General features: G+C 38.9%; 7 protein-coding genes and 1 non-coding gene across 15 annotated transcripts; 3 read left to right on the forward strand and 5 right to left on the reverse strand.

Annotated features, from left to right (window-relative positions):
• Nucleotides 1–2,667: 2,667 nt before the first annotated feature.
• LOC128919783 (sodium-coupled monocarboxylate transporter 2-like) lies at nt 2,668–7,962 on the reverse strand. Its single transcript, XM_054227803.1, has 11 exons — nt 7,330–7,962; nt 7,022–7,134; nt 6,827–6,967; nt 6,595–6,754; nt 6,092–6,157; nt 5,968–6,019; nt 4,769–4,836; nt 4,498–4,652; nt 4,170–4,428; nt 3,406–4,097; nt 2,668–2,999 (listed from the first exon to the last, which is right to left on the reverse strand). The coding sequence occupies exons 1-11, from the start codon at nt 7,339–7,341 to the stop codon at nt 2,870–2,872; spliced, it is 1,848 nt and encodes a 615-aa protein (XP_054083778.1). The 5' UTR covers nt 7,342–7,962; the 3' UTR covers nt 2,668–2,869.
• Nucleotides 7,963–8,451: 489 nt separating this feature from the next.
• On the reverse strand, nt 8,452–10,668 carry LOC105219805 (tudor domain-containing protein 1). The gene is made up of 3 exons (XM_011196122.3): nt 9,376–10,668; nt 8,937–9,317; nt 8,452–8,859 (listed from the first exon to the last, which is right to left on the reverse strand). Exons 1-3 carry the CDS (start codon nt 10,552–10,554, stop codon nt 8,536–8,538), a joined length of 1,884 nt encoding a protein of 627 aa, XP_011194424.2. The 5' UTR covers nt 10,555–10,668; the 3' UTR covers nt 8,452–8,535.
• A 537-nt stretch (nt 10,669–11,205) lies between these two features.
• On the reverse strand, nt 11,206–14,282 carry LOC105219804 (ATP-dependent RNA helicase WM6). Of its 2 annotated transcripts, none has more exons than XM_011196121.3 (8): nt 14,121–14,282; nt 13,739–13,954; nt 13,305–13,525; nt 13,063–13,246; nt 12,834–12,952; nt 11,869–12,000; nt 11,400–11,802; nt 11,206–11,321 (listed from the first exon to the last, which is right to left on the reverse strand). In XM_011196121.3, the coding sequence occupies exons 2-8, from the start codon at nt 13,935–13,937 to the stop codon at nt 11,308–11,310; spliced, it is 1,272 nt and encodes a 423-aa protein (XP_011194423.1). In that variant the 5' UTR covers nt 13,938–13,954; nt 14,121–14,282; the 3' UTR covers nt 11,206–11,307. The 2 variants fall into 2 exon arrangements, with proteins under 2 accessions (XP_011194423.1, XP_028901164.1); XM_029045331.2 differs by having other exon boundaries at nt 13,739–13,951; nt 14,121–14,272.
• A 621-nt stretch (nt 14,283–14,903) lies between these two features.
• LOC105219806 (chitinase domain-containing protein 1) lies at nt 14,904–16,823 on the forward strand. The gene is made up of 6 exons (XM_011196123.3): nt 14,904–15,396; nt 15,469–15,655; nt 15,708–15,911; nt 15,993–16,154; nt 16,209–16,446; nt 16,503–16,823. The coding sequence occupies exons 1-6, from the start codon at nt 15,118–15,120 to the stop codon at nt 16,642–16,644; spliced, it is 1,212 nt and encodes a 403-aa protein (XP_011194425.2). The 5' UTR covers nt 14,904–15,117; the 3' UTR covers nt 16,645–16,823.
• On the forward strand, nt 16,548–28,106 carry LOC105219808 (zinc finger protein Xfin). The gene is made up of 4 exons (XM_029045326.2): nt 16,548–16,690; nt 23,703–24,871; nt 24,934–25,308; nt 25,371–28,106. The coding sequence occupies exons 2-4, from the start codon at nt 23,743–23,745 to the stop codon at nt 27,761–27,763; spliced, it is 3,897 nt and encodes a 1,298-aa protein (XP_028901159.2). The 5' UTR covers nt 16,548–16,690; nt 23,703–23,742; the 3' UTR covers nt 27,764–28,106.
• Nucleotides 17,826–44,256, reverse strand: LOC105219807 (serine-rich adhesin for platelets). Of its 6 annotated transcripts, XM_054227805.1 has the most exons (4): nt 22,896–23,153; nt 22,621–22,802; nt 21,024–22,359; nt 17,826–20,933 (listed from the first exon to the last, which is right to left on the reverse strand). In XM_054227805.1, the coding sequence occupies exons 3-4, from the start codon at nt 22,230–22,232 to the stop codon at nt 17,835–17,837; spliced, it is 4,308 nt and encodes a 1,435-aa protein (XP_054083780.1). In that variant the 5' UTR covers nt 22,233–22,359; nt 22,621–22,802; nt 22,896–23,153; the 3' UTR covers nt 17,826–17,834. The 6 variants fall into 6 exon arrangements, with proteins under 6 accessions (XP_054083780.1, XP_054083782.1, XP_011194430.2 ...); XM_054227807.1 differs by lacking the exons at nt 22,621–22,802; nt 22,896–23,153 and adding an exon at nt 44,120–44,256; XM_011196128.3 differs by lacking the exon at nt 22,621–22,802 and having other exon boundaries at nt 22,957–23,153.
• Trnag-gcc (transfer RNA glycine (anticodon GCC)) lies at nt 43,793–43,863 on the forward strand. The gene has a single exon. It is a non-coding gene; the product is annotated as a tRNA-Gly (tRNA).
• Nucleotides 44,257–44,294: 38 nt separating the features above from the next.
• Nucleotides 44,295–57,001, reverse strand: LOC105219809 (WD repeat-containing protein 81). Of its 2 annotated transcripts, XM_011196130.3 has the most exons (8): nt 55,903–56,977; nt 54,710–55,832; nt 52,810–54,641; nt 51,892–52,740; nt 51,028–51,203; nt 50,084–50,971; nt 48,579–49,174; nt 47,869–48,518 (listed from the first exon to the last, which is right to left on the reverse strand). In XM_011196130.3, exons 1-8 carry the CDS (start codon nt 56,510–56,512, stop codon nt 48,284–48,286), a joined length of 6,309 nt encoding a protein of 2,102 aa, XP_011194432.2. In that variant the 5' UTR covers nt 56,513–56,977; the 3' UTR covers nt 47,869–48,283. The 2 variants fall into 2 exon arrangements, with proteins under 2 accessions (XP_054083779.1, XP_011194432.2); XM_054227804.1 differs by lacking the exons at nt 47,869–48,518; nt 48,579–49,174 and adding an exon at nt 44,295–44,435 and having other exon boundaries at nt 55,903–57,001.
• Nucleotides 57,002–70,577: the final 13,576 nt, after the last annotated feature.

Genomic DNA, 70,577 nt, shown 5'->3' on the forward strand with positions numbered 1-70,577 from the left:
TATGAAGCAATTTTTTCTTCTTGGCTATCGGAACAAAAGAAATGCAACTGGGCTATACCTGGAATGCATTTAATCATTTTGTATGTAATTAAATATTATGGAATGATTAACAATCTGATAACATAAAATTAATTTTAGGCACAATTGTACTATTTTGTTTTTGAAGAATATTTTAATTTTTTCTTTGTAAAATCAACTTGGCTTGATAATATAAATTTGTTATAATGAGCACTCTTATTTTGATTTGTAAGCGTATAATTTTCGCCAAAATCTATTTGAATAGCTATTTCAGTGGAATTTAAAGTGCGGTTTTTGCTCGTATTGTTAATAAATAATATAAACGTATCTATTTACATACTTAAGTCAATTTTACAAGACAAAAAATTTTTAAATTCTACACCTACGATGTCGCACGTGACCAATTTTAAGTAGTTACCAAAACCACAAATCTTCTGACTTTTGAACAAGGTTTTTTTTTTTATTTTAATTGTATACAAATTTACTGTTTATATCCAAAATTTGACGAGCTTGCTGCTTATATTTGCGATGCAGTGGGAACAAGTGTTGTTTTTTGATGTCGCACGGGACATTAAAATATATATATAATAAAAGAGCAAAAACTTACAGTTATTTACAATCGCATGCTTTCTTATGCATTTTATTTTGCTCTTTGTACCCTTATAAAGGTTTTACATAAAGCAAAAATTAATACATGATATGTATGTTTCTTTAACAATTTTGACGAAAAACCAAAGGTAGTAGAAAAATCGAAATGAGAAAAGTAGCTCCTACGCGACTTGGCTTACGTATATCGCGTAATTGGTTATGAATTAATTTAAAATTAATTTAATATATCCTATGAAAATATGCAAAAATTTTGTAATTCTAATAATGTTTAATATTTTGTCTGTGGTGGACCTTCTGGCGGAAATGTCCATATATATATATATATATATATATTTATAAATTTTTGACATTTTTATAATTAGTAAAACCCTTCAGTTGAGGTTTATATGTGGAATATTCTTATGGATAGTAGTTAATCGAAACCAAAATCGGCTTACAACCACACCTACTTTCCTCATTAAAAATTTTTGAGTCCATCTGATTCGTTCACTTTACAATATATAAATTAAGCACCAGCGCAGATATCAGAACACAATTTTGTACTAATACTACGTTTGTAGTGTGAAGACGACCGTCTAGAAATCGCCGAAATCGGACTATAAATTTTCAAGGCCCGAGATATCGAGAACTATGACCTCAGTGCTTGTGAATAGTTTTTTTTTATCAAAAATATCGGTAACTCTGTCAAATATTCTATGTGCCTCTGTGCCGAAAATGGGAAAAATCTGGTCAATAGTTCCTCTATCCCACATATACATATTTACCTCATATAAGGATTTTCAAACTTCTGATCGACTTTATGGCGGTTAATGCGTGAGATATTTTAGCAAAATGAAGTGAATGTAGTCTTAGATATAATATTGCTTGGTGGCAAAAATATAGAAATTGGTTCAAGAATTCTAGTGGACTTTATGCCGAATATATGTTTGGATCAGAAAGTATTTTAGAAATAAATGATTCTCACTATAAATCATTTCTTTCGTGGCACGTTTGCTACTAATCTGCTATATTTTGTTCCAAAAATTGACATTCTACTACTTTCGAAGTTCTGTTTTGGTTGATAATATATATTCCTTACAAATATTTTTGCTCAAATTAATTAAAAATCAGCGTACTTAGGCAATAGTAAAGTTCTGTCCACTTAAGGGGCTATACTAGTGTGATACTTTCAAAAAATCGAGTTTTTTTTGCTTATCCCATAGTTTATACTTTCAAAAATATCCAGTGAAAGCGGTAAGATCATATCTTGAATAGTTTTTGAATGACAACGTTCCAAAGAGCCATCGCTCGCACATATAAATCTCTTTAGTCGAAACTTTAAATGCGTTTTTCTCGAAACGACTTTTTTCAAAATTGCTGACATTATAACTCAACGAGAAATGGACCGATCGATTTCAAATGTAAACTGAGTATTCTGGAATATATTTACTATACAATGACCGATCTTTTTGATTGGTTAAAAATTGTCAATTTGGCATTAAAAAACGACATTTTTTGACCTAAAAACGACCTTAAAAATATCGAAAATTTACAAAATGGCGTAGTTCTGAAAAAAATGTTTACCTATCGACATTTTTTACCTATCGACATTTTTTTCAGAACTACGCCATTTTGTTAAATTTTGATATCTTTCAAAAATCGTAGGAAATATATTCAGCTTTAATAACTTTTTTGAATTTTTTTTGTTTCTACTACTTATTCGGCAGGAATCATGTCAGCAGTTGGGGAACTGCTTTTTTTGGCACCTCCGAAGCCACCACTCCGTTTTTTCAATAGTTTTGTCTTAAAATATAGCTGAAAATCTACCCTATTATGTCCAAAAAACTTCGAAACATTAAATCCAGTACTTTCTTGTAAAAAAATTCACGAAAATATGCTAATTTTTTATAGGTTGCACTGGTATAGCCCCTTAATACAAAATATTTACTGAACACACCCAAGGTAAGGTTTTGGCGACACCTATCGACATTTTTTTATATACTTAAAACACACCTCAGCGGAAATGTGTTAGCTAATCAACGGAAGTCGGAAGTGTATAATATTATACATTTAATAAAATCGGAAGTCTATGTTCATTGATTACATGTAGACAATTAGAAAAAATCGTTGAGTGAATTTCACAGAATTTACATTTACATTATATTTTTTTTACTACATTTCATTTAATTTTCATTTTTAAACCAACATACGATTTCGATAAAAGAAAAAACACATTTCACATACTTTATTTAATCTTAAGATTTTAGTATTTTTTCGGAGCACTCGGCTGTTTCAACCTAGTCAAAAGATGAGTTGATGTTCGCGCAGAATTCGCACGTGATAGATAAGGACTTGCATTAGGCGTAGCATTGAAACATTCCTTCGGTAAAAATCTGTGTCGAGAAAAAGGAAAATAAATTAAAATTAATCTAGAAATATTTCAACATAAATCTTCTTTATGAATATGGCAGAAGTTGTCTGAACATGTTTAAACTAATTTACGAGAAATTGAAATTCCACGATTTAATACATTTACTATTTACTATTTTGATTGTACATACCAAGTTGACTGAATGACCTCTACACTCTACATTTTTTTGCATTTAAAAATCTAAATCTAAAAAAATATCCACAGAACTTGGAATGTAGAGAATCAGTATAAAGAAATGAAGTTAGTTCCCGAAACTCCAATATCAAAAATTCTTCTAATTGAAAGACTGCTACATTGTCAGTTCTATTAAAAACTCCAGTTTCATCTAGTAACCAAAACAGAAAGAAATGTAAAGAAATCACTCTTACCTATGCATTACTGGTGATATTTCATCTGCGTTCAATGTTTTCAAATCCTTTGGTCCGCAGAGAAAAGATGTCACTGTGCCAACTAGCAATGTTGTCACAACGCCAATCACAGTTATCCAATGATAAGATAAACGATATAATGGGAATACCTCCGATTCATCAAGATAACCGGGTGCTGGTAATGTTGAATTAACTGGGCATTCCGCTACGGAAACTTCTAAAGCATGCGAACCAAGTTGACCGTTAGCTCTAGCTGCTTGTGCGCCAAAAGATGCCCAACCGGACATAATAGCGCCCGCAATGGCACCAGTTAAAGCGCCTTTCGTAGTGGTCCACGGTACCAACATGCCGAGTGTGAATATACCAAATATGGTACCGTTGCCAACGGCAACTAGCGAAATCACAATACTCAAAATGCCACTTAACTGTTCGAGTATATAAATGAACGCAACAGAAAGTATACCCTCGATAATGATTGTGAATTTAACAACTACTGTTGAAGCGCGTTCGCCGAGTTTCAATTTAAAACTGCCACGCAAAATATCCTCGAGCACCACCAAACTTATGCTATTGAATACAACCGACATGGAACTTAACGCCGCACCAAAGATGGCGGCAATGACAATACCCGGTATGCCATGTAGATGGCCAAGAGTTTGCATTACGTAGAACGGTAGTAATTGATCGTTGTTCTGGAGGTACATTCAATTAATTACTTAGTATATTGTAGACACCAGAAACAAAAAGTAGAATAGAATATTTACCGAGATGAATCCAGCTCTTAGCGGATCACAATTGCGATAGTAGTTAAATATCAATAAACCCGCAAAACAGCAAAACGAGAGGAATATTATAGCACATATCGTAAAGATGATCATCGCTTGCTGTGCACTCTTCAATGTCGGTAAGGACACGTAACGTTGAACCATTGTCTGATTTACGCCACAAAAGCCGGCCCAATAGAAAAAGCCACCAATCAATACAGCCCATAATGACTGCCTTTCATATAATGATGGGTTTATACTTGTAAGAACCATGGGAAAAAAATAAGATTAGAAAGGGGAAATACAAAATATCTTATTTTAAACTTACTTGGCGAAAATAATGCGCCCACGTTCGGCAGCATGCTGAAATACTGGTCCAGGTCCGCCTGCATATATCGTTCCAATTATGACAACAACTATTAGTCCAATAAACATAATAAATGTTTGCCATATATCAGTGTGGACAACGGCCTTAATACCACCCTAAAATGAAGCATGTAAATAACTAATTCTAAGCATTCAAGTTTAGACTAAATGTACATATAGTTTTGAGAGAATATGTTTTTTTTTTGTGTATGTACATATGTATAATATATTACCAATATTGTGTAGATCACTACAATCACACTCACGACGCTGCTTATGATGTACACATTAATACCAGTGACTAAGAAGAAATAAAAAATAAAAACATATAAATTCATAAACTTTAAACAATATACGAGTTTTTCAAGATACGAGCCGACGAGCAAATGATTTTTTTTAGTTACGAGTGAAATTCGAGATACGAGTCCGGTTCGGTTCGGTTCGGTTCGGTTCGGTATAAAACGTGGAAAAAAAACACCTAGAAAAAGTTGCAACAGGTCATACATGCATCTGACCTTTTTAATGACACTTGCCTAACTCATTTCCGGAACATTCTGAGAGGGAGGAAGAAACAAACCTACTTGGACATGTTTTTTTCTAAACGGTCTACAGGTGAAAGCGAGAAAAATGTAGCGAAAAAGGCAAAGACCAGTGAGGATAACTAATTTATTTCTAAATACAGTATTTATGTAAAGTTTTATTCTGCCATTATCATCGGTTCCTAATGTATATGTTATAAAGTTAAGGAATCAGATGGAATTCAAAATTGAGTTATATGGGAAGTAGGTTGTCCATATTCCGTCCGTGTCTTCAGGGTGTTAAGAAAATATTATATACCGAATGTCATTAAAATAGTTCGATTGGTTTCTAAGATATGGTTTTTGACCCATAAGTGGGCAACGTCACGCCCATTTCCCTTTTTTTTAAACTGAGTGCAGCTTCCTTCTGTAATTTCTTCTGTAAAATTTAGTGTTTCTTGTGTTTTCTGTTAGTGAGTTAACGTTCTTTAAGTAGTTTTCAACATAACCTTTGCATGGAAGTTGGGCGTGGTTATTAACCGAGCTCACCTAGTTTTATGGTGTGTAATGATGTACGTAAGAAAAGTGACTGCAGAAAGTTTGGTTTATTTAGTTTTATTGGTTTGCGAAATAGTTATATACTAAAAACCTATTTGAGGCGAGGTCACGACCATTTTCACAAAAAATGACATCCAAATATGCCCCTTCCTAGTACGATCCCTTGTGCCAGATTTTACAGACAGACGGACTGTTTTTAATCTACTCGACACCCAGATCACTTTGATATATTAAACCCTATATCTAACTCGTTTAGTTTTAGGTGTTGCAAACAAACGTTAGGTGAACAAAACTATCATACCCTCTTAGCAACTTTGTTGGGAGAGTATAAATATAACATTTCCATATCAGCTTACCTTGATTAAATGCTAAGGCAGGCACATATAAAACTATTGGCGCGTACATTAACTGTAGAAAAAAGCATAATTAGTGATTTGAAGTTACTTCATTAACTAAACCATATCTATCTTTTTCACAAACCGTCTCCAAAATAAACAACAAGGAGGCAATAGTCCGTACGCGTGAGTCGAAACGTATTTCCAAATACTGAAAATAAAAATAAAATATTGCCATAATTGTTTCGAAAACATTTTGTTTTGTTCAAGTACATGGAAAAATTCAAAAATACTTGCTGAAAAATCTACATTTCAAAATTTATTCTATGATAGATGAACGTGTGAACAACACTGACGAGCTTTTATATCCAATATATAGCAGACGGAACTAACAATGCGATTGATTAGACCGATAAGGCTAAATAAATCGTATGTTAGAGAATAGTTAGAGAGCGCTCAAAAAGAGATTTAACTATTGATATTATGCAAATACTAAGTTCGATTGAAATCAGACATTATATTCATAAATTTAAATGATATTTTCATACAACTAAAGATTATTAAATTTTCTACCTCTCCACTCACTTCTGCAACTTTTAATACAAATTTTTTTTAATATATAATACTATGTAATAAAAAAATACTCACCTCATAAGAGGTAGTAACTTTAAATGTCAAAAAAACTGGTATATAAAGTTTTGACACCGCAATTGCCATAAAAAATATCGCTACAATAATTAACCAATACTGGGTGCCATAATTGTAGATTTCCGGTGGTGTGCCCAGCATCATTGCGCCGGAAATGTAGCTTAGGAAAAAATCATAACATATTTGTATTTATATTATATTATTAAGAAAATATAGAAATTCTTATGCTAACCTGGCAACTAGACTCATTGCTACTGGAAATATTTTCATTTGTCTGGATCCTAACATATACTCATTCATTCCTTCAGGACTGTAGCCCGGTGAGTTCTGGTCTTTTGGATCCTCATCACTGCTTGGTTTAACAGGCTTCTTCCTAAATCAAGAACTTTATATTTTGTTCATTGTTATTTGTAATGCATTAATTTACTTTATGTAACCAAAATAGATTCCGATTGCCGTAGAGAACAGCAACAGTGCTCCGAAAACACAATAGTCGGGAATTGAGAAATGAAATTGTGAATTTTCCTTATAGTTGGATGTCTATAATTAGAAAAATAAATGTTTGTTTATATTAAAATTAATAAAATAGCATAATAATGAAACACATTTATTTTAATAGGAATGAATATCGAAATAACTATCAATATTCAAACTCAAATTTAAATTTAATTTACTTTATTTACTAATTTAAATTTAGTATTTGCATATTTAATTCGTTTTATTCGTTTGTCTTACCGTATTCTCCATTGTGAAGTATTAATGATATGCAACGTCGCGTATTTCAAGTTTATCGTACTTGCTCTGTATTTAAAAAGATTTTGGCAATATCAACAAACCACCGATATAACACTGAAATGTTCCTACACTTAGCCAATGACAGCAAACTATTGAAATTTCACGAAGAATATGTGTTTATTTATTAGTTCTCTAACAACGTACCAGTTTATATCAAAATTTTATTGTCCCCCATTAATTAATAAAAAAAATGTGTTGTGAAGAAACGTATTTGCATATATGCAAATATTTTATTCGATTTCAAGAAACTATTAACATACGATTTTGGTGACGCAAACTAAATTTTTAATCTTTCCGAAAACGACCCATAATATTTTGACAAACATCACTATTTTGTAAAAAACGTTAAACGTTAATAACTAGTCATATGTTTTTTTATTATTTTAGAAGCTAACATTGTTAAAACAAAACTTTACAAAATAGAGCACATGACCTTGTACAATATTAATATTCAAATTTGAATTTATAATATGTAGTACGATGTCAACAGTTATCCTTTCAAGGTTTTCTACCACATTTCCCGCAGAGAATTTTTCAGTTTTTTATTTGTCACTGTAAAGTATTGAGTTGTGTGCCAGCAGAAGCATGCCACTTAAAAATTAATTTTTTATCGTTATTTATATTCATATATTAACCGAAATCAACAGATACTTCCACATAGCAAATCAAGCAAACACTTCCACACAAGTCAGAAACTAAAAATATACTGAGCTCATGGTAGAAAGGAGACTACTAAGATACCCTGAAGTGGTTAGTGCGATATCATATCGCATATAAACTAGTTAATATGGAGAAAAGTTAATACGTGCTGTTAACAACAACCATTCTTGCCATCAAAAATTTAAGCAAGATAAGCTTAAAATGATCATTCTCTCACTAAAGCGTTAAATGAGCAGTGCCAGTTAAAATAAATTCTCTTTTTTGTATCACTTCCCTAGGTGCGAGAGCTTAAATCTTAGACTTTAAAAATTAAACATAAGAATAAACTCTGCGAAAGGTAATAAAGGATGCCAAACATGATTAATTAGTTCCTACCAGCTGACAAAAATAATAAAACGATGATTACCGAACAATATTTAAAATATGTATTCTTAAAAATATGTAAAAGTATACACCTTTAAATAGTCAATTGAAATTAGTACATATTTAAATCTCCTCTACTTTTTTTGCATAACCCAAGTCGACGAGCATTTGCGTTGTTTCCACAAATTCCTTATCCAATAAATGTATGCATAACTCTTCTGCGTTAATTTTCTCAATTATCTGCACTTCAATACGTTGATTCAATAAAATAACTACCAACATCTGTACAGCTTTTTCGAAAAGAACCACATCTCCGTTTGTAATATCGTTTATGCCAGCGAAACGACAGAGGACTGCGCGAAATGGTTCTTCTACTTGGAAAATTTTGCATTTAGCCATGCTTTCTAATGATACCATATCAATATTACCGTAGTCTACATAGAATACCTGCAGAAGGGAATATATAGTATTCAGAAAAGACTTTTAACTTTTGAAGAGGAAAAAATTCAAAATTGTACATATACCTTAAACTTTGTATCTCCTTCTACCGCAATGACCTTAGCGCGATACCAAAAGTGATCCTTTGCATACTGTGCCAATATTAAATCGCCTATTTGTGGCGCTTCAGTTAACTTCTGTTCCACAGATAATTCATTTGTATTCCAAAATAGTTGTTTCAATTGTTCATTCCGCTCATTTAGTATTTGCGCATAAAACATATTTGGTTGTGCAATATGCATAACTTCTAAATATATTATATCATTTTTGTGCACATCATCTATACGCGTTTTTAGCACACATTTTTCGAAATATTTATTTTCTTCTTGTTGGGAGTCATCATCAAATGCATCTGCTTCAAAAGAATTTACGAAAGGATTCTTTGACATCTTTAACGGCTTTTTAACCTATGGAATACACTACAATATACAATATATTCTTGTATTTACAGTAAATACCACTTACATCTGGCGATTTCTTTAATATAACACGACTTTCAATAATGTAAACTTGCAAAACTCTGCCTACTTGTCTCACGACCTCCAAGTTCACCTCTTTGAATTCATATTTCAGCAACATTTTGCTCAGCACATATGCATGCGTCTCCTTCTCTTTACAGTCGTCAGTAGTTTCTTTAACACCCAAAAGCGTACATTTCATGGCTTGTGCAGGTAATTCTTTGTAGACTTTGGGTAAATCATAAAATTGTACATCATTGATATTTAAGGGCACTAATTCGCCATAATCGATTAGCAGCACATGTAAATTGTCTTCATTTTTCTTATCTGGCGACTGCAGCACGCCGCGTAATATATTCTTACCATTAATTGAGATGCCAAAAATAACATTCGTCGAAGGTATTCGTACACTCTTTGGCAGATTATACATGTTACTTAAATCGTATAACAAATCGTTGCGCATTTGGCAAGCATAGAAACATAACTCTTCTATGTTATCTATATACGTCACGAATGCGCTAAAGTGATATCCTGCAGTGAATGCTGACAAGTCACGCAAATGTACACATGACGGTAGTGATTCAAGTGTTAATGATTCTGGTTCAGCAAATTTTATTTTACGTTTTGCTGCATTTTTTCCATCGCCTACAACATTTGTAGCGTGTACTTTTTCACTGTCGTCCAATAGAGCAATTGCAGTCAGTGGTGACTTCTCTTTATCTATACTTCGGTAACTCGTCCACTTCTCCTCCTCTACACTATGATAATGCCGCCAGTCAACGTTGTAATCCAAACTCTCGTTCTTATCGCTTAATACTTTATGCCATTCAACAAATTCTTCGAGTAAATACGGAACAGTTTCCAGTCCAATACCAACATCGCCAGCTAGGATTTTATTGATATTATGCAGCTGCAAATGTATGTTGAATTTACGTGCCAAATTGTTGACGGCCGCTACACGTGACATATACTTATCGTAGGACATCAAAGCAAACACATTAGCATGAGTTAGTTGACCAGAATCATTTTGAAAATGTTTGAATACATCGTGTCTCATAATAACTTCACATCCCTCCAAAAATCGACCCAGATTGGCTTGTAGTTGCACAACCTCTCGTTTGCACATATTGTACATTATTTGCATACGATCTACATTTGTACGGGACGCCATAAGTTTGGTACACATAAACTTAAAACTCGTTTATCACTGCTAAAATGTTAATAATTCAAGATTTCTCGTAAATTTTTGTCATTCATCAATTGAATACAACTTCCGTTAAATACACACGAATAACGGAACTTTGAAAATGGAGTTGCCATGTTTTATGAAAAATATTTGTTTAACAAAATCGCAAAAGATTCATTCATCTACATATTCGAAAACTATGGTAGTACTTAAAAGGCTCTACACTATTTTGTTAATTATTTTATTGAAATACAATACTTGTTCCAATATACAGCTGAACTTCCCTAACTTGAATCACCTTAATCCACAAAAAAACTTGGAGTTAGGGAAGTAAATTTGTATGAAATTTGAATTCTCTTACCAATTAAAGAGTCCGAGTTATAGAATTTCAACTGTATCTATACAAAATTTTATCCGCTTTCCGAGATATAAGTAATAAACTGCGAGAACGGTTTAAAAATTAATTGTACGTCCCGACCAACAAGCTGTGGACCAACTTCATATTCCATACTATAAAATCATATTGCTTACCTATATTACAAATTTAGTAAAACAAAATTGTATTATACTTTTACTTAGATTTCTTTATTTAATTATTCGTCAATATATATCTTTACTCTTCTTAAACGAAGTGTCTTAAAATAAAATATGTATATTTTTATAGCTGGACCTTTATTTGAGTTATACATTCTACATTGTGTTGGTTTACAATGAAGTATCCCATTTCAATAAAAATACTAAGTTTTGAATATCTTATCGTCCCTCAACTAAAAATAGAGAAAAAAAAGAGTTATGAATTAATTAATTATGCATATTTTCAGCTCAACCAAAACAAAGACACTTACTATAAGAAGATAGATCGATTTCATCCGGTAATTCAGTGATATTGACATCGAAACGGTCTTGCACTTCGTTCAAAATTTTGGCATCAGCTTCATCCGAAACAAAGGTTATGGCCAAACCTTTGGTACCGAAACGACCAGCTCTTGCAACACGATGTAGGTAAGTGTCAGAATCTTCCGGCATATCATAATTGAATACAATGTTTACACGCTCTATATCCATGCCACGGCCAAAAAGATTGGTTGCCACCAAAATACGTTTTTGGAAGTCCTTGAACTGTTGATAACGGTTTAAACGCTCTTCTTGGGTCATACCACGATGTATGCCAATAGCGGGGAAATTCTGTTCAGTTAGCAATTGGGCTAGAGCCATGCAGCGTTGAACGGATTTTACAAAAATTACAACCTATTTGTGCAAAAATTTACATATTTGACATTAAAAAGTTTTTATAATTCGATTGCTAAAACCTACTTGATTGAATTCGAGTACGTCCAATAATTCAAACAATTTCTTGTTTTTCTCGTTCTCCTTCAATTTAACATAATGCTGTTGCAGTCCGTGCAATGTCAATTTTGCTTCATCATCCACATAAACTTCCATGGGCTGTAATATAAAATTAAATGTGGTATATTTTAACAACTTACAATTATTGAAAACCAATGTTTTTATGAATCATCTGCCACTTTTCAGCGCTAAATTCCAATCGCTGCCGCTGAATCGTAAACAGACAGTTGAAGCGTCTTTCGAGTTCATTCACTGACTTAGTAAATTTTCAAACATTTATATTCTATAATTACATACGGCCACACAACCACCACATCTCATTAGTTTCGAAACAGGCTACAGTCGCAGCTGCACGCATATAGAATTTCGAGTGAGCCCCCAATGGAAAGTTTAGACCTATTATATCCGTTTGGTAGTCGGCTTACAGTTGCATCCCAGGCATTGCCCTTTCCAATGCTGTCTGCGAGTAAGCATTGTTCATTCATCATCATCATCATCATTTGAGAATGATCGATGTATTGACTAATCTTGTTGTTGGATGTTGGAACGTATATAAAAGTACGTCGCAAAGGGTCCACGCCACTTTACGAGACGAGCTAATCGTTAATTGTTTGATATTGTGTTATTACTTTCGTCATTATAGTTAGTTATTCAGCAAATTACAATGTTATGGTTTATCTCTTTTAATACGACCATTTTGATTGGTCTTCTTTTCATTTATACTTGCTTTTTCATATTATTAACTTTTGGTATTTGTTTACTGTTACGAGTAACTTATTTTGACATTTATCTTTATGTTTATTAAGTTTTTTAATTTTTTGATTAATGGTGTAGTGGTGTTTATGTTGTGGCAGTTCAGCAAGTGAGATAAAGCTTAGTGAGATAACTAGTGGTAGTAGAACAAGTAGAAGAATGGACACGTTGATATTTACATCTTGCATGAATTTTTTGCACACTGGACGTATTTCCTTGCTCAATGTGGCGGAAAACATCATGACTTGTTTTCCATGTGGAGTGCTGCGGAAAATCTCCTGTACATCACGACGCATATCTTAAAAGAAATAAAATTTTGCTCGATTAGTTGTTGGTTCACAAAAAAAAAAAAAACAACATAGATATATGTATATTATATTAAGCGTATTAGTTTAATTTCAAACTTACCTAGTTGTTCCAACATTTTGTCGCATTCGTCAAGAATAAAGTGTTTCAAATGCTTCAAGTTCAATTTCTTGTTGCGTATTAGCGCAAGAATACGACCGGGTGTACCCACAACAATGTGTGGCGTTGTGCCCTTCAATGATTCTTCATCTTTTTGTATAGATAATCCACCAAAGAATACACCAACCTTTAATTTAAAATGATATTTAATATAAAATTAAAAGTTGCTCTATTTTAGCACTTACCTTAACAGCTGGCATGTACTTGGAAAATCTTTCGTATTCTTTGCTTATTTGGAATGCCAATTCACGAGTGTGACACATGACTAATACGTACACCACATTCTCGGTGGGTTCCAGCTGTTGTAAAGTGGCAAGCACAAAAACAGCAGTCTTACCCATACCCGACTTAGCCTGGCACAAAATATCCATACCAAGCACAGCCTGTGGTATGCACTCGTGTTGCACTGAAATTACAATTCAAAATATTTTCATATATTTAATGTGTCCAAAAATATTTTTTCTCAATTAATTACATATGAAAGCGTCAGCTTTAAATGTGATAAATCGATCATAATATATCAGTTGTCCCTATCATTAATTTCATCATACAATATATGTAAATAATAATGGTTCCATGTGTGTATACACACTTATGTATATGTATTATAAAGATTTACCTTCGGATGGATGCTCGAAACCGCAGTCAACTATTGCACGCAAAATTTCCGGCTTGAGCAGAAAATCACGAAAGCCAGAACTGTGAATCGACACGTATGTGCCTTTCACATCCTTCTTTGGTGCTTCTGGGACTTCAGCAACAGTGGTTTCGGTCTGCTCCTCATCCTCATAATCCAAAAGATCATCATTATCAGCCATTTTTAGTTAAGCGTCTTCTAATAATAAAAATATAAGAAAAGTTAGGTTATTCGAGAATTTGTCGGCAAAAGCAAGCGACAGATGTCATGCCGCCATTTTCTTTTTTTTTTTTTTCAAACAGGTCGGATATGTTTATATTTGCTCAAATTTTGTTCAAAAAACTTATAATGCGCCAATTATTACCTTTTATTGAGTTAAATTCAAAAAATGGTATAAATTTCACAATTTATTTTAATTGTTGAAAACTTTTAAACTCGCGTCACACTTTTTCCTGACTTGTCCGAATTCGTTCAATGATGAATATGTTTTATGCTACCGTATCACAAAATTATTCGTTGGCAGTGGTGGAAGACCGTTTTCCGCGCAAACATACACAGCAATGCTTCGGAAAGTAGTAAAATGAAATAGTTTTTGAAATGATTAAATTTATATAGTTATAATTGACAATATTGTTAAATCAAGAGAAGCATTGGCTATTAATCTCAATGATCTTAAAAATGAGGGTTATTAAAAATATATTAGTTTTTAATTTTGTATAACAGAATTTTTAATAAAAGTATACAAAAAACTTACATTGCATGCATCACTAGAAAGAAAATATGTATTCGTTATGACGAGTGTGTAGACTACTTTATATTTGATTGAAGTAAATTTGATTGAATGTAACAGATTTTATATATTTAATTAATTTTTAGAAATAGTTAATTTTAATATTTAGTTAATTTTTAGAAATACATATATTATGGTTAAGATTGCTTTCAAAGGTTGAACATGTGAATATACCATGTAGATATTCAAAAGCGTAAAATTTTATATGTGAATGTAATTAGTAGAATTCTGCTATTTTATTGACGCACAAAAGCATGACCATTTTCTAAACACATATTCCAAGAACGATATATATATTTGCAAAGTATAATAAATTTCATATTTTTGCTTTCATGTCAGTCCAATTAGGGTTAAAGCTATATATCAGCTGCATTGGCATCAGCTGTCATTATTTACTACGATCTCATTTCATTCGTTTGCCGGTCGGAAAGGAAGTTATTAAAAGTTAATTGAAAAGTTTGCTGCAGGAGTGGGCGGCTTACCTGGTTTGATGACGTATAGCAAGTGCTTTTTGAACTACAAAAGTCATTAACATTTGAGTTGTAAAATCGATTGCTGGCAGAAAAGTAATATGTTGACCAAAGTCTCATTTACTTTCCTGATAGCACTGCTACTGATTGCGGCTTCACTGGTTGAGGCAACCATATCACCAAGAAAAGGACGTGTTGAAAAAACCAAAATAACTAAACCGTTAAATGTGCTGGCTGGACCACAAGATGAATCTGTTTTCGAACGTAATTTGATTAATATGCGTCCGCTTCCACAAGAAATTCTAGAACACAATGCAGCATTTTATAAGGATACAACGCTCCGTAACTTCAATGGTACCGTGCTTGGTTATGTTACAGCGGTAAATATATTCATTAATCCTATAAAATAATTTTTATTTATCATTATATTTGTTGTCTAATTGGTTTTTCAGTGGAATTCACATGGATATGATGTGGCAAAATTGTTTGCGCGAAAATTCGATATTATATCACCGGTTTGGTTTCAAATTGTCAAAGATGGCGATGAATATAAATTAGCAGGAGGACATGATGTTGATCTGAATTGGATGAGGGAATTGAGGCGAAAAGGAAAGCGAGAACGTGCTACCACTCTGAAAAGTAAGTATTTCAAGTAAGTCTTGCATATTTGAATGGAGGTAAATGTGCGTAGTTTTTCCACGTTTCATATTTGATAAATTCACTGAACGGGACTTTTCACGTTTGTTGAGCTTGGAAACTGAACGGGTGCGACTGAATGAAATGTTGGTTAATGTTTGCAAAAACTATGAATTTGATGGCATCGTCATTGAATTCTGGACACAACTTGGAGGACGTGTAGATGATACTTTTCTCATTACGCTGGTGCAACAAATGAGTAAGGACTACATATTTATTATATAAGTTTACTAATAACAGATGCTGTTAACATATTTATTGATTTCTTGCCGTATTTAAGGCGAAGCACTTAAAAAAGAAAATATGCGTTTAATTCTTGTGATACCGCCACATCGCCAAGAAGTTCCAAACTTATTCACAGAGAAGCACGTCAACCAACTTTATAAACATGTTTACGCCTTTTCACTAATGACCTACGATTATTCGAATCCACAGCGACCAGGTAATTGCAATAATTTCATTTTATTTTTTTATTTATTAATTTTTCTACAATTAGGTGCAAACTCTCCATTGTATTGGGTACGTCAGTCAGTAGAACTTTTAGCACCATCTACAACAAATGATGTTAAGACAAAGCGGCGTAAACTTTTATTAGGTCTTAATATGTATGGCAATGATTATACTCCAGACGGTGGTGGGCCAATAGTTGCGGGGCAGTATCTAAAGCTTTTGAAATATGCAAAGAAGCGCTTACCCTTTGACGAATTGGATGTGGAAAACTACTTCGAAGTGAAGTGAGTGTATTTGTGAAATAGAAAAAAATTATTGTTTCAAAATTTTAATTTTACAGAACCGATGATGGCAGACACATGGTTTTCTATCCGACACTTCATTCCGTTCACGAACGTATAAAACTTGCTCAAGAATTGGGCACTGGCATATCGATTTGGGAGTTGGGCCAAGGATTAGACTATTTTTATGATCTCTTTTAATGCTGTTTTTAAAATAATTGAGAATTCTTAAGCAATATTTTATTTGGTAAGTAAGTTTTTGTATTTTATCACAAATGCAGAATTAAGTGAATTGTAACTGAACATTCCAAAAACTACTTGAAAGCGCACGCGAAACGAAAGTAGTATATAAATGAGTAAATTTAAAGAACGCTTCGAAACGAACATTTCTTTTTCTTTACTTTACAAATAAATAAAAAAAGTCGATAGTCCACGATAACATCTTCGCTGCACATAGAAGATGAATTACACTTTGAGCCCGACTGTTAGCTCAGTTTCCGGTTAACCCAACATTCGAAATAAGACCTCTTCTGAGAATACGTTACTTTAAGTGAGAGGGAACAGTTTAGAAATTGTAGTAGATGCAACGTATAATAGGAGGCAATATAGAGTTTATGGAGCAAACAGCCAACTTCTTGCGTCTCCTATTTAATACTCGAAATTAAACGAAATAAATTGTTTTTTTTTTTTCATTTATTTTTTATTTGTTTGCTATTTGTATGTATTGTAGAAACAGGCTTAAAAACCTTTCAGTCTGTCTTGATTTGAAGCGGTTACATCAGATTGGATAATGGTGTGAAACGATAAATATTACATAATTATGAATAAACAGCATTTTTTCTTCTAAACATATGCATATAACTATGTGTATGTGTAAATGTAAAGTTATATTGTAACTATTGTAATGTATAATACATAGATACGGTAAAACTATAATAAGAAAAAAAAAAACTTAATTTCAAGCAAAACTAATTACAAATCTTGACAACTACCCAAATGCTTATGTTACCCAAAATACTATGGCGCAGGCGTTGCTTTTATACATTTTCATGAACAAAATTGTTAAATTTTCTCCACTAAATAACTATATTTTGTTATTACATTGTTCAAGCGCATATTTTTCAATCCCTCAATTTTTCCTTCATTACGACTACTTTACTGGCGCCACGTACTATTTTTTGTATTGTTTATTTGTTTTGCAGTGTATCTACTTTAGTAAACCTAAATTATATTTAAACTAAAATTTAATTTTTAACATATTACCATAATCCACATTTTTTCATTTTATTTTTTGTTGATTTTTTTTTTGTTGTTGGTTCAAGTTCAGGAGTTGCTTATGTTGTTTATCAAATGCGGTGTATTTAGGTTAGGTTAGTTGCAAGTGTGACTCTTCAAACAGAAATACGCAAAACTTCGTTGCCACCGTTATTGTTACTGCTTGGCGTCGCGTTGGCGCTCTTACAACCTACCGCCGCATTCAATTGCCCGTAATCTGTGAGCATTTTGAATAGTTGTTGTTGTTGTTTTAATAAGTTTTGCTGCACATGTGGCGGTTGCGTGCGTTGAGGTTCCTGTTGCTTCTGCTGCTGGAGCTGCTGCTGACGGCTGTTGTTACGTGCCAAATCGTAAAGTTTGCGGCGGCGCTCGTAAAAGTGTGCAACGCGTTCCAATTTCAATTGTTCATCCGCGTTGGTTGTGGTATTTGCGTTTGAGTTGTTGTTATTATTGCCAGTTGCGGCTGTTTCATGCATATTATTGTTGCTTGGACCGTTATTGGCCGCATCGTTAGTTGGCTGTGTCGCTAAGGTTTTGTTGTTCTTACTATTATTAGTACTTATGCCGCCCAACAAATCGGCAATTTGACGTGGTGAGAATTTTGGTCGTTTGCTACCATCATTGCGCACACCGCTATTGTTAGTGTTGTTGCTGGCGATAAGCGGCATACAACGCTTAATGAATTTGATGCGTTCACCACTGTTCGCCGGTGTGTTGCTAACAAAGATTGTTTTACTGTTTTGCGCCAGCACAGGACCAGCAGTGCTGGGACGCGGCGGTGGCGGCAGACGACTGGTGGGCGTAACAACAGCAACCGGTGCACCGGTTTGTGATTTGCTACGCACAAGTGTGGCGCCGCCGCCGCCACTTGACGTGGCATTACCCGACTTGCAACGTGAACGTTGCAGCGACGAAACGGGCGACATAGCCGAGCCACAGCCATTGGAATTCGTATTGAAGGTGATCTCCATGCTCCCACCACCAACAGCATTGCTGCTGCTATTACTGTTACTAGCGTTCTGTTGCTTCTGTTGTGCCGCATACAGTTGGCTTTGCGAAACCGACGAATTAGTTATGGTAATACTGCCAATTGAAAACTCGCTGCCGACCAACGAATTCGAGGACGAATTCAAATTAGCGAAATAATTTTGCATCGATTTGGAATTGTTGGTTAAACGTGCCGTGGCAGCTGAATTGGAACAAACAATACCGTTAATGCCACCACCACCACTCAGTGTGATTGGACTGTTATTGGCTTTGCGTGCGTTTAGTATGTGTTTCCTGAATGTGGTTGCGGCAGCGAATGGCATCTTGATAAGACCAAAGCAATTGATTGCAATTGGCTTTGGTATGCCCGCGTAAAGGTAGGCATTCAAATAGACGTCGTCATAATATTTACTACTGCTACTGGCGCTACTGTTCAACTCGGTTTTAATGGATTTTGCGTTGCCGCCACTGTTGCTGCTATTGCTACTACTGCTGCTTATCGTTTTAAACGTCTCCAACAGTGAGTAATCGAATTCGAGCAAATCATCATCAATATCAGTAACTTCTTTTGCGTTTATATTATCAACGTTGGTGTTGTTTTGTTGCATTTGCGCCGCATTTGCCGGATCATTTATATCCGTTGCGACCTGATCGTAATTGGCTTGTGTTAGAAATTCGTTTAGCATCTGTTGTTGCCTTTGTTGGCTTATAACAGCCACTTGGTTGTTATCGGTAATTTCATAAATCAAGTGATCTTCACCAACACCGCCCGGCAGCACATATTGTTGAGTCGCGCGTTGCATGCCATTGACGACGTTTGGCAAGAGTAGGTTAGCATCGCCACCAGTAGTAGGCATTTGCTGAACTACAGCGTCGACATTGTCATCATCTGTGAGTGAGGGTATATTATATAGTTGGAAGTGTGCTGCCATATTATCATAGCAGTGCTCATAGGTACCGCCAGTTGCTGCTGGCAATGTGGCAAAATCGGTTAATTTATTCGATTTCATATCTACTGAAGCGCATATATCCATTAATTGCTTGGCACTAACAACACCGCTGTGATCGTATTGTTGCTGATGCATAGCTAAAGCGTTCGAATCTGCAGAATTATCAACCATGTTGGTGTCATAGTGATTGCTTAGTGTTTGTTGTTGATAAAGCAGTTGTTGCAATTGCATAGCGTCGATAGCAGTGAGTTGCTGTTGTTGTTGCTGCTGCTGTTGTTGTTCCGTAGCATGTTGCAGATGGTGTTGTTCAACCAACGGGCCGGAACTATTAAACAATTTCAAATCATCAAGCGTTGCAACATTGTAGGGTACATATTGTTGTTGTTGCTGCTGCTGTTGGTATGCCACAAATTCACCCGTTATTTCAACGCTCTGTCCCTGTTGCTGATGCTGTATTTGTTGTTGTTGTTGCCCACTCGTTAGCAGTGTTTCGTCGTAGCGCATGCGCTTTGTTGTTGGTTGCACCTGTTGCTGAAACACCTGATGCTGATCCTGTGTCTGTTGTTGTTGCTGATGCTGCTGCTGCTGGTGCTGTGCGGCCGTTGCGGTATCAAATTCACCCTCATCGAAGGGTATGTCGGTATCGGCTGTGCTGAGAATCTCATTAATAAATTTACTATCGAACATATCGTCAAATGTCAGTATGGAATTATCATCCGACGTATTATGCGGTAATGCATCTTCACACGTCTGCGCCACTTCTTGTGGCACCACATAGTTTGGTGCCATCACCGTTTGCACAACATTCATGTTGGTGGCATTGGTTGTAGGCGCGTTCATAGCCGCCTGTAGTAGTTTTTCACTATTGTTTTCCGTATTTGTTGTAGTTGTTGGCATTTGGAATATATTGTTAATGCTTGGTGGCATACTGATGTTAGTCGTATCCATAATATTTTTAATGCAGCTAACGCTTTTCTTATCAATTAGACTAGGATTTTCAGTTATTGAAGAAACCGCCTGATCGAGTTCCGTTAAGGGTGTTGTATCAAAACGATTTACATCTTTGATGGCAGCAACTTTCGCAACTTCTTTTGAGTTATGTGTAGAGGAAGAAGCAGCATTTCCATTAGCTTTTGAGTTTTTTCCAGGAGCATTCGATGTATGAGTTGGTTTGCCTGATACCGATTTGCCACCTGCGCTAATACGTTCGTATTCAAGGCTAGAGCTAGAAACAGGTGAGTCGACGGATTCTTGAGCAACGAACGCAGGGCTTTTGACCTAGAAGTTTGAAGGAATTACATTAAAATTGTTTTACATCGAAGGAAATCGAAAATGATAAAAAAAAATAATTACAACTACTTGACCTACCTCAGCTAACGATGTGCTCAGCTTTGGTGTTGGTGGTAAAGAGCATGAGGAATTCGAGGACGAAGAATAGAGCGCAATTGGCGTTGTTGCCAATGTATCTAATACACTCGTATCCTTACTATGTTTACCGCTATGGGTTACTGCATTCGTAATAGTCGTTGACATTCCGGTTATTGCTAACGATGACGGATTATTGGCATTTTCGTTTTTGTGGCTATTTGCATTCGAGCCGGAACTGTTGTTGCTGGAGTTTTTCTTAGAGCTTTTGCTCGACGCTTGCGCGCTCTCCGTGCTGGCGTTGCTGGACGTATGAATCCCGACCGCAGCGGCATGGTTGTTACTACTGCTGTGTCGTGATTGTTTACTCCGCGAACGACTTCCACTTGTGCTGCTGCTGCCACCGGACGAACTGCTCCCAGCCGTTGTACCACCACTTTTACTACTTTTATGACGTGGTGTGGCGGTATATGTTGATGATGTTGTCGATATGGAGGATGACGATGAAGATGCATTTGATGATGTGGACATTATGCCAGAGAGATCTGACGGTGATCCCAAAATTTCAGGAGCAGTCAAACCTGGTCCATCTCGCAAACAATCTTGACTATTGTCATTGGGAATTAAATTGATCATGTCATTGGATGCTGGTGCATTGGCTAACTTGGATGAGACGGCGCCCCAAGCGGAGGGATGCTGCATAATCATGTGATTATTGAAACCGACCATGGTATAAATGCCACGACATATGCTGCAAACAATAACATCAGCCGATGCTTTCTTTGGAACTATGCCATAGTAGTGCATATCGTTACCGCTTAAACGTTGCACTTGACGTATAGACCGTGCATTTTTGGAATTGGATGAACCGTTGGATTTTGAAGACGAAGCTGCTGCAGTGGCTGTGGCGCTTTTTCCATTATTACTTGATGACGATGTATCCCCTTTGTTACGATGATGTTGCTTTTCGGAAACTGTTGCCCGAATTTGCTTTATCATTTTGTCAAAATCGAAGACTTGATGCCATTTTTGCCCTTGATGCTTAATTAATGAATTTTCAGTATTTTTAGTAGAATTGCTAGAGGACTGCGCCTCGGCGGGTGTATTCCCACCCTTACTCGTGGCCATGTTTGAGAATAAATTGTTGATTACCGCTGTGTTTTTGGACAACTTTCCGGGGTGCTCTGCGGAAAAGTCGTTACTGTTGGGCATGACTTACATACAACGACCTAGGGTATTTGACCTCTGCCTCGTATATGTTGCTTTAGGATACGAAACCGGAGTTCATATAACTTTTAGAACAGGAAACTGTGATTCAATCAATATCAAAATCAGAACTCTGTAAAATCAAATCAAAAAATCAACTAGTTTTATTTTATAAAAAATAGACAAACAAATAACTTCGAAATTAACATATTTTGTTTATTAATATTATATATACGATATATTTTTTTAACTCTTGTTTTTCCTATAACTAAAACGAAAATGTGTACCGAATATTAAAGAATCAATATTATTGATACATTTCTATAATACAACACTGTTAATTTGAAATTAATGCCTAATAAACAGCTGATACCCTCTGACAGCTGATAATCACCATACTATATACACCTTTTCCGTCCGCTCCTCCCAATCATACACAACCATGAGCATAAAAAAGTTAATTCGATATCCAGTAGACATTTCCTATATAGATTTACTTTTTTAACACAAACATTTCGTTGGGTTTTAACCACATCCTCTAGGTATATCAGAGGCGCAGCATCCGTACACACATTTCTATGAAAATTATACACATTTATACTTTTTTGAAAAACGTAATAGCACTGATAAATTACGCTTCAAGCAAGTCGGTTTTGAGAAACAACATACCGAAATTTTACGAAGCGTTTCCCTGAAATGCTTGTGTATGAGTACAAGCAAAAAGCCTCACCCAAAATGTCGTGTACGAAGTGTTCCCGGTGCAAAAAAAATGTTTTATTTAATTAAGATCCATTGTTAGCGGATTAAGATAACGTATAAATTTACATATGTTAATTTATAATATATTTTTAATCAGTCAGCTCTCCGACCGGAGCAGACACGGCAGAAAATTTTTCGCACTCGTTACTTTTATACGATTACTTTATAGTGATGAACAAAATTAAGCTGAATATGATAGAGTTGCATTTCCCTTCAATATTTAGGATTTAATAGTATTTAAAATATATTTGTATATTATTTGGATTCGCTTGGAAATGTTTAGTTATATATTAAGACTGTACAATAACAAGAAAACGTTTATTACAACCGTTTAAAAAATTTTAGATTAAATATCAGTTAAATTTTCATGCATTTGGAGGTTATCGATATTTTTCGAACTTTGATAAGCAATAATCGATAAGTCAAACGGTTTGTTATGTTTTTTACTTCACCAAAATTTTCATTATTTGTGAAAGGTCGAACTGATTTGTGAAAAGTTTTTGCAAACAAAAATATCTTGTTTTGTGATCAAAATAATTTAGTATATATATTTAAAATCAGTGATAAGATAAGGAACAATATGTTCCAACTATATTTGACCTATAGTGTGTTCTGTGTATGCAGATATTTATATGCAATTCTCCTGATAAGACAAATGCGCATAAACATAGCGTCATAACGATTTTCTGTGTAATAAAGTTTTTATTTATTTTAAAGCAATCTACAACAACATTTAAGTAGTAAGCAATCTTTAAACATGGAGGACGAGTCAATTACATTATCAAAGGATTTACCAAATCCAACTATTAACAATGAGTCCAATATAGACGTAAATCTTAAAAAACTAACGGAATCAATAACAGATGAATATGACAGTGACTCCAATAGTAACTCCAATGCTGATAATGAAGAATATTACGATTCGGCATCTGAAAACAGTTATCATTTTGAATATGAACCTGAAGTGAGCCGTTCATCATTACCAGTTTTACACAATTTGGATGCAAAGAAGAAAGCGTACATAAAAAGCGCCAACTATATTTATGGCAAATATGTTATGAGACAATGTCCCATGTGTGATTCGGAGTTTAATTCTGCACATTGTTGGAAAAAGCACATTAATTATATACACCATCTAGCCAAACCGGAAGATTTACAATTCAAATACAACGAAGTAGGTGCAAAGTGTAAAACATGCGATTTTCAAACAGCTACTCCAGATTTCAACAAATTATTGGATCATCAAATTTCACATATGCCATTTAGTCACTTTTTAAAATGTAAACTTTGTCATTGGAGAACGAAAACACATCCTAGCATGAATTTTCACTTACGCCAACAGCATTCAGATAAACTGGATATGACAACGAAAAGTATCGAGTTAACGGTTTGTCCATATTGTCAGCAAGAATTCTCATCCCAATGGTATTTGCGCAAGCATATGATCCAGGAACATGAAAAGACTATTGACGATAGAACATGTTTCGTATGCTTGGATTGTGGTGAAGAATTTTCCACAAATGTTAGTTTACGTGCGCATGTGTTTGAAAAATTTGCAGACAAGTCGGTAGAGGAACTAGGCTTCAAAGAGGTCATTTCAGTTGGTGATGATAATGATATTTCGTACAAGTGTACACAATGTCCCACGATTTATCGCAAAAACACATCCAGTCGTACATTAACTAACCTACGCGAACATTACATGTTGCATTTAGGCGAACCTACGGGTAAGCACGCTTACAAATGTAAATATTGCGATGAAAGTTTTCGCCGATTTGACAATATGCGTTTACACATTTGCGAGGAATTGCGTAAAGCTTTGCAGAATGGTGCTTCTACACATGCCCTACTAGGTGCGAAAACCCGTAAAAATAAGTTGACCAAAAGTAAGTTGCAATAATTTCTGATACTTTTGAAATGTCTGTAAATTTATTTATTTTTATTTTAGAAAATATGCAACAAGAACCGATTGAACTGAAGAGAGACTATATGAAACATATACGTCATGTTTGTTTGAAATGTGGAAATTCGTATGGTAAGTTGTTTCATTGCAAACGGCATATGTATATAAAACATGGCATGAGCAAGCCAACCGGACTGGATTTTAAAAAGATAGCAAATCAAAGTGCAGCCGAAGTTTACGAATGTACAATATGCGAAGAGTTCACCTGCGATTTTGATTTAAATACAATGTTAGTGCACGCACGTATACATACTGTATATGATCCTTTGCTATGTAAAATTTGTAATACATCATTCGCCTACGAATCTGACATACCAGGACATGATTGTATGGATGTGGAGGTTGTTGAAACAGTGAAGGGTAAAATATATATTTGTATCAATTTATTTATTTTTTAATTAACCATTGTTTTCTATTTGTAGAATCACGATATCCAAGAGAGATCCCCATACCTAATATGGATACTTTTTGTCCTAAATGCGATCTAACTTATACAACACCTTCTTCGCTGACGAGACACATGAATAGAATGCATGGCATGCATGAACCTTACGGGCTTGGATTTGTAGTGTGCGAAACAAATGATAGCGCTGAATGCAAAGATGTATTTCGTTGCACCGAATGTGAAAATTTTGTGATTAATGAGAAAAATTTGAAAGCTATGTTGGAGCATGCGCGTCTCCATATGCCCTATGAAAGTTTTAGATGCGTGTTTTGTAAGGAACGTTTTCGTTTTAAAGCGCTAGCGCGGCAACATCAATGTTCTAGCAACACAACCGATACCGTTTGTAAAGTGGATAAATATGATCAAAAGATCTTGAAGACGCGCTTAAATAAAATGGGGCGTTTATGTCCGAAATGTGGTAAAAAGTTTGCAAAAACAACGGTTTGTAAAGTGCATACAACAAATATACATGGGTTGGATAAGCCTGCTGGACTTGGCTTTGAACGACTGAATGCAGATAATGTCGACAGCAAGCGAGAAACTTACCGTTGCACTGAATGCATGAGCTTCATTGTAGAAAAACTGGATTTAAGTTTAATGTCCGAGCATGCTAGAGAACATTTTCCATACGACAGTTTCTGGTGCATGTTGTGTGACGAACAATTCAAATTCAAATTGCAAGCAATAGAACACAAATGCCCAAATGACACGAGTAAAGTAGAAGAGCATAGTGACATCGAGGTGGAAAATACAGCACATTCAAAATATCCAAAAACATTTGAAAAAATTATCAAAAAATTTTGTCCGGAATGCAATTTTGAAGTGCCCACTATGAAAGCTTGGCGCTGGCATATAAGTAAATATCATGAAATGACAACACTTGCTGGTTTACAGATGAAACAAGCAAAGGGCAATTTAGTAGAATGTTTGCTTTGTGAAGTGAAAACGACTTATATCAGACGTTTAGATCATCGATTCGTACATCTACCCTTTAAGCCCTATCAATGTAAATATTGCTTGGAAACATTCATAGAAGTTGAAAAGGCGAAAGCGCATTGTGGTGATTGCGCAGTGGCGCCTTCAGAATTCGATGTAACGGACGAAATAAAGAAACCGCAAGCATATAAACGTGTAGCCAATCGCCAAATGGATACAACGAATACTAAAAGAATTAAAATACAAAATAAACAAGAAACCGTGTCACACGTGAATGTGAATGAAGCAAACTCAACCAGTGAACGTTTAGACTCGGAGAGTGAAAACGATAATGGTGACGGCAATAGATGTATCAGTGTTGTGCTAACAGATGATAATGATTTCGCCAAGTTTATACGAATAAGCTGTCCATTGTGCCCGGATACCGAATTCGAATCGAATCTAATGCTAACACGTCATTTCAACGAAGCACATAATAACTTTCGCGAACACTACACCATACATCCAACAAATGCGGCGAATTGTAAAACGTGCAATAAATACTTTAATATCATATACAAGAAGACTATGATAAAACACTATCTGAGTGAAATTAACGCAACATGCTTCTGCTGTCGTCTATGTGATAAGAATATTTTATATTTCGAAACGATGCGCTCACATCTGCTGGATGATCATCAAGCTGTGATTGCCGGCCAGCAGACACATGAGCATAGTGGCACACCTGCAGGAGAGGCTGGTGAGGAGGTGGATCCTTTGAAAGTAACGGCTGTGGATATATCGAAAGTATCGCGCACCACCATGGCAATACCGACGAGTAAAACTGCGGTATTTAATGAGTTTAATGCCTACATTTCATATGCGTGCCCCGAGTGCAATGAGCCCTTCGATACATCGGAACAATGGCATTTACACATAAATGGTGCGCATAGCTTCTTCGAGCAACAACAGCTGAATATCGAAGCCACAACGGATGGTTTTAAACGTTGCAAACAGTGTAGTGTTAATATAAGCGGCGGCATATTGGCCGAACAACGTCACAAGCTAACGCATATGCAATACAAATCGTTCATTTGTATACTCTGTCAACATCGTTCGACCACCTTGGGTGTGCTCACACAGCATTTTCGTCGTCGTCACTTTGCCAAGGGCACGTTTAAGTGTGTGCTCTGTCCGCGTGTGCTAAGTACTTCGTGCGAACAAATCGAACATATGAAGAGTGCACATGATCCGAGTGAATATCCATCGAAATTGTGTCGCGTCTGCTTCAGCATGTTCAGTTCGAACAACGCGCTCAATACGCACATGGATTTGCATAATCCCAATCGGAAAGTGTTTCAGTGCGACTATTGCGATCGTTATTATAAGTACAAGCGAGAACTGGGTTTACATGTGCGTGCCAAACACCAGGAACAAGCAGAGAAAAGTGAATAAAATTGTGTATTTTAACTTAGAAAATTAATCAAATGTAATTAATGAGAATGTCCTCATTTTAAACATAGAATTATTAGTTAAACAGCTATTGAAAGCAAGCATATCCAAGTGTGTGTAAATGTATATATAACGATATAATGTGGAATGAATTGAGTGCTGTGCACTATGGAAATGGCTTTTCGTCGTGCTGCTCATCTATCACGTGTTCAAAGCTGCTGCAACAAACAAAAATTACATGAAAAATGCAATACAGGAAACCAAATTTTCCTTTCAATATAAGTTTATTTAACCTGTAAGTCTTTTTGATTATCATAATCTTGTTTAACAAAAGCATATAAGAAAATATTTATTATTTTTATTTTTGCATGTTTTTTCATTTTAAATTACTATATTTTTTATTTTACTTTTTAATATTACTATTTATTTTTTGTTTAAAAATAAAATTTTATTTTCTATTATCTAATTTTATTTTTTATAATTATTATTTTAAAAATCTTTATTTTTTAATGCTCTTTGAATTCATATACTTTTTTAATTATTTTTTTATTTTACTTTACATTTTATTTTTTACTTGGTCTTGAAATTTTAAATTATTAACTTTTTTAACTTTCGCAACAAAAGTTGCTAAGAGAGTATTATAGTTTTGTTCACATAACGGTTGTTTGTGAGTCCTAAAACTAAACGAATTTGATATAGGGTTATATATATCAAAATGATCAGGGTGACGATACGAGTCAAAATGAATGAGAATGTCTGTCCGTCCGTGCAACAGATAACTTGAGTAAAAATTGAGATATCTTAATGAAACTTAGAATACATGTTCCTTGGGACCGTGAGAGGGTTGCTTTCGAAAATGGGCAAAATCGGACCACTACCACGCCCAAAAAATAAATAAAGTTATAAAAGTAAAATTTGGAACAAAAGCTCGCACTTGGAAGGGGCATATTTGGATGTAATTTTTTGGGGGAGGTGGGCGTGGCCCACATCATTAGTTCGTGGCTGAAGATAAAAATGTGATTAAAGGTTTAAGGGCAACTGTTTTAAAATTTATTGTTATATAATTTAATTTTATTTCGTTTTAAATTTGGAATTTTAATTTTAAAATTAAATCGTTGAATTGTTTTTTTTTTTTTAATATTGTTATTAATATAATATAAAATATTTTAATTTACAAATATTATAAATTATTAAAATTAAATATTTGATACCTAATTAAAAAAGTTAAATTTACAAATATGTAATAAGACAACTTTTTTATAATTATTTACATTTTATAATTAAATTATTATATACATAAATATTGTGAATATCTAAAACTAAAACATTTACACAATCTGTGAAGAATTTGAAACATTTAAGTGTTATAATTTAAAATCCATTTTTCATATTTCTGGTAGAAAAAACTATTAGTTTTAAATGTAAATATGTATTTTGTGTGTATATGTATGCACATACGTAATAAAAAAAGTAAAATTTACAATTTAACCGGTGCCCCTGGATACCATTTGCAACCGAAAGCGCCATCATAGCGTCGTGAAGAGCCCAAAAATACCTGAAAAACAACGGGAATACCGTTTTCACCCGCTGGAGCATCCGACGCGTGCGCTAGGTGGCCTAAACGCTCCAGACGAGCTAGTAGATGCCACTGGCCACCATTTGCGACTGAAAACGCCATCCTAGCGTCGCCAGGAGCGCAAAAATACCTGAAAAATAACGGTGCTACCATTTTCACCAGCTGGAGGATCCAGAGTGTACGCTAGGTGGCCTAAACGCTCCGGACGAGCTAGCGGATGCCACTGGCTACCATTTCCGACCGAAAGCGCAATCCTAGCATCGCCAGGAGCGCAAAAATACCTGAAAACAACGGTGCTATCGCTTTCACCGGAGCATCGGGCGCGCGCGCTAGGTGGCCTAAACGCTCCAGACGAGCTAGTAGATGCCACTGGCCACCATTTGCGACTGAAAACGCCATCATAGCGTCGTGAAGAGCCCAAAAATACCTGAAAAACAACAGGGGTACCTACCGTTTTCACCCGCTGGAGCATCCGGCGCGTCCGCTAGGTGGCCTAAACGCTTCGTACGACCTAGTGGATGCCACTGGCTACCATTTGCGACTGAAAACGCCATCCTAGCGCCACCAGGAGCGCAAAAATACCTGAAAAATGACGGGAATACCGTTTTCACCCGCTGGAGCATCGGGCGCGTCCGCTAGGTGGCCTAAACGCTCCGGACGAGCTAGCAGATGCCACTAGCAGACGCCATCCTAGCAACGCCAGGAGCGCAAAAATACCTGAAAAACAACGGGAATACCGTGTTCACCCTCTGGAGCATCCGGCGCGTCCGCTAGGTGGCCTAAACGCTCCGGAGGACCTAGTGGATGCCACTGGCTACCATTTGCGACTGAAAACGCCATCCTAGCAACGTCAGGAGCGCAAAAATACCTGAAACACAACAGCGGTACCTACCGTTTTCACCCGCTGGAGCATCCGGCGCGTGCGCTAGGTGGCCTAAACGCTCCGGACGAGCTAGCAGATGCCACTAGCAGACGCCATCCTAGCAACGCCAGGAGCGCAAAAATACCTGAAAAACAACGGGAATACCGTGTTCACCCGCTGGAGCATCCGGCGCGTCCGCTAGGTGGCCTAAACGCTTCGTACGACCTAGTGGAAGCCATTGGCAAATACCTGAAACACAACGGGAATACCGTTTTCACCCGCTGGAGCATCGGGCGCGTCCGCTAGGTGGCCTAAACGCTTCGGACGACCTAGTGGATGCCACTGGCTACCATTTGCGACCGAAAGCGCCATCCTAGCGACGCCTGGAGCCCAAAAAAACCTGAATAACAACAGGGGTACCTACCGTTTTCACCCGCTGGAGCATCCGGGGCGTGCGCTAGGTGGCCTAAACGCTCCTGACGAGCTAGCAGATGCCACTGGCTTCCATTTGCGACCGAGAACGCCATCCTAGCAACGCCAGGAGCACAAAAATACCTGAAAAACAACGGGAATACCGTTTTCACCCGCTGGAGCATCGGGCGCGTCCGCTAGGTGGCCTAAACGCTCCGGACGAGCAGATGCCACTGGCTACCATTAACGACTGAAAACGCCATCCTAGCGCCACCAGGAGCGCAAAAATACCTGAAAAATGACGGGAATACCGTTTTCACCCGCTGGAGCATCGGGCGCGTCCGCTAGGTGGCCTAAACGCTCCGGACGAGCTAGCAGATGCCACTAGCAGACGCCATCCTAGCAACGCCAGGAGCGCAAAAATACCTGAAAAACAACGGGAATACCGTGTTCACCCTCTGGAGCATCCGGCGCGTCCGCTAGGTGGCCTAAACGCTCCGGAGGACCTAGTGGATGCCACTGGCTACCATTTGCGACTGAAAACGCCATCCTAGCAACGTCAGGAGCGCAAAAATACCTGAAACACAACAGCGGTACCTACCGTTTTCACCCGCTGGAGCATCCGGCGCGTGCGCTAGGTGGCCTAAACGCTCCGGACGAGCTAGCAGATGCCACTAGCAGACGCCATCCTAGCAACGCCAGGAGCGCAAAAATACCTGAAAAACAACGGGAATACCGTGTTCACCCGCTGGAGCATCCGGCGCGTCCGCTAGGTGGCCTAAACGCTTCGTACGACCTAGTGGAAGCCATTGGCAAATACCTGAAACACAACGGGAATACCGTTTTCACCCGCTGGAGCATCGGGCGCGTCCGCTAGGTGGCCTAAACGCTTCGGACGACCTAGTGGATGCCACTGGCTACCATTTGCGACCGAAAGCGCCATCCTAGCGACGCCTGGAGCCCAAAAAAACCTGAATAACAACAGGGGTACCTACCGTTTTCACCCGCTGGAGCATCCGGGGCGTGCGCTAGGTGGCCTAAACGCTCCTGACGAGCTAGCAGATGCCACTGGCTTCCATTTGCGACCGAGAACGCCATCCTAGCAACGCCAGGAGCACAAAAATACCTGAAAAACAACGGGAATACCGTTTTCACCCGCTGGAGCATCGGGCGCGTCCGCTAGGTGGCCTAAACGCTCCGGACGAGCAGATGCCATTGGCTTCCATTTGCGACCGAAAACGCCATCCTAGCGTCGCCAGGACCCCAAAATACCTGAAAAACAACGGGATACCTACCGTTTTCACCCGCTGGAGCATCTGGGGCGTGCGCTATTTGGCCTAAACGCTTCGTACGACCTAGTGGATGCCACTGGCTACCATTTGCGACCGAAAGCGCCATCCTAGCGACGCCTGGAGCCCAAAAAAACCTGAAAAACAACAGGGGTACCTACCGTTTTCACCCGCTGGAGCATCCGGCGCGTACGCTAGGTGGCCTAAACGCTCCGGACGAGCTAGCAGATGCCACTGGCTCCCATTTGCGACCGAGAACGCCATCCTAGCAACGCCAGGAGCGCAAAAATACCTGAAAAACAACGGGAATACCGTGTTCACCCGCTGGAGCATCCGGCGCGTCCGATAGGTGGGGAAGCCATTGGCAACCATTTGCGACCGAAAACGCCATCCTAGCAAAGCCAGGAGCGCAAAAATACACTGAAGAGCAAAACTGGAACAATAATTACATAAATGAACTTTGATGTACTGTATTTCATAGAAGGATTATTTGTTTTATTATTTTTTTTAATATCTTCGTTTTTAGGTGGGTTGAATTACCCTGTGACTAAAAAAAATTGCAGGAAATTATGTGGCAGGCCTAAAAAAAAATAAAAAGTATGGCATAACTACATTGTTCCAGTTTTGCACTCACTAAGTAAACGTTGCAATTTAATATTCAAATTGAAATTTCTGGCAGAAATTTGTATTTCTTTATTGTGTTACGGTTAAATTCGTTTACAATGCGTGGTGTAAGTGAAGAAATTAAAAGAAAAGTTGAAAGATATTTCTCTGCTGGGAAATCTGCCCGCGATATTGGCAAGGAGCTCAAAATCAGCCATACAACGGTTTTGCGGATAGGAAAGAATAGCAACCTGGAAAGGCTAACATGCAATAAGGGCGGGAGACCCAAAAAAATTCAAATTCGTGAAGCTAGACATGTTGGACGACTTCTTATATCCAACAAATTGACTACCCCAAAGCAAGGACTACCGCTTTTAACGCAAAATGTTAGTGTCTGGACATTGCGTCGCGCGTTGAAAGATGCTGGTTACAAAGCGAAAGAGAAGAAGAAGAAACCTGCATTGACAAAAAAAAATGTTTCAGCCCGAAAGGATTTCCTGGCACGCCACGAATACTGGACGTGTGATGACTGGAAACGAGTAATTGTAAATGTTAATTATTTGTGGGCAGTCTTTAGTGTTTTTGAATTTCTTTAAGGTAATTTGGTCAGATGAGACCAAAATTAACCGATTCCAGTCAGATGGCCGCTCTTGGTACTGGTCAAACAACTCAGGACCACTTCAACCCCATCAAGTAAAGCAAACTATAAAGTTTGGAGGTGGATGTTTAATGATGTGGGGGTGTATTACGCAGTATGGAGTTGGACCCATTGTGAAAATCGATGGAAAGATGAAAAAGGAACAATATTTGGACATTTTAAAAACAAATTTGCCGATTGCTATGGATATGGTTCGCTTACGGGAGAACAGGATTATATTCCAACAGGACAATGATCCTAAACACTCTTCGAAATTAGTGCAAAATTGGTTGAAATCGCAAAGTTTTTCAACAATGAGGTGGCCTGCGCAGAGCCCAGATATGAACCCCATAGAGAACTTATGGAGTTATTTGAAACGGCAACTGGCAAATTACCCGAATCCACCAAAAGGCATGCAGGAGCTTTGGGAGCGCGTCGAGGACGAGTGGTATTCAATTTCGCCAGATTTCGTACAAAAATTGTATGAAAGCATGCCACGAAGACTGAATTCGTTAAAAAAGGTGAAAGGATTGTGGACGGACTACTAAACTAATGGAAAAAATATAATTTTTTGTATGGGTGCAAAAGTGGAACAATGGAGTTTTGCCACATTTTTGTTATTTTTTTTTGTTTCACGAGTGAATTTGTCAATTTTTTTTAGTTATAGTGTATTTTAAACCTGTATGAAAATAATATATTAACATTTTTTTTACAAAAATATATATATGCTTGCAATTTATTGCATCAAAGTTCATTTATGTAATTATTGTTCCAGTTTTGCTCTTCAGTGTACCTGAAAAACAACGGGAATACCGTTTTCACCCGCTGGAGCATCGGGCGCGTCCGCTAGGTGGCCTAAACGCTTCGTACGACCTAGTGGAAGCCATTGGCAACCATTTGCGACTGAAAACGCCATCCTAGCAACGCCAGGAGCGCAAAAATACCTGAAACACAACGGGAATACCGTTTTCACCCGCTGGAGCATCGGGCGCGTCCGCTAGGTGGCCTAAACGCTCCGGACGAGCTAGCAGATGCCACTAGCAGACGCCATCCTAGCAACGCCAGGAGCGCAAAAATACCTGAAAAACAACGGGAATACCGTGTTCACCCGCTGGAGCATCCGGCGCGTCCGCTAGGTGGCCTAAACGCTTCGTACGACCTAGTGGAAGCCATTGGCAACCATTTGCGACTGAAAACGCCATCCTAGCAACGCCAGGAGCGCAAAAATACTTGAAACACAACGGGAATACCGTTTTCACCCGCTGGAGCATCGGGCGCGTCCGCTAGGTGGCCTAAACGCTCCGGACGAGCTAGCAGATGCCACTAGCAGACGCCATCCTAGCAACGCCAGGAGCGCAAAAATACCTGAAAAACAACGGGAATACCGTGTTCACCCGCTGGAGCATCCGGCGCGTCCGCTAGGTGGCCTAAACGCTCCGGAGGACCTAGTGGATGCCACTGGCTACCATTTGCGACTGAAAACGCCATCCTAGCAACGCCAGGAGCGCAAAAATACCTGAAACACAACAGGGGTACCTACCGTTTTCACCCGCTGGAGCATCCGGCGCGTGCGCTAGGTGGCCTAAACGGTCCGGACGAGCTAGCAGATGCCACTAGCAGACGCCATCCTAGCAACTCCAGGAGCGCAAAAATACCTGAAAAACAACGGGAATACCGTGTTCACCCGCTGGAGCATCCGGCGCGTCCGCTAGGTGGCCTAAACGCTTCGTACGACCTAGTGGAAGCCATTGGCAACCATTTGCGACTGAAAACGCCATCCTAGCAACGCCAGGAGCGCAAAAATACCTGAAACACAACGGGAATACCGTTTTCACCCTGGAGCATCTGGGGCGTGCGCTATTTGGCCTAAACGCTTCGTACGACCTAGTGGATGCCACTGGCTACCATTTGCGACCGAAAGCGCCATCCTAGCGACGCCGGGAGCCCAAAAATACCTGAAAAACAACAGGGGTACCTACCGTTTTCACCCGATGGAGCATCCGGCGCGTGCGCTAGGTGGCCTAAACGCTCCTGACGAGCTAGCAGATGCCACTGGCTACCATTTGCGACCGAGAACGCCATCCTAGCAACGCCAGGAGCGCAAAAATACCTGAAAAACAACGGGAATACCGTGTTCACCCGCTGGAGCATCCGGCGCGTCCGATAGGTGGGGAAGCCATTGGCAACCATTTGCGACTGAAAACGCCATCCTAGCAAAGCCAGGAGCGCAAAAATACCTGAAACACAACGGGAATACCGTTTTCACCCGCTGGAGCATTGGGCGCGTCCGCTAGGTGGCCTAAACGCTCCGGACGAGCTAGCAGATGCCGCTGGCTTCCATTTGCGACCGAGAACGGCATCCTAGCAACACCAGGAGCGCAAAAATACCCGAAAAACAACGGGAATACCGTGTTCACCCGCTTAAACGCTCCGGAGGACCTAGTGGATGCCACTGGCTACCATTTGCGACCGAAAGCGCCATCCTAGCGACGCCTGGAGCCCAAAAATACCTGAAAAACGACGGGAATACCGTTTTCACCCGCTGGAGCATCGGGCGCGTCCGCTAGGTGGCCTAAACGCTCCGGACGAGCAGATGCCATAGGCTTCCATTTGCGACCGAAATCGCCATCCTAGCGTCGCCAGGACCCCAAAATTCTTGAAAAACAACGGGGTATCTACCGTTTTCACCCGCTGGAGCATACGGCGCGTGCGCTAGGTGGCCTAAACGCTCCGGAGGACCTAGTGGATGCCACTGGCTACCATTTGTCACCGAGAACGCCATCCTAGCAACGCCAGGAGCGCAAAAATACCTGAAAAACAACGGGAATACCGTGTTCACCCGCTGGAGCATCCGCCGCGTGCGCTAGGTGGCCTAAACGCTCCGGAGGACCTAGCGGATGCCACTGGCTACCATTTGCGACCGAAAACGCCATCCTAGCGTCACCAGGAGCGCGAAAATACCTGAAAAACAACAGGGGTACCTACCGTTTTTACCCGCTGGAGCATTTGGCAACCATTTGCGACTGAAAACGCCATCCTAGCAACGCCAGGAGCGCAAAAATACTTGAAACACAACGGGAATACCGTTTTCACCCGCTGGAGCATCGGGCGCGTCCGCTAGGTGGCCTAAACGCTCCGGACGAGCTAGCAGATGCCACTAGCAGACGCCATCCTAGCAACGCCAGGAGCGCAAAAATACCTGAAAAACAACGGGAATACCGTGTTCACCCGCTGGAGCATCCGGCGCGTCCGCTAGGTGGCCTAAACGCTCCGGAGGACCTAGTGGATGCCACTGGCTACCATTTGCGACTGAAAACGCCATCCTAGCAACGCCAGGAGCGCAAAAATACCTGAAACACAACAGGGGTACCTACCGTTTTCACCCGCTGGAGCATCCGGCGCGTGCGCTAGGTGGCCTAAACGGTCCGGACGAGCTAGCAGATGCCACTAGCAGACGCCATCCTAGCAACTCCAGGAGCGCAAAAATACCTGAAAAACAACGGGAATACCGTGTTCACCCGCTGGAGCATCCGGCGCGTCCGCTAGGTGGCCTAAACGCTTCGTACGACCTAGTGGAAGCCATTGGCAACCATTTGCGACTGAAAACGCCATCCTAGCAACGCCAGGAGCGCAAAAATACCTGAAACACAACGGGAATACCGTTTTCACCCTGGAGCATCTGGGGCGTGCGCTATTTGGCCTAAACGCTTCGTACGACCTAGTGGATGCCACTGGCTACCATTTGCGACCGAAAGCGCCATCCTAGCGACGCCGGGAGCCCAAAAATACCTGAAAAACAACAGGGGTACCTACCGTTTTCACCCGATGGAGCATCCGGCGCGTGCGCTAGGTGGCCTAAACGCTCCTGACGAGCTAGCAGATGCCACTGGCTACCATTTGCGACCGAGAACGCCATCCTAGCAACGCCAGGAGCGCAAAAATACCTGAAAAACAACGGGAATACCGTGTTCACCCGCTGGAGCATCCGGCGCGTCCGATAGGTGGGGAAGCCATTGGCAACCATTTGCGACTGAAAACGCCATCCTAGCAAAGCCAGGAGCGCAAAAATACCTGAAACACAACGGGAATACCGTTTTCACCCGCTGGAGCATTGGGCGCGTCCGCTAGGTGGCCTAAACGCTCCGGACGAGCTAGCAGATGCCGCTGGCTTCCATTTGCGACCGAGAACGGCATCCTAGCAACACCAGGAGCGCAAAAATACCCGAAAAACAACGGGAATACCGTGTTCACCCGCTTAAACGCTCCGGAGGACCTAGTGGATGCCACTGGCTACCATTTGCGACCGAAAGCGCCATCCTAGCGACGCCTGGAGCCCAAAAATACCTGAAAAACGACGGGAATACCGTTTTCACCCGCTGGAGCATCGGGCGCGTCCGCTAGGTGGCCTAAACGCTCCGGACGAGCAGATGCCATAGGCTTCCATTTGCGACCGAAATCGCCATCCTAGCGTCGCCAGGACCCCAAAATTCCTGAAAAACAACGGGGTATCTACCGTTTTCACCCGCTGGAGCATCCGGCGCGTGCGCTAGGTGGCCTAAACGCTCCGGAGGACCTAGTGGATGCCACTGGCTACCATTTGTCACCGAGAACGCCATCCTAGCAACGCCAGGAGCGCAAAAATACCTGAAAAACAACGGGAATACCGTGTTCACCCGCTGGAGCATCCGCCGCGTGCGCTAGGTGGCCTAAACGCTCCGGACGAGCTAGTGGATGCCACTGGCTAACATTTGCGACCATCGCCATCCTAGCGTCGTCAGGAGCGCAAAAATACCTGAAAAACAACGGGAATACCGTTTTCACCCGCTGGAGCATCCGGCGCGTGCGCTAGGTGGCCTAAACGCTCCGGACGAGCTATTGGATGCCACTGGCTTCCATTTGCGACCGAAAACGCCATCCTAGCGTCGTCAGGAGCCCAAAAATACCTGAAAAACAACGGGAATATCGTTTTCACCCGCATCTGGTTTTTCATGTATTTTGGCGCTCCTGGCGATGCTAGGATGGCGTCCGGAGCGTTTAGGCCACCTAGCGTACGCGCTGGATGCTCCAGCGGGTGAAAACGGCACCCCCGTGGTTTTTCAGGTATTTTTGGGCTTCTGGCGACGCTAGAATGGCGTTTTCAGTCGCAAATGGTTGCCAGTGGCATCCACTAGGTCTTCCGAAGCATTTAGGCCACCTAGCGTACGCGCCGGATGCTCCAGCGGGTGAAAACGGTAGGTACCCCTGTTGTTTTTCAGGTATTTTTGCGCTCCTGGTGGCGCTAGGATGGCGTTTTCAGTCGCAAATGGTAGCCAGTGACATCCACTAGGTCATCCGAAGCGTTTAGGCCACCTAGCGCACGCGCCGGATGCTCCAGCGGGTGAAAACGGTATTCCCGTTGTTTTTCAGGTATTTTTGCGCTATTGACGACGCTAGGATGGCGATGGTCGCAAATGTTAGCCAGTGGCATCCACGAGGTCGTACGAAGCGTTTAGGCCACCTAGCGTACGCGCCGGATGCTCCAGCGGATGAAAACGGTAGGTACCCCGTTGTTTTTCAGGTATTTTTGGGCTCCTGGCAACGCTATGATGGCGTTTTCGGTCGCAAATGGAAGCCAGTGGCATCCAATAGCTCGTCCGGAGCGTTTAGGCCACCTAGCGCACGCGCCGGATGCTCCAGCGGGTGAAAACGGTATTCCCGTTGTTTTTCAGGTATTTTTGCGCTATTGACGACGCTAGGATGGCGATGGTCGCAAATGTTAGCCAGTGGCATCCACGAGGTCGTACGAAGCGTTTAGGCCACCTAGCGTACGCGCCGGATGCTCCAGCGGATGAAAACGGTAGGTACCCCGTTGTTTTTCAGGTATTTTTGGGCTCCTGGCAACGCTATGATGGCGCTTTCGGTCGCAAATGGTAGCCAGTGGTATCCACTAGGTCATCCGAAGCGTTTAGGCCACCTGGCGCACGCGCCCGATGCTCCAGCGGGTGAAAACGGTATTCCCGTTGTTTTTCAGGTATTTTTGCGCTCCTGACGACGCTAGGATGGCGATGGTCGCAAATGTTAGCCAGTGGCATCCACTAGCTCGTCCGAAGCATTTAGGCCACCTAGCGCACGCGCCGGATGCTCCAGCGGGTGAAAACGGTATTCCCGTTGTTTTTCAGGTATTTTTGCGCTATTGACGACGCTAGGATGGCGATGGTCGCAAATGTTAGCCAGTGGCATCCACTAGGTCGTACGAAGCGTTTAGGCCACCTAGCGCACGCGCCGGACGCTCAAGCGGGTGAAAACGGTATTCCCGTTGTTTTTCAGGTATTTTCGCGCTCCTGGTGACGCTAGGATGGCGTTTTCAGTCGCAAATGGTAGCCAGTGGCATTGACTAGCTCGTCCGGAGCGTTTAGGCCACCTAGCGTACGCGCCGGATGCTCCAGCGGGTGAAAACGGTAGGTACCCCTGTTGTTTTTCAGGTATTTTTGCGCTCCTGGTGGCGCTAGGATGGCGTTTTCAGTCGCAAATGGTAGCCAGTGGCATTGACTAGCTCGTCCTGAGCGTTTAGGCCACCTAGCGCACGCGCCCGATGCTCCAGCGGGTGAAAACGGTAGGTACCCCTGTTGTTTTTCAGGTATTTTCGCGCTCCTGGTGACGCTAGGATGGCGTTTTCAGTCGCAAATGGTAGCCAGTGGCATTGACTAGCTCGTCCGGAGCGTTTAGGCCACCTAGCGTACGCGCCGGATGCTCCAGCGGGTGAAAACGGTAGGTACCCCTGTTGTTTTTCAGGTATTTTTGCGCTCCTGGTGGCGCTAGGATGGCGTTTTCAGTCGCAAATGGTAGCCAGTGGCATTGACTAGCTCGTCCTGAGCGTTTAGGCCACCTAGCGCACGCGCCGGATGCTCCAGCGGGTAAAAACGGTAGGTACCCCTGTTGTTTTTCAGGTATTTTCGCGCTCCTGGTGACGCTAGGATGGCGTTTTCGGTCGCAAATGGTAGCCAGTGGCATCTGCTAGCCCCAGTCTGGAGCGTTTAGGCCACCTAGCGGATGCGTCCCATCCTCCAGCGGGTGAAAACGGTATGTACCCCGTTGTTTTTCAGGTATTTTTGGGCTCCTGGCAACGCTATGATGGCGCTTTCGGTCGCAAATGGAAGCCAGTGGCATCTGCTAGCTCGTCAGGAGCGTTTAGGCCACCTAGCGCACGCGCCGGATGCTCCAGCGGGTGAAAACGGTAGGTACCCCTGTTGTTTTTCAGGTATTTTTGGGGTCCAGGCGTCGCTAGGATGGCGCTTTCGGTCGCAAATGGTAGCCAGTGGCATCCACTAGCTCGTCCGGAGCGTTTAGGCCACCTAGCGTACGCGCCCGATGCTCCAGCGGGTGAAAACGGTAGGTACCCCTGTTGTTTTTCAGGTATTTTCGCGCTCCTGGTGACGCTAGGATGGCGTTTTCGGTCGCAAATGGTAGCCAGTGGCATCTGCTAGCCCCAGTCTGGAGCGTTTAGGCCACCTAGCGGATGCGTCCCATCCTCCAGCGGGTGAAAACGGTATGTACCCCGTTGTTTTTCAGGTATTTTTGGGCTCCTGGCAACGCTATGATGGCGCTTTCGGTCGCAAATGGAAGCCAGTGGCATCTGCTAGCTCGTCAGGAGCGTTTAGGCCACCTAGCGCACGCGCCGGATGCTCCAGCGGGTGAAAACGGTAGGTACCCCTGTTGTTTTTCAGGTATTTTTGCGCTCCTGGTAGCCAGTGACATCCACTAGGTCATCCGAAGCGTTTAGGCCACCGGGCGCACGCGCCGGATGCTCCAGCGGGTGAAAACGGTATTCCCGTCATTTTTCAGGTATTTTTGCGCTCCTGGTGGCGCTAGGATGGCGTTTTCAGTCGCAAATGGTAGCCAGTGGCATCCACTAGGTCGTACGAAGCGTTTAGGCCACCTAGCGTACGCGCCGGATGCTCCAGCGGGTGAAAACGGTAGGTACCCTGTTGTTTTTCAGGTATTTTTGGGCTCCTGACGACGCTAAGATGGCGTTTTCGGACGCAAATGGTAGCCAGTGGCATCTGCTAGCTCCAGTCTGGAGCGTTTAGGCCACCTAGCGGATGCGTCCCATCCTCCAGCGGGTGAAAACGGTATGTAGCCCGTTTTTTTTCAGGTATTTTTGGGCTCCTGGCAACGCTATGATGGCGCTTTCGGTCGCAAATGGTAGCCAGTGGTATCCACTAGGTCATCCGAAGCGTTTAGGCCACCTGGCGCACGCGCCGGATACTCCAGCGGGTGAAAACGGTATTCCCGTTGTTTTTCAGGTATTTTTGGGCTCCTGACGACGCTAGGATTGCGCTTTCGGTCGCAAACGGTTACCAGCGACATCCGCTAGCTCGTCCGAAGCGCACGCGCCGGATACTCCAGCGGGTGAAAATGGTATTCCCGTTGTTTTTCAGGTATTTTTGCGCTCCTGGCGTTGCTAGGATGGCGCTTTCGGTCGCAAACGGTAGCCAGCGACATCCGCTAGCTCGTCCGAAGCGTTTAGGCCACCTGGCGCACGCGCCGGATGCTCCAGCGGGTGAAAACGGTATTCCCGTCATTTTTCAGGTATTTTTGCGCTCCTGGTGGCGCTAGGATGGCGTTTTCAGTCGCAAATGGTAGCCAGTGGCATCCACTAGGTCGTACGAAGCGTTTAGGCCACCTAGCGTACGCGCCGGATGCTCCAGCGGGTGAAAACGGTAGGTACCCTGTTGTTTTTCAGGTATTTTTGGGCTCCTGACGACGCTAAGATGGCGTTTTCGGACGCAAATGGTAGCCAGTGGCATCTGCTAGCTCCAGTCTGGAGCGTTTAGGCCACCTAGCGGATGCGTCCCATCCTCCAGCGGGTGAAAACGGTATGTACCCCGTTTTTTTCAGGTATTTTTGGGCTCCTGGCAACGCTATGATGGCGCTTTCGGTCGCAAATGGTAGCCAGTGGTATCCACTAGGTCATCCGAAGCGTTTAGGCCACCTGGCGCACGCGCCGGATACTCCAGCGGGTGAAAACGGTAGGTACCCCGTTGTTTTTCAGGTATTTTTGGGCTCCTGACGACGCTAGGATTGCGCTTTCGGTCGCAAACGGTAGCCAGTGGCATCCACTAGCTCGTCTGGAGCGTTTAGGCCACTTAGCACACGCACCAGATTCTCCAGCGGGTAAAAGCGGTAGCACCGTTGTGTTTCAGGTATTTTTGCGGCCTAAACGCTTCGGATGAGCTAGTAGATGCCATTGTCTACCATTTGCGTCCGAAATAGGCTCAAATGCTCCGAATGACTTAGTAGATATCATTGGAGCGATTCTTCTTCTTTGAAATTAAAAGGCTATCTATGGATAAACCCACGAGAATGGCGTGTTGGACCAAAACGTAGAGGGAGGGATGTGTGCTTGTTTGTCTAGCTGGTTTATCTCGAGCTGCCGGCTGCTTTTTCGCTGTCGCATCGCAGATACGACAACAAACATTCTTACCAAGCTGACAGGAAGAATAGCGCGACAACACAACACGCTATCCGCATAGAGAATCCAATAGAAAGTTGTTAGATGCGAGAGCAAAAGAAATATATTAGAATTATCATGTGTGTTGTTCACCAATGTGTACACAACACACGCTTTGGCTCGTACACGCCCAGAAGAAAATCTGCAGCACGAGTGTGTGTATGGTGGTTCTTTATTCGCAACGTATGCGCTTATGGATGGCAATAAGTATAAACGAATGAATGGCCAACGTAGACCACTCTACTATGGCACAATACTGCGGCCAGTGCTATGAATAAAAGTGAAAACGTATATACGTGTATGCATAGATAAATGTAAATAATTGTATTAAAATTATATTTAAATTAAACAAAATATTAAATTATTAAAAAAGAATGGGCTTGGTAATTTAAATTTATAGCAAAAAAAACTGCAACAAGTAAGTATCTTTATTTATTTAACGTCTACTTGTTAAAATCGTCGTCGACAGCAAACACACACAGCCACTCAATTAACAGCGGTGCAGCGCAAATTGTCCGTGAATTGTTAAACTGAATTTAATCGTTTGGTACTAGGCCCCCAAAATCACTATGTAGGCAACTCGCTGCTTTTTCTGCCGCCAACATGCCGGCAGCGCAGCTTGCATATATATGCTTATGTGTGTACGCGTCGGTGCACACAGTAGGGTGGTCAAGCAAATTTTTTTTGTACCGGAATTTAAATTTTAAAAAATTGAAAAAAAATGTCCACTTAAATTTTTTTTAAGAAAAAAATATAGAAAATATTGTCTAAAAATTACATAATATTAATTGTTTTTCGCTTGAAAATTCTCGTTTGTAACTGCGTATATAATTTGTTGTATGCAGTCGTTTATGTAAAATATAAAAAATAATATGAAATATATTTTTTTTAACAATAAAAAAGAAGAAAGTTTTAATTAATGAAAACACATTTTCTGTTTAGAACAAACTTTGCGTTTTCTCGCCCACCCTATTACAGCTAATGTTTGTATGACGAGAGCATTGGGCTGCTTTTCATATTTACATTGGCTGCAAAACTGTGTGGTGAGCAACTTGACTATGCACTGCTTATATGTGTGTAAATAGGATGGTGAATTTCAGCATGGGAATTGGCAAATGTCAAACGTGTGTTACAAGTAAACAAAGAACGAGTATAGAGATGTAAGCATCGGTGGTTCAGTGGTAGAATGCTCGCCTGCCACGCGGGCGGCCCGGGTTCGATTCCCGGCCGATGCAATTTAATTTTTAATTTTTTTTTTCTTTTTATATATTTGTTAAAATACAAGTTTTTTTTTTACATCGCATTGCTGGCGTGCAAAACCACTGAATCTTTCGCATGCAATAAAATTTGTTATCTTATGTTTCATGAGACATGCATACGTACATTGCAATCACATTTATAGTTATACACAGCAATAAAATTTACACGCAACAACAACGCGTCACAAAGCCAACACCATCAACGTACATATACCGGTCCAATAACACTTACCTTTAATGCGTGTTGTGTCTGTCTGCGTTCACATTCCTTTGCGTGCCATGACATTCATTCATTCATTCATGCGCCAGCATGTAGAGACTTGAAATTCCACACACTTCTTATACACATATTCGTACAACTGTTCGTAGTGGCTCACTGCGACATGCGCTGGGATACTCGTTGCTGTTGACCATGTTGCCCTGGTATAAATGGCATATCATGCAACAATTCTTTGAAATTTTCAGATTCCCCAAATTCCATCATGCGATTTTTTCTCTCTTCAGCGTCATCGCAATATTGTTGTGAGTGAAATATTTTCTCATGCGATCTGTTTGGTACAATGGTGGAAAAGTTTTATGTCAATTTTGTTGTAAGCAATTTTGGCTGTCTGTAACTAATTTTTGTAATGCATGTAAATATAATTATTTAAATTGCAATATTGTTGTTAATATTAATTTACGTATGTATAAATAAAAATAAATAATTAAGAAAAATTACTTCAGTGATATTTAGTAATTCGAGTAGTATTATAGTTAGTTTTTGCTTTAAATATTTTTTCAAAATAAATTTTCATAAAATTATTTAACAAATAAGCTTTAAATTCTTAAAAATCCACTTTTCGGAGCTCTAGAAGGGCTTATATTATGATAAAGAAGCATTAATTTAATCCAACATAAGAGCGCTTGTACCGATTTTTTTGCAATTCATATTAGACATTCAAGATGAACTTTTCATTGTCCTAGATAATTTTACTAAGAATACAATTATTTACAAACCCAAAGATGGATTTTTGCTAACTTGGACGCACCTTTCAACAGCACGACCTTTGAAGACGAAGAAAGTGTTCTTTCATTAGGGCAATTGTATCATACTATTTACGATTAAGATTTAAGAATGAAAAAATTACAGAATATATTGAATTGGGGGCTTCGAATTCTTTCCGCATACAACGTATTTAACGTCAATGAAGAGGTCCGTTTCTACGACAGTCGCTTCTACGTCAATATTGTTTGAGGCATGTTTTATGCCGCTAGCACAATAACAGCAACATTGAAGGGAAATTGCCGAGACAGAGACCACTTCAATTTGTACAGTATTTTTTTGGGATTTTTTCATTCTTTCGGAATTTTTATCAAATTGTGCCGTTATAAAATATTGACAAATTGGAAGATCGCGAAATCAAAACCACAGGGTGGTTCATTGGGGATATAATAGTGTCACAATTCTCCTCCCAAAGGTCTAGGTGCGTCGAAAGACAGTTAGTGGCCTAACCAAAGATCGTGTTTCTCTTCAAAAATATTCAAATTTGTTAGCCTGTTGACTATGCGTTTTTGATGCACTGCTACATGTCACCACAAGAGGTCAAAAAAGAAACCATATTAATCAACTTGCACGGATTTCGGACTACTACTACCTTTAAACGGGCAAGTCTTGATGGCATGACAAAAACAAAAACAAACAATTCCTTTATATTGAGATTAAGTAGATTACAAGAAGTCAAGGCGAAGGAGGCGTAACAAAAACACTGCTCCACGCAAAAATTGAATTGCGTACTTACATATGTATTTAAAACGACGAAGCACTAATGTTCACAAACATATTTACATACATACATATTTTTATATAGAGGGCAGCATTTAAGACTTCTCCTGCAGCAACTGCACCATCAGCCCCCAAAAGTGCTACTCATACTGGGTGATGATGACTTTGAGAATGCCTTGAAGATTGGGCAGCGCGTACTTATTACTAACCAACTAACTACTTTACTTGATTTGTGGTGAGTGGGTCACAAAATTTAGACGCACTATTGTCCTCTGCAAATCCTAAGAGTAACAGGTTAACAGAAGTATTGTGTAAGAATTCCAGAGAAAGTGCATGCATGCAGGCAAATACATACATACGGACAACATACATATGGGCCATGTGTAAAAATATTCCGTAATCAATTTCATAAAAAAATAATATAAAAATAAGAAGTGTACGAAATGATGCTGACAGTGGCGAAGACACAAGCGACAAGAGTGAAACAAAAGGCTTGCATGTTTAAGTCAACAGCTTTGCCTCTGCGGTTGATCCTCCAATGAGACTATCATAAATATATGTATGTATGCATATGCATATGTATATATAGTTAGTCCACATGAGCGCCAAGCAACTGCAAACCGAACCCTTTCAATGCATTTTATAAATATATTTGCAAGTCGTTGTTGCTGTTGCTTCCTTTGTATTGCAGCTGTTGATCATCTTACTTTTCCGCTGTATGACCATATATGAGATTTTAAGTGACTTAAGCAAAAAAAAAATAAAATAAAAAAATATAAGCTCTTCACTGGCTGCAGTCACTTGCAGGAACATCGAAGAACTTGTTCCTCGTACGTATATATATATATATATATATATATATACATTCATATAAAAATATATACATACATATGTACATACCTATGTTTTACTGCGAAACTCATTGAGGAAGAAAAGATCTAAAATGTATTTGTAAATATTTGATAGGGTGATCCTACAGTTCAAATGAAAAGCGATTTATTAACTTGATTAAGGGGTTGGGGGTAGTCAGAATTTTCAAAAAATCATTATTTTTTGCATGGTGGTTCTCTGAGAATTTGAAGTTGATCCGATAATTATTTTTCGCGATATACGACAAATAACAAAGTTCGCTCGGGCACTCCAAAACGCTCGGTTGAAACTTTAAATGCGTTTTTTTTTTCAAAACTATGTTTTTTGAACTGGTGATAACTGTAAGTCGAAAACCGCTCCGTAGATTTTTATAAAATTTATACAGCTTTTAGAATAGATAATAATCCTGGACCTGACCGAAGCTTTTTCTTTTTTTTTTTAATTTCGATTTTTTAAGACCAAATAATTGTAGATTTTTTCCCGAAAATCTGGAAGAAATTACTTTTTTCCTTCCTTTCCATTTTCTAATTTTTGAAAAAAAAAACAATTTATAAAACTATTTTTTTTTATCCGATTGATTTTAGATGAATCTACAAGGACTTCTAATTGTCCCCGCAAGGACTTTTTTTTGGAACTGGGTCAACACAAAAAGCTCTAACTTTGGAAATTACATTTTTTTTAATTTTCGTGACTTCAAGTCAAAACATGCCATATTATTACTTTTGTAAAATAACACCATTTAATAGAATTAATAGAAAATTACTGAAATAAATATTTAATTTTTTTCGAGTCTCTGACTACTCCTAACCCCTTAATGGAGTAACAGGGAAATACGTTTTGTTCTCAATTCTCTTAATGTACGAGCTTTGTTATTTTCTTGAATGAATGTCACTTATTCTGAAGTCGTTTACCGCACAACAACAAATTTTTGATGTTCATCTTGACGTTATCTACCTAATGGAGAGTTCTACAAAGTTTAGACTACTATTTTTAAAATTTTCACTTATTCCAAACCAAAATGTATATAAAATGTTATTTGAGAAGGTTGAACGCATATTAACTTCGATCGAACTAAAAAAAGCCGCCTTCGATTCGCCAAAAACGCTACTCTCGCTATGTTTTCATGGTACAAAATTTACATGTAATAACAAAAAAGAAACCAAAGGTCATCAATCAACACATCGGTTCTACTCGCAATTCTCAAAAGTTTGTCGAATCGAATGTGGCTAAAAATATACAGCTGAACTTCCCTAACTCGAATCACCATAATCTACAAAAAAAAAAAAAAACTTCGAGTTATGAAAGTTCAACTGTATTAACAAAATTGTTCAAAATGCTTTTGCAATGAGTTTATTTTAAATTTATATTTATTTGTGTTTGTATATGTATATTACTTGTCTTTCGGTTATCGATTAAAATACAATATTAAACGTATACTATATGATCTGCTTATACTTAATAGCCTAAAGAGTTTGAATGTATAACTTTCGCTTATTAAAGTTAAATAATTGGAATGTTTACACAAAAACTCGTCAAATCATTATCAATTATCAATTATTTTGTAACATTTGTATGGAGAGGCATCATTTAAGTGTACAACTGTGCAATACAGAAATTAATTTAGTATTCTTTGGGAGAAAAAAATCACGCTTAAATAATATACGAACAAATACTAATGAGTACTACCATTGCCATAAAGTGCGAATAATTTTGATTTTTTTTTGTTTGTTTGGTTAATTTGTACGCTTTGAAAACATTTACGAACTAACATAAAAGCACAATATTGCCACTTTCATTGCCGGCTAAAAAGGTGCGATTCAATGGCAAAACCGCCAACGAAGTGAGCACACCACGAAATGTTTCTGTGCGCAATTTCGTCACTGTGTGTGCGGCATGCGAACTGCCAATGTCCGCATAAATACCGACACGATTGCCTGTGGTTGCGTAAATCAACTCAGAATCGATGGTTTGTAGGAAGTGTGCTGGCTCGGCGGGTGGTCTACAAGTATAAAAAAATCGTTTAATTATATATATTCCATTGTAATTGTAATAAACTTACTTGAGCTGATAGTGCAATATGCCATCTGTTGCATGCCAAACTGCCAAACTGTGATCCAATGCGGAGCTAATCAATTGCTGATCATTAGGCGCCGCTAACTGCAACAAATCGCATTCCATGGGGCGCCAAGCATTCAAAATGCAACCCGTACGCGTATCCAACATAACAATACTGCCCGAGGAGAGTCCGACGGCAAGCCAATTGCCCGATGGTGCAACCGTTAGACAACGCACTGTAGCATTGCCTTGTGTGGCCGCGTTGCTCACACGCCACTCGTTCACATATTGCATGAAACGTGTATCGATTATTTTCACCGACGATTCAGCGGTACCGGCCATAATCAGTGGACTCGGTGAGGGCAGTGCTTTAACAACTGTTATGGGATTGTGTTTGGGCGCATCGAGCACACCCAATGGACGTCCGATGAATGGATCCCAGATGTGCACACCGGAATCACAGGAGACCACATGGCGTGAGGCTTCTAGGAAAGCGAGTGAGTGTATGGATTTCTTGTGTGCTGTGTAGGTGAATTGACAGGAGGTCGTTTTGCGTCCGTCGCCTTCGCTACGTAAGGACCATAATTTAACGGTTTTATCCTGAAAAAGTTTGCATATATTTTCCACGTTTCACACTCTCCTCTTTTCTTTTACACACCAACGTTTTTTGTTGTTTATATTTACAGTGATGTTTTGTGTATTTGATGTATTTTTTTTTGTTAATGAATGTTTAATGTTTTTCAATGCACTTTAAGTTTTTAACGAAATTATAAAATAATAAAAATAAACTTTTCGTATGAGAAAATAAAAATTCTCTTACTCAGTCAGGTACTAAATATTTAGTAAAAGCGAGAAGAGTAATGTAAACGCATTGTTTATTGTGTACTTTAATTTGACGAACCATGGGTTTTCGAAAATCCCATAAAAATATTTTAAAAAAATTTTCAAATAATAAAAATTTTTAGTTTACGGTTTTACATATTTCGCTCAAATATGTAAAATGGGTCAAACGGGCAAGTTCATTCGATTTCCACCGACCGAAGTTGATCCGAATTTATATACAGTCGAGGATTGTCAACTCGACAACATTTCCCTAAAACTGTGAACGGTTCGATTTTTTTGTACTTTGAGTTACGACAGAACAATCAAAAAAGATTACGTACTTTATATAGGGATTAATTTTTTTCTAAAAAGGTCACTTTTCAGTAGGGACCGTTATTTCTGCATATATATCGCATATATGACATATATGACATAAAAGCATATAGAGGAGATTTGGAAGTTGTAGAACCCTCCAATTACAGATAATATCAAGACGAACATCATAAATTAAATATTGATTTGAATTAGACAAATCAATATAATTTTTTTTTTACAAATTGAGGCGGATTTGCTTGTCCAATTTTTTTTTTTTCAGAAATACGAAATTTTTGATGAAATGATAGGCGCATGATAATGATAATGAAATAAAAAGTGGTTTAAAATAAAATACAAATTAGGCTCACTTACCTTGGAAGCCGAAATGAAACTGTTCTCATTGTCTAATGCCAAAATCGAACGCACTGAATTGGTGTGTCCCACGAAGGATTGTAATTTGATTTGTTTTAAATTCAACATGGTATCCTTATCCGAACGACTGATTTCATGCCGCCAATAAGCCAACCAATTGCCCTTCAAATGTCGCACTGTCGGTACGTGCTCAAATTTGTATGCGACCATATCTAAAACCTCCATGGGACCAACTTCTTGTTGCGATTGATTGCACGTACCACCACCACCACTGACCACCTCTAGACGATTGCCAATTACGTTTGTGCCAAAACTATTGGCCACCGACAACTCTGGTGCCGTTAAATTATCATTACACTTTGATGGACTGTCCACCGTATCATTGTGCGACTTATTATTGGCGGTTTGCAGCGATTTATAGTCGGGTTGCTCAAATTCATGGCAAAGTGTCAAGATAAATTCCAAATTACAAATGGTACGTTGCATTATGGCCTCGCCCAAAAAGCGTAAGAACGACAAATACGAGATGTGCGCAAGCGCAGGACTGAACACGTCTCGTATCTCTTCGCGTTCACGTCTGGAATTCGCGCCGTCATCATTTCCAAAGCAACTTACAGGTGGTGATATCGAGAGTTGACCCAAAGTTTGATTTTCAAATTGTTCGCGTATACCGAAAGCCTTGTCGAAGATAAGGAAAAACGGTCTGAGCGTCGGTAGGCATAAATGCTCTTTAGACATATCTGGACCGATACGCACACAGAGCGTATAGACTGCATCCAACCATTTGCGAGCCAAAACCGAACGACCCAAATAGCCGCTGGGCATGAGCAGACGTGTCGAGCCCAATATACGTACTATTGGCAATAGCATATTTTTGAGTATTGTTTCCTAAAGAATAAATAAAATGAGTGAGAAAAATGTAAGTACATTTATATCACAAGTACCTTCAAGTGTTCCATTATAGTGGCATCTATCATACAAGGCACCAGGTATTTCAGTAATTGTAGTGTGCTTATAATAGCGCCTTCGAGACTGGGGGTTATACGTTTCGAGCCCAAAGCGATCAGTTCGCTTATATGTGGAAAGTATTGTATGAGTATCACTTCTTCGCCGAATAATGCTGTGAAATTATAGTAAATATATATATAACTAGTAAGGAAGGGCTAAGTTCGGATGTAACCGAACATTTTATACTCTCGTAATTTACTGATGTAATTTTTTTAAAAGATAACCTAATTTAGACACATAATTTCGGCATAAATTCCAGTAGAGTAACGAAAATCATCATATATAGTGTATGAGGGCTGAGATAATTCCTCAACCCATTTCACTAATTTTCACCACCAAGGTATATTATATCCAAGACTATACCCTGACTTAATTTTGCTAAGATATACCATATATTAATCGATATATGCGGAATAAAGCCCAACATATTTTAGAAAAACCTTTAATTAGGTATATGGGAGCTAGGGCAGTTGTTATCCGATTTTAACCATTTTTGGTACAGAGCCACACTATTAGAAGAAATAGATTCCCTATGAATTACATTAAAATATCTGAGAGATTTACCGATATTTTCGGTGAAAAATTACCCTTAGGCACTGAGTTCTTCATGTTCGATATCCGGGGGGTTATAGTCCGATTTCGACAATTTTTCCACAAAAAAATTGGTCATTTTGATATATATAATCCTATTCGAGTTTTATGAGATACAAACAACCGTTACACAACTATAATACTCTCTTAGTAACTTTGCTGCGATAGTATAAAAACAATAATAAAACAATTGAGCATTCACAACATACCCGCTATAGACATCAGACAGTCCAAGACACGCGCTGCACTGCGATCGCCCACAACATGCGCATCGGACATGGAAAAGTAATTCAAATTACACGACTCAGCTTGCTCGTGCGTTTCGGGTAGCAAATTCTCCTGACCAACATAGCACAGCGACAGCATTTTAAGCAAATTACGTGTTATGTAACGCGAAGTTAATGCTGGTCCCAGACGATGTGCCAGCCACATCAAGCTACCAGCGCTCATTTCAGAGATGCGATTATTTTGCGCTGCTTTGGCTTCGGACATTTTCGAAATTACCGATGCTTGCAAAGAGTCCAGCGCAACTTGTTTTTGCATTTCACTTTCCTCTTCCGACTTGGACTCCTTATGCTCTGCCTGCAGCTGCACTTTGTCGGCAGCATTTTGCTGCGATTTCAATTGCTTTTGCTCCTCTTCCACTGCTTGTGTTATAATCTCGAATGAATCGATACTTTTGCGTGAACCAATGTCACAGTCGATGGTGTTTAATTGATAACTACGCCTGATTGCGCTGGCAGGTATTTCAATTGTGGGCGATTTGGCGCCCAGTTGTGCGGTGGGTGAATCAGTTGCGCATTGACTGTGCAGGGATAACTTATCGGCATCTTCCAATGATGCGCTTGACATTTTTGTACCGTAGATGATTTCGGAAATTGCTAAGTTTTCCGATGCTGTTTCGCTTTGGTTGTAATCCTCTTTAGCTTCTTCGGCTGGTGCAGGACGCATGTCAAAAGAGTCGAGCGATTTATTTTCACTTGTTCCAGAATTTGATATGTGATCCGAGTTGGCATCATCATCAAAACTGAAAACGTCCTCAACCTCCTGTTTTGTTGCTGTGGAGAATGAAAAGAGAAATCACAAAAATTATTATATTTCACTTGTAGTTTGCTAGCATTACTTACCAGGTACTTTAACATGCAGTGTCGCATCATCTACACTTTGGTCCGTGCGTTCTGTTGACATAAGTGTCAACGAAATGTCATCTTCTGTCGAGGCGTAATTTAAATTCCGACTCGTACGACGACTGCCACCGCCGCCATTATTCGTGGAGCTATGATAATGGAAACCGTTACCATCTTCCGGTTCTTTGTAACCACCAACAGCCTCAATGAGTGGCGCAATGAAATTATGTAGAAAACATTTCAAGCCGAAGCGCACAATCAAATGCAACAGAAAACTATGATGGTACAGCTTAACGGATTTACGCGACTTAAACGAACTGCTCATTGAGAAGCGCACTTGTCCGCCGGTGGCACTGCTCGCATCCATGCTGCGCGTGCGCACAGAAATCATGCCGCGTTCAAAGCTCTCCACATCGTACAGCTTCATTATGGGCAATAACAGGTACTTTTGTGTATTGACAATGCCGAGCGCTTGTGCCACGGAATCAAATAAATTCCACGCAGTCAATATGGAGGTTTGCTCATCCAACAGCAAATCAATAATGTGCGGCAACAGCAGTTCGACTGGTGAAAATTGCTCATACCCAATGGGCTCTAACAAACGACCGATGTAGACACAGCACGACATCACTTTGCACTCGGCTATTTTGCGTTCAAATAACACACGCTGGCGATCCATGTCGGTGTATTTGGCGCACTCACGCCCATTGCAGTTGAAGTGTGTGCACAACTCGAGTAGCGAGGAATTCAAATCGAATTGATGCAAGGCGCGTATAAGCGCATATGTCGCATAGAAATTACATGGAAACGGTATCAATTGATTGGCGAAAATCGGTTCGAGTAGCTGGGTGGCTGTTGGCGCCGGCAGTCCTTTGTCAGTGGTCACTACGGCGCACTGCGGTTGCAACAACAAACCGACAGTGTAACGCAAACACTTCGGTATGTCATGACGGTGTAAGCTGGCCACAGTGCGACACGCGGCGAGACGTTCTTCGTTGCTTGCATTCACGCCGTTCATGAGCATTGCGCGCAGACGCTGCATGGCAAACAGCTCTACAATGAGGCAGCCCAATATTTGGAGCTCACGTTCGCGGTTCTCGTGTAGCAGCTGTTGCATTGAACGCTTCTTTAGGTAGGTTGGGCTTGGTGCCAGTAGACTTTTTGGTTTCTGCTTATTTTGTGTTATGGTCGGTATGCTAGCATTCGGATTATCATCGAGGAAAAGACGGTTGGTAAATGAGTTTTCCGAGGAGTGTGCATCGAACAGCATATCACTGTGTATGATCTTTTCCAAAGTGTTCGATGCTGGCTTCTGTTTGGGAAAAGTGCGTGCGAAGAATGTTTCAATTGTTTCGAGCGATTGGAGGAGCGCACATGGATTGTAATCTTTTGGCAAGTCAATGAAATTGGTGCTGGGGTAGAAATTTGAATTTGACGACAGAGCATCGCTTGTTGTGTTATTTACGCGTAAGGACATACGCGGTGAGGATGACGAAGCACCCGAACGACGTAACGAAGTTGTGGCTGCAGCGAGCTCTGTTGGAAGCGTAGTGGTTGCACCACTAACATTTAGATTCTCTGTGCTTTTGGCAAGACGTCTTGATTCGTTGGCGCGCAGTGTAGAGTTGGCGGAACGTGGTGAATGCGGCGCAGTATAGAATTGATTGAGACGTGGTGGTGTTTTATTAAACCATGGTGACGGAAAACGTTTGGCGGGATGTGGTGTGGTAAACAGTTGCACAATACCACGTTGGCAGAGCTCTTTATGTTGATCCACCAAACTCAGACATACATTCTTTGATTTGACAGCAGCCTTGCCGGTTAATTTGTAGCTATTATGTTGGTATTATAAATGAAATTGTATTAAATACAGAAATATATAATTTATGTCATATATTACCCAAAATTGAGATCAATCCAGTGTTGTAGCCTCTCACTAACATACTGTGACTCCAAAGCTTCCCGATGTTTTGCAATGAAATCTTCAGGGCATGACGCCCAAGCAGGCAACTCCAGGTCTGGCAAGTCTTCGTGTATACTCTTGAAAATCATTGGATCGGAGTAGAACTCAGGTATACATTCGTCCGGTGTCCATTGTTGCAAGCGTTGTATGGACACGGGATATTCGGCAGGCACCCAAATGGGACGCACGTGTTGGCAGAGCACCTCTTGCGGTGTGCGTCGTGCCATATAAACAAAGTAGGTGATTTCGGAAAGAAAATCTGACACATGATGCGGTATCTGACTGCTTGCGGCACTTCCTACACCATTTACGCCTTGATGGGTGGTATGTGAAAACATTAAATCCAAATGTACATCACCTTTGTTCAATCGATATTTGCTTTTGCTTAAATCACGCCAATTCAGACCATTGCGTGCGGTAAAATCAGTTACCCATGGCATTATGTGATGATAGGCCGGGTTATTAACTCCGCGACCGGCAGCATTATTCAATATCGTTAGATAATCATAATTAGAAAGTTGTCCATTGCACCACATTTCACAGTATTCGCGCAACGTAAACTGCTCCAAATCATAAGCGAATTGCAAATCGAATTTGGTATTGCTGGAGCAATCAACAGTGTCGTCGTCGCCATCTTCGGCAATGCCACCACAAATATAACTACCATTTTCATGTTCTTCTAAAGCCACGGAATTCTCGCCATCCACACCGTGCGCAGTTTCGCTTGGTGATGTGACACCACGTTCTGCCAGATTTGGTCGTAATATGCAAGACTCTAGACGTGGTAGTACTTGTATCCACAGATTTTCACGCACCATTATATCATGCAGACGTATATCACCCAAGAAAAGTCCAGCCGTTTGTAGCGCCTTCGAAAGCTGTATTATCTGATAGATAATAAAGAGCGACTTGTTGTAGGATTTACCCAATATAGATGGTGAATAAGTTATGCAATCGTAAAGACTTGTAACAATGGCGGGAGGATAAAATAATACGCAAAAACGAGTTGAAGTCTCTATGGTGATGAGTGCTGGCATTATATTCGCATGACGATCAGTACCTTTAAAAATGTTAAACATATATATAACAGTGTCCAAAATATATTAATTATTCAAATAAATTCCTCTTACCATTAGCGTCCTCTGTGAACATAACTCCGTTATTGCTTTCGCATGCTTGATCCGCAATTAACCGATCTTGCTGGCAATGTATGACAGGACAATTGTATACACGTTGTATCAATTCTTTCAACACTACATCATAAGAAACAAGACTGCAAGCCGAAGGAGGGCTTAATGTTCTACCAGCTGGTGTCGATGATTTGGCATACTTAACGTTAGCGCCTGGATAACGTTTGTATGCAGCCTCCCAAAGATTTTTGAAATTTGTATTGGTTACATAGCACATTGCTTGAGAATATGTGAGTGGATTGTTGCTCTCAGCCTCTACAGCTGGTTCTATGCCTCCTCCTTCGCCATTTTGCCATTGTAGAGGGAATACTTTTACATTTGGTTTCTTTAAATAAGTTTGCAATAAAATCTTCGTCCATGGATGATCTAAGGGATCACTTGGATGTGCGCGTCTATCAAGTTTTTGCCATACATTGAATGGAGCGATTTTGCGACGCGTTTCTAACGTTTGTAACCATTGCTTATCGCAAATCAATTGATAACGACCAGATACAGGGGTTTCACACAAATGCTGTATGTTTATACCAATTTCATTGCAAAGCACATCCATTTTCAATTTGTTTATTTACACATAGGTATATTCTTCAAAACTTGAACATTTCAGTGTGGTTGAGCAAATTTTTTTAGCAACACTTTCGTAATTACAATTTTGAAGCACAGCTCCAATGTAAAGTGACCTTATAATAAATTATGACATTCTACTTACACATTACACAAATATGTTCACATTTTTTGCTTATTCTATTGCTTGCTTGCTTGAGTTTTTGTACAAAAATTTGTTTGAAACAAAGAAGTTTTTGCATCATTCTCCAGTGAAAAGAAATTTACGACGATTTGCTTGAGTCCCGTTTCGATAATAAACGTTTTATCGATAACTTTTCGATACGATTTTAAAAGAAAAGTTTATTTTAAATACAAATAGGGTTTTTAGTTTGTTTGTAACAAATTGTGAATTGTTATCTTAAATTAGTTTTTATTTAATGATTGAGCACCAATCTTCATTTTTTTAAGGTTAGTTTAAGCACACGATTTATGTGCATCATTCGTTATGTATCGAGCAGCTGAGCTACATCTCTAGATGCAATCAGCTGTTAGAAAGTAAACAAACACAGAGTGACACACAATTTTCAAGAACTATAATTAACACTTGTGTGAACAAATAAAATATTTAATTAAGAATTTAATTTTTTTAATAAAAATAGTATGTTTTGATTGTAAATTTTTGTTTTAGATAGATTGCAAAGATCTCCGCTAGCTGAAGAGTAATCAATATAAAACAGTGAACTAAAATAATAATAAAATTAATACAGTAATACAGTTGAACTTCCCTAACATCATCAGTCATCAAAATCATCATAATCCACAAAATAACTTCGAGTTAGAGATAATTCCGAGTTACAGATGGTAATTTGTATCAAATTTTACTTCTATTGCCAACTCAACGGTTCGAGTTATGGAGAACTTTGAGTTAGAGATGTTCGAGTTATGGAAGTTCAACTGTAATTTAATGTAGGGACTTCGAAGACAGTTACGTTTCAAAATAAGCGTGATCCTCGTGCAACTGTAGTAGTTTAACCTACTATTTATCCAGCCTAGAACCTAGCATATTGGAAATCTGTATGCCCAGCGTGCAACGCGTCTTTCGCATCATGTCCAGCAAAACCCCAACCATCTAACACCTTAATATCTATGGTCCGATTCCGTCGAAACAGCTCGTTTATTATGTTTTTTTCTCCAAGTGGGGTCTAGATAACAGTTACAACATCACCAACAGTTATGGTTTTTATTCACTGTCTCTTTACTCATTTAACTTGGTATTCCATTGGAAATGGCTACTTATACTAAATCTGCTGGATCACTGCCCTAGCACATATCTCTTCGACCTAGCGTATATTGTGAACTACTGAAGCTCTAAACCCGAAAATATTAAAAAATAATTTTAAATCATACCGACAATTTCCTTGTGGTAGGTTTAACGTAAAAACAATTTTTGCAACAGTTCAAGGGCAGATTTGTTTACATTTTTTGTTTTTGCCTTTCTGTTGATGTCAGATTTAAAAGCACAAATGTGTTTGCACATATTTGCGAGTATGATTCTTGTAATAATGTGATAAGAGTTCAAAGACATAGGAATACGAAATAAAGCATACACATATGTATATAAATATTTTACGATTTATGACAAATATTTTAATTTGAAACAACACAGCATCCCAACCCGAAAAATATCAAAGGAAGGCCATTGCAATTTCTGAAGATCGCGAACCTTAGCTGTTGGATGATTTGTAGTCAAGTTGTAAACTCGGCTGCAGTCTAGTCTAATGAAGTTTTCCTAATATCGCCCAACTTGAGAAATAGGAGAAAGAAAAGTAGAGGGCTCAATTTGAGTACGAATTAGTAGAGTATATTAAGTCGCTAAAGATCTTAACCTTAAAACTAAAGTCATCAGCAGCTATGAGAACAAAAATATTGATTTTGTGACCTTGCTACTGAGTTATGGAAGCATTTACTATTTGATAGCGGAACGAAGGAGGTGGAAATTCTTCGAAATGCCCTATGCGTGTTAGGATACCTTAATGAGCTGTTGGTGACTCAATGGGATGATGTGAGTGAATGTACAAGAGACCAAAGGTACCTCATTAAAGCCAAATAATCGTTTGATTGATTATATGGATAAATTCAACAATCGACAAGGTCTATAGACTTTATTACGGATCTTCGAATTTTACGAGTAGTGTATGTATATCATATATTTTTATATTTCGCGTATATGTATGTATGTGTTTATGATTATAGAGTTCGGGTGAAATATATGGGTATGTAATTCTTTCATATCACTTCACAAAACACTACATACGCATACAGAGGAAAAAAACAAGGTTTTCGATCATAAAAGTTACTAACGAACAAACTCAAGAATCGGACCTTTTGTTGTTTCCATTGTCATATGCATGTATTTGTAAGGAAACGAAATTCGATGGTGTAAATACATATGTAAACATTAGCTTCTTTATTATAACTGTTGTGTACTGCTCAATATCAAAGGCAATTAATCATTCATATCGCCAATAATGACCAATTATAATTGACTCAATAATTAATTTCGGACTTGCAGATTAGGGTTTACTGCTGAACTTTTCCACTTGAAGCCATATAACTTAATGACATTCTCAGCCCATGTATATCCGTATGAATACATAAATATAAAAGTTTATAACAGCAATCATTAAGCAATTTAGAGTTTTATTCAGTTATATATAGCACGAAGTATATGCCGATAGTATTTGGGGGGTCTTATATAAAATATATTGATATATACTAAGAATTTACTTTAAAGATTATAAGTGCTTTGGAGTAAATTTCAATATTCTCCGAAATTAAATGTCGTTCGTGCTTGATGGAAAAGTAAGATTAACAAATTTAATTGAGCAGAACTCGGAATATCATCACTCTCGTCTTGCGACAGATGAGACGACACCAGGAGTTTTCGAGATAAATGTTTTAAATGGAAAACCGTAAAGGTCCCTTAAACATTGTCAACGGCGAATACCACAGACGATGGAACGATGAGCTGTACGAGTTATACGACGACATTAACTTAGTTCAGCGAATAAAAAGACAGCGGTTACGCTGGCTATGTTCTTGTCCGAATGAACGAAAGCACTCTAGTTTCGAAAGTGTTCGATGTAGTAGCTGTTGAATGCAGAGGAAGAGGAAGACCTTCACACCGTTGGAAAGACCACTGATACCAAGTGCAGCCAGGTCTTTCTCCACGTGGGCTTTCCTAACGGATCTGCATATACCAGAGGAAGAGAAAGAACTCCACTCCGTTGGAAAGATCAGGTGGAGAAGGACCTGGCTGCACATGGCTTCATCAATGTCCGCCAAACATCGAAAAGGAAAAATAACAGGCGCCCTGTTGTTAACACGTCAATAATTGCGTCAGCGGTTTCTACGCCAGTAAAGAAAAAGAAGAAGTCTCATTTTCTCAATATACCTGACTTAGCCATGCTCAAACTATTTTATACGGAAGGAAATTTTTTTAAGGTTTGCAAAGTGGGGCTCCATAGCGTTGATAAGCGTCCCATTTGACTAAAATGTCTTCCCAGCGAGTGGCCTTTTCAAATTTGGTTATAAAAAGACCTAGCAGGAGACCAAATTTGAATAAACCCATCTATGGTCACAACATTTCGCCACATGGTGTGGGATGAAGTATTAGCCGAAGCGCGTTGTCATGTTATACGAGTATTTTTCCTTCCATATGTAGATGCCAGTCAGTGAACCGCAAAAATCAACGGCAATCGTCTTTCCGAGCGCTAGGCCTCATACTTTGCCACTTCCATTCCCCTTCCTCGAAGCTGGAACGCCGGCTAAGTTTTTCGACTGTTCCTCTGGTGATTTTAACAGTCACATGCACTTACGAAGCAATGTCTTGCAAAGATTTGATGAGTACTTTTTCGGCCGAATAAGTCTTTTGTAGAAGTGTGGGTTGATTGCATATAAAATTGCAATTTTCAAATTATATTTCCTCTTTCGCAATCGCAATATTTATTAATTATACTCTCGCAACATGTTGCACAGAGTATTATAGTTTTGTTCACATAACTGTTGTTTGTGTCACCAAGAAATAAAAGAGTTAAATATGGGGTTATATATATATAAATGATCAGGATGATGAGTGGAGTTGAAATCCTGATGTCTGCCCGTCCGTCTGTCGCTGCAAGCGATAACTTGAGTAAAAATTAAGATATCTTAATGAAACTTGGAAGACATATGCCTTGGCACCCTGAGGAAGTTGCTTACGAGGATGGGCAAAATCGGTCCACTGCCACGCCCACAAAATGGCAAAAACCGAAAACATATACAACAGGCACATTTGAATGTAATTTTTTTGGAAAAGTGGGCGTGACGCCGCCCCCAAATAGGTTTTTTATATATATCTTGCAAACCAATAAAGCTATATAAACCAAACTTTCTGCAGTCGTTTCTTTTAACCGTTTCCTTATACAGTTCAAAAATGACAGAAATCGGATAATAACCTCCCATACAAAGGTTGGGTTGAAAATGACTAAAAGTGCGTTAACTCACTAACGAGAAACGTCAGAAACACTTTCTTTGACACCCTGATGACACGGCGGAATATGGGCGAAATTGGTTCACAACCACGCCTACTTCTCATATAACTCAATTTTGAATTCCATCTGATTCCTTCAATTTATAATGTATACATTGTAATGAAGATAGCGAAATAAAACTTTACACAAATACTGTATTTGAGCTGTGACCTCACTTGTGGAAAAATTGTCAAAATCGGACTATAACTTTTCAAGGCCCCTGATATCGAACATGAAGAACTCAGTGCCTAAGGGTAATTTTTCACCGAAAATATAGGTAAATCTCTAAATAAATTGCGAGAGTATAAAATGTTCGGTTGCACCCGAACTAAGTCTTTCCTTACTTGTTTTTGAATGTTATTGTTTATATTTTTTCTGCATATATTTTTATAAAAGATCTGTACTTATTCGTGTAAACACACTTAATGTCATTAACCTTCTGTGTTGCAATTTATCCACAAATCCGAGCCCACGTAATAAGTATTTACTGAATTACGCCCTTCTTCACGCATACACACACTCACATTCATACAATAATGTATGAATGTATGTATGTGCAATACAATAACTGTCTGTAATCGGTGCTAATGATATATTGACGTTTCATTTATTTATGCAAGCCGAAGCCGTAGCCGTAGCACGTGCAAATTGCAAAAATTCAAAAGCAATTCAGCAAATGAATTCAATTTGCTTTGCACTCGTGTATGTGAGTTGTACGCACGCGTGTCGTGATTGATATTCACCCATTTCATTCTCAAGTAGTGGGATGAAGAGCAACGCTTTTGCTGTTACTATTTGTATATAACTATTTTGGTTTTGTTTTTTTTTAATTTATGCGGTCAAGTTTAAGTTGAATGCCCCGTAGCAATTTATAAGAGCGTAAAGTGAAACACTCGTCTTCAGTTTATTTCGTAGTTCAATGCTATTTGCTATTTTTTGGATATTGATAGCGGCTATTTTTAATAGTTTCGCAAAAAAAAACGAAAACAAATTAGCAAATATTTGCTTAATTTATAAGGTTATATTAGGTTAAGATACGAGTCCTTAAACAAACCATGAGAAATGTCGGTTGCGTCAAAATAAAATGCACTCGTGTTTGATTGAATATGTTAAACTATAAAACACGTTATGCATACTTTGATTTATTATATAATAAAACAATTCAATAAAACTTTTAATGCATTGGGTGTGGAATTTACTCGAAATTTTTTGAGACTGTGGGTTAATGATCGCCACTATGATCGCTAAGGTGGAGCTTCGATTTTTATAAACAAAATTCACACGTGAACGATGCAATGACATCATACGAGTTGTGTTCAAAAAATAACGGGAATTTTCGTTTTTCGACCAAAAAATTGATTCGGCTACATTAATATTGTCGCCTTCAAAATAGTCCCCATTCGATATTATGCACTTATGCCAGCGCTTCTTCCAATCGTCGAAACAATTCTTAAACTCGATTTTTGTGATAGCCTTTGGCTCTTTCAGCGATTACTTGTATGCTTGTAAAACGACAGCCCTTTAAGGTTCCCTTTATTTTCGCTAATAACACTGGTTACATTGACATAGTTCAGCGAATAAAAAAAACAACGGCTACGCTGGCTAGGTCATCTTGTCCGAATGGACGAAAACACTCCAACTCTGAAAGTGTTCGATGGAGTACCCGCCGGAGTAAGCCGAGGAAGGGGAAGGTCTCCATTCCGTTGGAGGGACCAGGTGGAGAGCGACCTGGTTACACTTGGTATCTCCAACTGGCGCCGAACTGTGAAGGAAAGAGAGAAGTGGCGCGCTATCATCGATTCGCCTATATATGAGGGCTGAGGCATCGTTACAGTATTGGTATGGGCCAAAAATTCACGTAAAGGCAAGGAAGGGTGAGCTTTTAAGAAACGATCTATCCCCAAGCTCTTAAAAACACTTCTAACCTTAGCGGCTGCTACAAACAAAGAAAGTAATGCTTCAAAACTGAAAATTGTAGTATTTTGTAACTGGCGTTGTATAAGTGCGATAGGTACTTTTGAAGAGGAGTTTAAGTTATGGACCAAATTTTTATCTGCCAATCCCTGCAGAATCACCACTAAACCAATACAATTCAAAATCGGATTGCTATTGCTGATGAAGAATGGTTCGGTAGGTAGTGATAGGTCAGGAAAGTTTTGCTATGTGTGTGAGATGAATTTAGCAGAGAATAATTTTCTTTGATCAACTCCCCTACAGCCTTATTTAATTCAAACCTATACTGTCAACAATGAGACCGTCTGAAGGAAGGGGAAGAATTGTGTTCCATGATGACAACGCCACACAAGTTGCTCGATAAAAGTTCTGGGAGCGTATTTTGGAGGTTCTTTTGCAACTCTCTTATAGTACGGGTCTGATACCAAGTTCCTGTCTATGGTAAATAATGTTGTTTGTGAACAACTCGCTTCAAGAGAAACCTTTAAAAATCGACTAAGCAAGTTTTTTGTCAATAGCAAAGAGGGGTTTCACTCTCTTAAACCTCTTAAATTATCTCGTAAATCTCAAAAAGTCCTTAAACAAAACTAAATCTGATCATTCTGAATGTGCTAAATAAAATTGTCAATTTAAAGTAAAAATAATGGATTTAAATTTGATATATTAAGCTATAAAAGGAAAAAAACAAAACACTGAAGTGACATGCGATAGAAGTACAAATAATCGAACAAATATGGCCGATACTGATGCCGATTCTGAATTTTTGGAGTTTGCAGTACAACAATAATAAACGATGTGTAGAGAGGAAGTACGATTCCACCATCCCTAATGGTATAAGTTCAATTCACATTTCTTTGAGGGTATAATGACATATTAGTCAGTGCTTAAACAGGCAATAGATATGAAAGACCCGCCATAAATGTTAACAATACCAAACTCTGTTAAACAATACGAACATATGTATGTACGCATACAATCAAGAGGATGTGTGGGTGTACAGTTGTAGAACATTGGAAAAAAAAGCATGCCTTATTGTAATTCAGCAAGTACCGGCGTTTTCTTTCATATTAGTAAAATCAAATGTGATTGATTTTAAGGCATAAACGGCGATAATTATAGCAAATATGAAACAAGTGACTATATATTTGCAATAAGAATATGTACATATATGTGCGAATATTTGTGTAGATATGTATGTACTTAAACTTTTCCTTATGATTAGAATACGTATGCATGATTATGTATGGTTGTGTATCCTCACCATTTGCGTAAATCAACTATCGTATTATGGCATCATAAACTCTTTGGTATTCACATGCTTTCACAAGATAACCACATATCCATACATACATATGTACGAGTATGTATATCCATTTGTACAATCTTCGACCGCTCGTGCCAGAGCAAAGTACATACATATCAAAAAAGTTAAAATACCCAGAGATTTATTGTCTTCATAATTTTTATAGTGATAAAGACATCATAAAATTTTAATTGTCCAAAAAGACAAAAAAAAAAAACATACGTTAACTAATTAGAAAATCGATAAAATTCTTTAGTCATTAAATGGAAGTGCGCAAGTAAAAGAAAAACGCAAGCGTATAACGTTTCAAGAAAATTGTGCCGCCCATTATTGCCGCCTTATTGTTGTTGCTTTTTATAGCATGAAACTTAATAATACATTGTAAAAACGCCCGTTATTATGCTTGTGTATGTTCCGGTACTCTGTAGTGAAAGGAGCACGAGTACTAAGTTCAAATTTATGATTCAAACGAAATTGTTGATTGAAGGTCGTTTGCAATTGCGAGAGAGGAAAGTGTGCTTACGGAGTACTGCCAAGCTTTTGAATGAGATTGTGATCAAAGAGAACATATTATATACATACGTCTTTATGAAGATTTAACGAGTTTTCTGAGATAGGTGTGTTGTCTCATAGGGATTAAACGGAATAACCCAGCCAGTACGAATGTAAAACTTTAAACGGATTTATCCAAAGTTATAAAGCGATTTTGTTCAAATTTTGCACATATCTTTGGAACGACAGTATCATTCATTCATGAACGAAGGATTTTTTCGAGCCAATATTTCAGTCAAATAAGTACCCGGAAATTGTTATTTTAAATTTACCCGCTGAGAATATCTCAAAAAAACATTTTTTTCCCAGCTTGGAACAACTGTCAGCCACTATTCTGTAAATTTTTATTGCTATGTGTTATTTAGTTTGTTTACGGCGTCATTAGGAACAAGTCAACCTTTTGTGTGGGTTGCGATTTTTATAAGCCCCTCTTTGAACGATTTATACCATTCGTAAACTTCGAGTTTTCGACATGATTGAATCATCAAATGTTTTTTTCAACATTTCCAACGTTTTGGCACAAGAAATTTCGTTTGGTACACAAGTACACAAAATTTCACACAAACACTTTGTTCAAGCAATGGAATTGTCGGGAGGAATGCAGAAAATATCAAGAGCGGGGCACCAAGGAAACAGTGGAGCATCTCTTGTACGTTTGTCTTGCGTTAGCGAGACAGCGTTTTAGATACTTAGGGGTCCGACAATACGATAAGTTAGAGGAGATATCGTTAGTGAAGCCTTATAAATTATTAAAATTCACGTCAGGCGCGATGACTACTGCTCAGGGAACATGTGAAGGCACTCCATTCTGGTATCGCAAAGGTCTGGTCTATGCGTGGCCTGCAGGCCTACCAGACCAACCTAACCTAACCTAACCTTTGTTCAATATTTTTATCCATTTTATTTGAGAATTTCCGGGTACTTATTTGACAGAATTTACAAGTACATAAAACTTTTTTTTCAACATTTCCAACGTTTTGGCACAAGAAATTTCGTGTGGGACACAACATTTCACACAAACTCTTTGTTCAATATTTTTATCCATTTAAAATGAGAATTTCCGGGTACTTATTTTAAAAGTGAGTTTTTGGTTTAAACTGTGTCAAACATTCAAATTTCAATATTTTTTCTTTTTCCTTCGTCCATTAACTTGATTTATCCATATACTATCGACATGTTTTTAGTTTATGTATTTTGAATAAACCAATCATGAGTTTTGATGCCCAAGGCAAAACCTTTGTTTTTGGACACGTCATGGGAAATGAGATGCCAACGGCTGAGTTTTTGGAATTTGTAAATAAAAACCTCACACCTATCTTAATGGAATAACTGAATGGTTTAAATATGATTGTTTATATTTAAAAAATTTTAAAAAATACCCTTGTTTTTATACTCTCGCAACAAAGTTGCTAAAGAGAGTATTATAGTTTTGTTCACATAACGGTTGTTTGTAACACCCAAAACTAAACGAATTAGATATAGGGTTATATATACCAAAGTGATCAGGGTGAAGAGTGAAGTTCAAATCCGAATGTCTGTCTGTCCGTCCGTCCGTCTGTGCAAGCTGTAACTTGAGTAAAAAATAAGATATCTTGATGAAACTTGGCACACTTATTTCTTGGCACCATAGGAAGGTTGCTTTTGAAAATGAGCAAAATCGGACCACTGCCACACCCACAAAATGGCGAAAACCGAAAACACATAAAGTGTCATAACTATATAAAATTTGGTACAAAGGATCGCACTATGAAGGGGCATATTTGAATGTAATTTTTTTGGAAAACAGGGCGTGGCCCCGCCCTCAAACAGATTTTTTGTTTATATCTCGTAAACCAATAAAGCTATATAAACCAAACCTTCTGCAGTCGTTTCTTTTAGCCACTTCTTAATACAGTCCAAAAATGAAAGAAATCGGATAATAACCACGCTGACCTCCCATACAAAGGTTGAGTTGAAAATTACTAAAAGTGGGTTAACTCACTAACGAAAAATGTCAGAAACACTAAATTCACATTAGAAATGGCAGATGGAAGCTGCACTCAGATTTTTTTACAAAATGGAAAATGGGCGTGGCGTCGCCCACTTATGGGTCAAAAACCATATCTCAGGAACTACTCGACCGATTTCAATGAAACTTGGTTTGGTAATAGTTTCCTTACATCCCAATGATATGTTGTGAATAATAGGCCAAATCGCTTCACAACCACGCCTACTTCCTATGTACCGGAACTTTGAAGACGATCTGAATCGTTTACTTTACAATATATAAAGTAAGCATTAGTGAAGATATTGGCGCAGAACTTTGCACAAATACTATGTTAATAGTGTGGCAGCCCCATTCTAAAAATCGCCGAAATCGGACCATAGGTTTTTAAGGCCCCATATATCGAACACGAGGACCTCGGTGCTTCTAACCTAATATTATGGTTTCCAACTTTCAATGGAAATGTTCGGTTACACCCAAACTTAGCCCTTCCTTACTTGTTAACCTACGAAACCGACCTAACCCCTTAAACGAGATAGTTGGCTTACTTATGGCATAGGTTAGTACTGTGGACAAATTATGCAATTTTACAAATCCTCAAACAAAATTCTATATACATATGTCCACTCAAACATTAAAACATTTTGGGAGCATTTAAAACTGTGAGAGAGAGAGCTGAGAAGAAAAAAACTTTTGTAAAGGCAAAACTAGTTTAAATCGTCAACACATTAGTATTATCTCTATATTTTCATTATTCATCCGATTTAAATTAATAAAATTACGAATATTTATTATAAGAAATTTATCTACTCTTCAAATTTTATTCACATAAGAGTGTCAATTAGTTTTATTTCACTGTTTTATGATGTGAGATTATAAAGTACTATATATATACTAAAGCAAAAAACGAAAGCAAGATAAATTAAATTACTTCTTAACTTGTTTGTGGTTGTGGGCCATAAAATGACACAATTCGGCACATATTTTATTGGCATTTATTACAATTAAACTTATCTGATGTTTCTTGTGCAATAATTACTTTTAGATTAGCTTATCTCAACGTTTTGCCGGTGAGGTACTTGAAGAATGCACTTAAAAAGTTAATTTTACCCACTTAGGCGGATATTATACACACTAAAAGTTGGTAAAACAAAAATTGTTGAGTTGAAAAAACGTGAATTTCACTTTTAAAAACATTTCAAGAGCATTAACCATTATGTGCTTCAACTCACATGACACACTAACTAACTGTTTCTAACTACTGTTTATTTAGATAGATCAATCAAATCATTTTTGTGACAAAAAGTAATAATTAAATGTATGTATGTTTTGTTGTTAACGTTTAGTAAACAACTTCATTAGGCATATAATATACCAAATATAGCGCATAATTGAAAAGAAAAACAGTACGCAAGATATTGACAAAATTTGTCGAATATGCAGAGTGGTCCCGCATGATTTGTGTTCTGAAATAAATTTGTATATACTTTATGCGCTCATGGTGGTCGTGCGCGAAGAGAAACGAGTACATAACAATAACCACACGGTTAATCAAGTGGATGTACGAGGGTCGGTGATTCCACAAGTCTATGCAATAAAAGCTTCAGATCTTGTTTAGTACTAGAACATCTCAACTGACTTAGTATGATATTTAATGACATACAAATCCATTAGCATTTGCGAATTTATAGATGATACTTTTATAGAAACCAATTATTTGACTTTTTAATATCAAGAGCAGTGCTATCACCTCATTTTCATTTCGATGTAATGCCTATCCCTAGATCTCAAGATCATGAAATCTTATTCATCAGAACAGTATTACCAGTTTAAAAGTCTTCAGGCTTCATTTTTGAAAATTAATGTAAGTAAAGGGGCTTTCAAAAGGGACGCTACAAAAAATTACGATTCGAAATTATTAAAATTTACTACCGGAAGTCGGAGTCAGTGGCCTCTACTTTAAGGGCGCTACGTCCAATTTATGGTCGGCTCATTTCTGGCTGAGTGGCCTCGTCAATAAGTAAAATATGCAATATTGGTCAGGCAGCAATCCACACGTACTCCATGAGTCACCATTGCATCACGAAAAAATTACGATTTTATGCGGTGGACTTGGAAAATGTGGTTCCAACAGCACGGCACCACAAGCCACGCAGCGAATGTCACAATCGATTTATTGAAAACCAAGTTTGGTGAACTTGTTATCTCCCGAAAAAGACCCAGTCAATTGGCCGCCTCGGTCTTGCGATTTGACGCTATTAGTATATTTAATGTGGGGCTAAGTCAAGTCTATGGTCTATGCCAACAAGCCAGTGACGATTGATGAACTTCGCATGAATATCGAACGTGAAATTGCAGTAGTATCACCCGATTTATGCTTGAAACCCGTCGACAATTGGGTTCAGCGTCTGGACTTCTGCAAGCGTGCCCGTGGTGGCCAAAAAAAATCGAGTTCCATACATAATGGCATCAAATGAACTTTCACAAGAATAAAGAATTTCATTGATATCCAAAACCCAAAATTTTGTAGCGCTTTTATTGAAAACCCCTTTCTGAACTGAAGGTCGTTCAGAACAAGATATCATTATTCAAACATAGTTTAAGAACGATCACAAAGATAGTAGAAATAATGCCTTCTTGTATTGTTATGACATAGAAAAGATCATAAATATCTCTTATGGTTGAATTCAACACGATCACTACATTATCAACAACAAATTTTAAACAACAGCTTGGAAGTTTTGTCAAAAGAAGGTCAGTAGAAATATGTCTTACGAACTAAAACCCCAAAAAAAATCATAATTTTGTCTTCAAGAAACGCATTATCAGACGAATGAGTGGACAATAAGGTATATGTTGTGGAAAGAATTTTCTCGCAAAAGTGAGAAAATAACCTAGACATACATTCTTCGTTGATTTTTGATGAGAGGTTACATATAAATGCTGCGCTTGCGCAATATATAATAAACGGTCAGAGTAATAGCCTCTAAATGTCTAAATCCATGTTGGATAAATCCAATGACATATCGAACTGTACTCGTATTTATTTGCGAAAATCATACGCCTTTAAGGGGCATATACTGTTTGTAAATATATGTATATAGGCATGTACATATGTATTTCAATTTGATTTGCAAATGAACACACAATTATATTTACGTATTTGTGTATATTAGATCGGTTATATGCGCAACTGCCCAATTTCTCAACACCCCTTTATGCCAGCTCCCGCCCTCTCTCTCACCTCATTGACAATCGACTATAAATAAAAGTGGTAAAAGAAGCATGCGTTTCCGTCAATTGACAAAGTAATAAATACAATACACATATATGTAAATAAACAACAAATCACAGTACAGTGATATACATATGTACATACATATGTGTCTGATCAAAGAGTTAACGCAATAACGTCGTTAATATGTTCGACATATTTGTGAAATTATCATCGAACACTTAATCGATGCGGTAAACAAAAAATAAATTCACAAAACTTCAGAAATTGCATATGAATTGTCCAGATACATACACGCTTTGCGGATCGCCCAGACATTGGGGTTTTGGGAATTGTGAGCGCAGCAACCCAGTTGTGTTTACATAACTCGCTACTGCTACCGACGAGACGTTAATTGACCCATCGACCAAGCGTGTGTACTTATAGTATGCTAAAATTATATGACGCCCGAATATTTACATATTCGTACATACA

Source organism: Zeugodacus cucurbitae, chromosome 3, assembly GCF_028554725.1.
Source record: "Zeugodacus cucurbitae isolate PBARC_wt_2022May chromosome 3, idZeuCucr1.2, whole genome shotgun sequence".
In the NCBI taxonomy this organism is placed as follows: Eukaryota; Metazoa; Arthropoda; class Insecta; order Diptera; family Tephritidae; genus Zeugodacus; species Zeugodacus cucurbitae.

Bases quoted from the DNA above. Each gene is read 5' to 3' on its own strand.
- LOC128919783 (XM_054227803.1), bottom strand. The intron at 4,837-5,967 runs GTAAGCTGATAT...ATTTCTTCTTAG, and splicing joins TGCCTTAGCATTTAATCAAG to TCACTGGTATTAATGTGTAC. The intron at 4,429-4,497 runs GTAAGTTTAAAA...GGTTCTTACAAG, and splicing joins GGGCGCATTATTTTCGCCAA to TATAAACCCATCATTATATG.
- LOC105219805 (XM_011196122.3), bottom strand. From the start codon at position 10,554: ATGTGTACCAAACTTATGGCGTCCCGTACAAATGTAGATCGTATGCAA. The intron at 9,318-9,375 runs GTAAGTGGTATT...TGTATTCCATAG, and splicing joins TATTAAAGAAATCGCCAGAT to GTTAAAAAGCCGTTAAAGAT. The intron at 8,860-8,936 runs GTATATGTACAA...TCCCTTCTGCAG, and splicing joins AAGGAGATACAAAGTTTAAG to GTATTCTATGTAGACTACGG.
- LOC105219804 (XM_011196121.3), bottom strand. From the start codon at position 13,937: ATGGCTGATAATGATGATCTTTTGGATTATGAGGATGAGGAGCAGACC. The intron at 13,526-13,738 runs GTAAATCTTTAT...TTGTAATTTCAG, and splicing joins TTTCGAGCATCCATCCGAAG to TGCAACACGAGTGCATACCA. The intron at 12,953-13,062 runs GTAAGTTTGAAA...ATTTCTTTTAAG, and splicing joins CAAAATGTTGGAACAACTAG to ATATGCGTCGTGATGTACAG.
- LOC105219806 (XM_011196123.3), top strand. From the start codon at position 15,118: ATGTTGACCAAAGTCTCATTTACTTTCCTGATAGCACTGCTACTGATT. The intron at 15,397-15,468 runs GTAAATATATTC...TTGGTTTTTCAG, and splicing joins TGCTTGGTTATGTTACAGCG to TGGAATTCACATGGATATGA. The intron at 15,656-15,707 runs GTAAGTATTTCA...AAATGTGCGTAG, and splicing joins ACGTGCTACCACTCTGAAAA to TTTTTCCACGTTTCATATTT.
- LOC105219807 (XM_054227807.1), bottom strand. From the start codon at position 22,232: ATGCCCAACAGTAACGACTTTTCCGCAGAGCACCCCGGAAAGTTGTCC. The intron at 20,934-21,023 runs GTAGGTCAAGTA...TCAAACTTCTAG, and splicing joins TGAGCACATCGTTAGCTGAG to GTCAAAAGCCCTGCGTTCGT.
- LOC105219808 (XM_029045326.2), top strand. From the start codon at position 23,743: ATGGAGGACGAGTCAATTACATTATCAAAGGATTTACCAAATCCAACT. The intron at 24,872-24,933 runs GTAAGTTGCAAT...TTTTTATTTTAG, and splicing joins TAAAAATAAGTTGACCAAAA to AAAATATGCAACAAGAACCG. The intron at 25,309-25,370 runs GTAAAATATATA...TTCTATTTGTAG, and splicing joins GGTTGTTGAAACAGTGAAGG to AATCACGATATCCAAGAGAG.
- LOC105219809 (XM_011196130.3), bottom strand. From the start codon at position 56,512: ATGGATGTGCTTTGCAATGAAATTGGTATAAACATACAGCATTTGTGT. The intron at 52,741-52,809 runs GTAAGTAATGCT...CATTCTCCACAG, and splicing joins ACTGCATGTTAAAGTACCTG to CAACAAAACAGGAGGTTGAG. The intron at 51,204-51,891 runs GTATGTTGTGAA...ATAATTTCACAG, and splicing joins CTGTCTGATGTCTATAGCGG to CATTATTCGGCGAAGAAGTG.